Genomic DNA, 72,089 nt, shown 5'->3' with positions numbered 1-72,089 from the left:
GTTATCAGTCTCTCAACAGTGGCAAAAAGAGTACGAGTGTTATTTAAGTTACTGTTTATAAGGTCTGAGAAGAAATTCTGTCTAGCTGTGGCTAGTTTCACATTAATCATTAGTCTTTATAGCATCCTCCACATCCACTCGGCTTTTCTACATAGTCTTTTCATAGTCTGAACTGCTGTTGATCTTCTCCAAACTGATTTCTGTCTGTTTGTTTTCTTTCTGACTATTATTGGAGCAAAATCATCAATAAAATTCTTAACTTTTGAGTTGAAGGAATCAAGGAGAATATCAACAGAGTCTGCAGAAATGCTTGGTGTTAAAGATATAGCCTCCATAAACAGCACACTAGTGTTCTCATTAATGCATCTCCTTCTGACAGAGACAGATCTAGATTCAGTGGTAGCAGAGATCAATATATCAAAGAAAATACAGAAGTGATCAGATAGTGCTATGTCCTTAATAACAATGGATGAAATGTTTAGACCCCTACTGATGATTAGATCCAGAGTGTGTCCACCTTTGTGTGTGGGTCCATGCACATGCTGAGTCAAGTCTAAAGTGTTTAGAACCATTATCATTTCTTTTGTAGTTTTGTTTTCTGCATTGTCTATGTGAATAATAAAATCCACTGCAATTGCAAAACAGTCAAACTCTGAGGAAATCTTTGATAACATTTCTGTGACCTCTTCAACAAAAGCTGGAGAGTATTTTGCAGGCCTGTAAATAATAATAAATAATAAACAGAATGCATGGAGCACCTTTCAGCACAATCCCTAGATATTCAAAAGACAAGTACTGACCAAATGACACTTGCTTGCATTGATAGACATCTTTAAATAGAGTTTGGGTTTTAGGGTTTGTTGTGGGTGCTTAGGGTGGCCTGGATGAGTGTGAGATTTCCCGGCCTGAAATTGCGTCCCAGTCCAGCCATGGTAACGCTAAAATACATACATTTTTAAGATTTTAAATGTAACACTTACCATTTTTCATTAATCGATTCTTAAAATAATTGCTAGTTGCAGCCCTAAATCAATTTGAATGGGAATTTTCAGTTTGAAAAATTATGATACATATAAAGGTTATCATTTTTTAGAATTTGAATTTAATTAATTTAGGGCTGATTAATTGATTTCCTCAATTAATCGGATAAAAGAAGCCCACTTTGTTTTATTTTATATTTGACACATTAAGCATTCTTTCACTCTTTAGGTAAAGTTACTATGTGAGGACATTCCTGCTTTTATTTCCTTAGGTTTTGATAAAATGGTATCCATAAAAGCTTTCACTAGAATGTGTGAAGTCTATATTCATTTGTAGGTTAAGTCTGATTTGCATGTTGTTTTAAAATATAAATCTTGTTTTTCAGGGATCTTATGCTAAGGTCTGAAAATTTTTTACATTTTCCACCAATGGATTGATGTTGGTCATCATCATCATCATCGTCATCATCATCAACAACATATGATCAACACAACTACAATCTCCTGTAAAAACAATTTAATTAACAAAAGTCCTGATTATGTTTTTTTCCTTTCTTTCAGTATAAACTTTACAACAACTTAACACAATGTCATCAGAAGTCATGGCTGTATGCTGGCTATTGATATGATGTAAAAATCTCAGACTTATTGCACATAGAAAAAAATCACATTCAGAGATCTTAAAGAGATTTTTTCATGCACAGATTTTGATATAAGAAGTTAGGAAAGGCTCTTAAAAAATGTTTTTACTTAAGTTAGATGATGCAACCCATCATACAAAAACTATTTTAAACCAGTAAAGAGATTTGTAACGGCAATGTATTTACATACAGAAAATAAAACCCTTTAAAAATTAATTGCTTATATAAAAATGTGGCACATTTTAGAAAAGCAGCACTTGATGACTTAGCCAACAATGGTTCCTTTTCAAACCTTGATGCTAAGAATTGAATGACCAATGTTCTTTTGATTTGACCAGCCTGATAGCATTAAAGAAAACATAATTGTTTCTGACACGTATCCTGAAATATCTTGACATTTAATGCTCAGGAAGGTGACGTAACACAGGTATGTCCATTCCTTAATACCCAATGAGGACATGATGTCTGGCAGACAAACTTCATTACTGTCTTGATCCAAAACCAGACTCCTTGGTCACAGAGTGCAGGGTCACTGTAAAATGTTTTGCTCATTTGGCAAAACAAGTGATTTGTGAAGTTTGTGAATGTCTGTGCATGGTATTATGATAGGTTAGCACTGATCCGGATCCACTGCAGCCCTTGCCTGGTGTACTGGACGATATGGGCCATGCTGCTATGCAGGGTCAAAGGCCCAGTCAGTGTGTTCAGATAGTTGAAAAATTCTGGTGTGGGTGTGAGAGAGAATACTTTTATATATAAATATAAATATTAAAATGCAACATTTTACAAAAAATTTTTAAATGTAGAATAGAAATAGATTTTTTTTTAATAAATAGCTAATACATGTTTTTTATAAATGATTATATTGGTCCCTTTGAAGACGAAAAGCATAACTGATTGAAAACCCACCCTTATTTTCTCTGGCCAGAGTATCAGCCACCTCCCAGTACTCGTAACTGTACAGGACACTGTTGGTGATGTTGAGGTGATTTGCTGCCATCTGGTGGATACGATGGGGAATGCTGATGACACTGCTCTGTGAGCTGCCTGTGTGAGACCCCATTATATTAACGGAGCAAATGGAAGCAGGAGGTACAGTTCCCCTGTAAAAGCACAAATACAGAGGTACAACATAAAGGTCTCTCATGGTGGGTGTGTAAATGATATCAAGGCCCAACTATAACCTAACTCTTACTTTCCAGCATCGTTCCAAGGAGGGGGTTTGTGAGGTCCTTTTGGAGAACTCTAATCAAAGTAAAAAACAGAAACAAGAATGAGTAAATCTTTGAACAGGACAACGTGGCTATTTTAACAAACTATATTTGCAGGTATTTTTTCAACTGTCTTTTGCATATTGATGTATGATAACTGATAACCGCCTACTTTGAAGTAGTCCAGCAGGACTTTGGAGTATTTTAGAGCGTTATCCTTTTTAAGGCGAAACATTTGCCAATAAAGAAGAGCAAGACAGCGGAAACTGCAAACCAGAAACAAAATGTGCATTTTGTCAACAGACTTTAACACGATCAAGATTCAGATAATCAAAACGACAATACAGACAGTTGAAGATTTTTGCAGTGTTGTATTTACCATAGTACAGCTAGCTGTTTGTCTTCCTGGCTGGCTCCAGGTCCGGCGTGACTCTTAAGTCTCATAGCATATCTATCCAACACATAGAACATGTCAAATCAACACAGAACTTCTGACAAACATTGGCCTTTTCTGGCCAATTCTATTTTGGTATCTTTCAAATATTGGTCATTGTAAAAACATCAAATATATTGACACTGATTTACACGTTTTGTGGCCTGCTGTTGCTCTTATCATCACAGCACTTAATCAAACCCACATCTCCTGTAGGTAAAACATAGTCGGTATGCATCCTGTCACAAGGAGCTACCCAGTCATGTAATGTCTGGCCAATGGAAAATGTTGAAGAAAAAAAAAACACGTAAAAAGACCAACAGAGAAAAATAAAACTCTTAAACACCTTATGAGCTCCACAGTTTCAGCATACATGGTGTAGGGGGACTTGGACTCCAGCGGTCCCTCTTCCATGGCTTTACCACACTCCATGAAAGACAAAGCAGCATCCACATAATTCACAGCTTTTCCTAACTTATCCACCTGCAAACAGGGATAGAGACAAAAGGATAAAAGAAAGAAGTCGAATTAGTTACAGAGGATACAGACCAAACACACACACACACACACACACACACACACACACACGCATAAAGGTACTGCCCCAGTGGAAAGCTTTTGTCTTTTTGTTTTTGTTGAGAATGTATGTGGGGTTGTGGCTTCAAGGCTGCAAAACTCTGACCTCTATAATTGTCTTGTCTAGTGGTAATCAGCGTTGGGAAAAGTTACTTAAAAAAAATCAATATCCATCATTTACCATTGCGTCTGCTCGATGTTTCAACCTCTTGGCCTCATGCAAGTAGTATTCAGCATGATGAGAGCTAACATGAAGGGAAGAAAGGAGAGATTAGGAAAGAACTAAGGGAAGGTGGTTGACATTAAATGTCACAGCACTGTTAAATGAAACAGAGGCATTAACAGACATTAACTCACACATCACTGATAGGTACGGTTCCTCTGTAGTGGAGCGGAAGGTTCGAGGGAGGAACCAGCGAACCAGAGAGAGACTGTAGGTGTCCTGACACCCTGACACACTCCACCTCTACCTTGGGCTGCGTCTTCTGGTCCTGTTTCATTAATACATATTAATATATATTATATTAGAACAATTGTTAAAGAACCCTCTTCCAATACTGGCCATGTAAGGTTCATGAATTGCTATGTTGTTTTTAATCATTACAAGATAAGATAGAAAGAAAGACTTTAGTGTTCCATGTGAGCAATATTTTAAGAACCTGTCTTTTCTGTGCTGTTGAATCTTTGTCTTTTTCTGGAGGTGTGTGGTACTTCTCAGCATGCTGAGTTTTCACTGTGGTTTTTGCGAGCTCCAGTATGCCAGATGGAGGAGACAATGGGGACACTGGCCTCTTGGAATAAAAGTAATCTTCTTGACATCTGCATACACAGCAATAAAAAGGACATCATGAGCACATCAATGAGCATGAGCCAGACAATAAACATGTCCCAGTTGACAAGAATAACAGTGAACAGTGAATAGCTCTAAATATACCCATTTTGCTTGTTGAAGGTTTCCTCAGTCTCATTATGGACTGACACTGGTAGTTTATCTGCACGTGATTGATTTCTCTTATTCTCTCTCTGAGCATCTACATTTTCAGCCTGATTTAGTAAAATACACACACAAAAAAAGCATACATGTATGCAAAAACACAAATCTCATATTCAGAGGAACATTAATTTAAGAATTGCAGATTTGTCTGCATTGATTAAAAATAAAGATGATTTTCTCTTCCTCACTTTTCTTTTACTTCTGCCATCTTCAGGCAGTTGGTCCAAGTGGTGCAGGTCTTTCATTGAAGTCTTTTCTTTCGCCTTTCCCAATGACAAAGCTGAAGATGAGGACTGTCTTTCAGTAATCTCATCTGCACTAGGGAGTCTACCCAGAAGCGAGAGGTCTATCCTCACAACAAGTTTTCTCAGGCCTCTATGTGCGACATTGGGGGATTTTTCAGATCGACCGAAAGGCACCAGTGTGTAGAGTTTGTGTCTGCCCCGACCTTGTTTATCTGTCTCAGGGGTGCTTAAGCTTGACCCGTGGGGGTGAGCACCAGTGCCAGAAGTCTGTTTGTCATGTCTCCTTTTCGACACAGTTTTTTGGTTTGATGTTGAATCTGCAGGGACTTTGGCAACATTCCGGGGTGGACTGGACTCAGAGTCTGATTCAGAGGAAGATGATGAGGACGATGATGATGAGGAGGAGGATGAGGATGAGGAAGATGACGGATGAGTGGGCTTGATGACAGGAGTAGGGGAAGGTGGAGAAAGTGGTGGAGAAAGTCTAGTGTCTGTCACGTAAGGACCTGAGGAAATGTCCTCATTGCTCCACCTTCTCTTCTTCCTCCTCTGCTCTTCAAGGTTAAGTCCATTGTATTGCTTTTGAGTGTGATGCTGGCTGTTGGTGTGAGGTCTTTGTTTGGGCTGCACTGACTTCCATTCAACTTCCTGCTCCCTCCTCCTTCTCCGCTTCCTCTCTCTTTCCCCTTCCTCAGTTCTCCTATCTTCCTCGTCTTCCTCTTCCTCAGAACTCAGAACCCAGCGACGTCTTATAACTTGCTCCTCCGCCAGTCTTTGTCTCTGCTCCTTGCTGGTCTGCACCAGGGTTGCTCCCTTGGCCTTACCTCGGTTGTCCACCTCTCGCTCTCTCTCTTTTGGCTTCGGGTCTTTTTGGGAAGGCCTGGTTCCGGGCACTGGGGCATCCCCTAATTTGACCTTGGGCTTTGGGCTGGAACTCTGTTGGGAAGTCTGTTTAGAGCTGGACTGCTTTGTATCCGGGAAAGATTTAGTCTTCAAGCTGTGACTAGATCGACTGTTGACTTCGCTCCGGGACGAGTCCCTGGACTTTGACGAGGGACCCCGTTCAGAACTCTTTAGATTATTAAAATGAGATGAATGGCCTGATTTGGGGTGTGAATTGTGGATTGACACCCCTGTAGGTTCATTGCTTCTGTGATTATGTTCAATACTATGGTCAGTTGTAGATGAGTGCCTGGCTTGTGGTTTTGGGCTAACGCTTGGTCTTTGCTTTGACGAATGCTTTGAAATAGGGTTTGAAGGTGAGTTAAACCTTTGCTTGCATGTGGTTTCAGAGTTTTTGGCTTCAAGCTTGTGTGTGAGATCTTTGTGTGACTTTTCTGTTGAGCTGTGTTTGGAATGATTGGGTTGTTGGGGAGGACCAGGTCTGGAGTCTTTGGAACGAGAGTCTCTGGATCTAGAGTCTTTGGGTCTAAACTCCTTTGTCTGGTCGGCACTATGGTCCGGAGGCACCCATGGCCTTACTTTAGGACGATGTGCTGGATTAGAGGTAACGTTTGGCCTTGCAATATGCCTGAGACTTTTTTTTTGAGGTGGCTGTACCTGAGGATATGTACCTTGGCTAGGTACTGCTGTGGATGAAAGACTTGGACTGGGGCTTCTGGGAGGGTGTAAAGGTAGAGGGCTGGGACTTCGACTCCCTTGGAGGCTGTCTCCTGGACTTGGACACACACTTGGCACTGGGCTCGGCAACAGGCTAATTCCTGGACTGGGGCATGGACTGTATTCTGGGCTGGGCTCAGGACTGTTTCTGGGGCTGTAGTCAAATTTTGGACTTGGGACCGGACTTTCACATGGACTGTAATCCCGTCTGGACTCAGAGTCTCTGCTCCAGTATCTTCCAGGTGATGGTCCTCGGCCACAGTCAGATTTTGCACTTTGTCGCTGTCCTCCACCTGGGTCGTGGTCAGCTGAATGATGATTTTTAGGGACTTTCTCAAGCCACCTGTCCAGCTGCCACTGTGTGGATGGTGGACTTTCCGTCTGAACAGAGAAACAGAGAAAAGACATGAGTTCAAGACAGAGAATGTAACAATGGTAAAACTGATCAAATACTATTACTCTAAATTTGAATTTAATAAAATAATGTGAATTTGATCAAATATAAATCAAGATTGACCTGGATTATAAAACGTGACAAGATTATGATCATCAGTGAACCTGCTCTTGACCATAAACTCTTGACCACTGAGGATGATAACAGTATCACCGAAAATACATTACAGAAACTCTTTAACAAATTAGTGTGCAGCTGACATTTTAACAAAGTGAACATCACATTTAAAATAACAGTGGTGATGCACAGTCAGTCATGGCAGGTTATAGGCTAATCGTAGGAATATTAGAGAGATAGAACTTCTAGCTATTGAACATCTCAATTCTTTACCATACTGATGCAACGGAAACACTCTGTGTGCAGAAGATTGTATAAACCAATATCTGACTGCATGACAATGTATTTACTCAACAATGTGATAGTGGCAGAACATTATTGGAAAAAATACAATGAGAAATGATTTGAATGAACAAATAGGAAATATGAGTATTTATGTAAATGGGCCTGTGTGTCAGAGGGAGAGAGAGAAAAAAAACAGGAGGTGAAAGGGTGAACGAGAGAAAGGGCCAGAAAAATGGACATTCCTTAAACCCTAGCAAACCCTCTTTCAATTTCACACTGCTTTCACCATTACATTGCCTCTAAAGTTCAATCACTCCAAACTATTACAAACCAGAAATAAGCTGCACTGAAAATAAATACTGTATGACAACATAATCTCACTTTATAGTGTAATAAAGTAAGCTATACTCACTATTGACTTTACAAAACATTTGAATTAACGACACAAAATCAAAGCAAATACTCACTTGAAAGCACACTTGAGCTCCAGGGCAGACTGAGCTTTCCTCTCTCGCCTCCAGTAGCTGACCAGAGCTAATTTAAACTTTAACTCCTCCACTCAAACATTCCCCCTTCCCCTCTCTCTTTCCAGCAAAGACACTGCATCTCTTGTGCCCTTTTCCCATTGCCCCTCCCCTCAACCCCCCCCCCCCACTGGAACCGTGTGGTGTTTCCAAGCCGTCCTTCTCAGAGACACTACATGACTACATGTAGATGAAAAACACATGGTGTTCCCACCTCCCTTCTCCACAGTTTAGAAATAGATGGCATGTTCAGTAATAGAGCCAGCTGTGTCACACAGACACCTTCATTCATATGGTGGTGTAGCACTATGCTACGAAAGCTTTTAATCCCTCCTTCTGATGAAAAAAAAAGTACTTGCTAGGGACCCCAAACGTCATATAAGAACACATCCTAAAACGATTTAAATATTTTCCTGTGCTGTTTCAAAGGGAAAGCTCACCCAGAAATAATTTTCATTGTTTAGGGTAACCAATCCCTTTAAGTTCTGCTTTTTGTGACGAAATCAATGTTGACATGTATTACTTCCAATCTAGTTAGTCATCCGGGACACCACATGTTGACATGACACCCAGATTCTAAAGTCTCAGCGGCCGCCCCTCGACATTCCTCTCTCCACCCCCCACCATCCCATTTTACCTCATCTGCTAAAAACAACTACTAGGAAACAGAGAGAGCGAGGCAATGAGAAATAGTATACTTCACTGCAAAAAAATGCTAGCGCATACCTCTGTACTGCAGTTTAGGGTCCGCTGTTGGGGTGATGTCCCGCACCGGTTGTGTGTCCTTGGGCTCGGGCTGTGTGACCGCTGACTGCTGCTTTCCCACTCGCTGGAAGGGTCTGAGCCTGAAGACCCTGAGCTAGAATGTCTCACTCTTCCGACATGTGTGTGTGTGCGGTGCTGCTGCTGGCCTGACAAGCTGTCAGTCAGTACATGCAAACAATGGATATGGATTGAGAAGCATTTCTTAGGCCACACATTCAGAATGCATTTACATGTACAACAGTCTTGACTATCAAGTTGAAAGAAATTTTAAAATCCCAACAAATATGCAGACTAAACACTACGAGTGGTGTGTGTGTGTGTGTATGTGTGTTTGGGAGTTGAACATGTTGAAAGGCCAAAAGAAACAGAGGCTGGTCTATCATCCAGCTGTCACATTCCACATATTCTGACCTCTTCAATATGTAAAACACACACTCACACATACAGACACAAACAATGGATAATAATGAGAACGGCTACAGTTACTAACATAAAACTTACCGGTCATTATCAGCCCAAGAAGTTGTTTGCTCACTTCCCTGATTAACAGATAAGAATAAATAAATAAAAAAATAAGAAAAATGTGAATAAAATAGCTTTTTAGCTTGGAATCTTCAACTTTATGGCCATTACTAGCATCCTGACAAAAGCAAAAGCTACAATCCTGCAGTAACAGCAGAAAGGTCACGACTCTGGTGTATTTTATGACTCAGACTGTTATGACTCATAATCCTGGAGTCCTGTGTTGAGATACACACATGTACAAGTAGGTTAAAGTTAGAGTCAAATATCAAACTTGCTACACTGAAACTATGTCAAGTTCAGCAGCACAGACATGGAGCAGTGTCATTTTTCCCAAGAAGGCAAAAAGGCAGTGCCTCCAATACAAAATGTGTAACATGAGATCATAATTTGTTTTCGATAGGACTCCTATTGAAGTGAATGTGAGGGAGGATCAGCTAGATACTGTACAGTTTACTCATACAGCCCCACAAACCAGCCTGAATCGGTTAATCAGGTCAGAATGGATGGACTTATTATAAAGAAAACAACTCAAACACTTTTCATTATGTTGGAATCAAACAAACTTGAAAGGACTTGAAATTTTCTGCATGTGAGATGTTTTTTTTTTTCTTTTTTTTTTTTATCAACCTCTCAGCTTGATTTAATTATGGGTCACCTCTTTAAATGATTACAAGGGCAGCGTTTACACAGGAATAGATGATTAATAGTCTTTGACTCATAATAAAAAAATGTATAGTCACTTATTTATACAAAAGGGTTGACACTCCTTTTCAAATGTCTGTTTTCTTTTTTAAGAAATTCATAGTCAAGACATTTACTTTTACAGGACATTTACAAACAAGACATTTCTTTATCTCCCAAATAAATGCTTTTAATTTAAGCATTATATTCAAAAGATCCTTAAAAATGCATCATGGTTTCCAAAATATTAAGCAGCACAACTGCTTCCAACATTGATAAAAATAAGACATGTTTATTGAGGCCTATATTCGAATGATTTCTGAAGGATCATGTGACACGTGAGACTAATGATGCTGAAAATCCAGCTTCTTTGTTATTACGTGAACACATTACATTTTTAAATATATTAAAATGGCTTTAAAAGTTATTTTTATGGAAGCATATGGGTAGCGATATTCAATTTGGAATGTAATATGCAAAATGACAATGCATTTCTGTATTTACATTTACATTTGTGCAACGTATGGTATATATATATGGCAGAATTAGTGTCAGAATGGCAGAGTTAGTGTCAATGTAGTGCTTTCTACAATGCAAACACAAATGCCACAGCAGCCAGGTGGTTTTGTTTGTAAATGCATTTTGTGATAAATGAACAAATAAGCTGGACTGTGTTCAAAGTTAACAGTTAGCACAAGCAGTGCAAAAAAGTTATTAATACTAATTGATGATATACCTCGTCCTTGTCATCTTCGTCACTGCTGAGTTTCAGGTCATCAGCGAGCATGCTGCGAGAGTCAAACATGAGAGAATGTCACACTTGACAAAGAGACTTATTCGTTGTGCCAATCTGCAGCACATCTGTGTGTGTGTGTGTGTATTAAATCTGTGAGTTTGCCTCGAGCGGTCTAGCTATATGAGATTGTATCTGATTACAACCTTCAAAGAAAAAGGTCATAAACACAGTGCTCTAATGTTGAACAGTGATGTAATATGATGGTAGTGTGGTTTAAAGCTCTACCCTGCTGTGTTAACCTGCTCTGTAATTAGATAGTAACTCAGTGAACTTTATGAAGTCTATGGAGTTAGTATGGTGGTTAGAGACGGTTGAGATATATAACACTGGGCTAACCCTCCATGTGAAGCTGGTTTTAAACAGCAGTGGGCCCAAAGCAGTTAAATTTCAGGAAGCCCAGTCTAATTATACACACTAATATGCACAGACGTTCAACAGACGTTGTTTATGGTGTAATAAAGTGAACAGGTAGAAGCAGTTCAGACACAACATGTTGCTTGGTAAGCATGGACGGATTGGGTGCTGTGCACCCCACTTACGATTTATGAGGGGCCACGAGTGGACGTGAGGGCATCCTCATAGAGACACCATCCCTCACTGAGAAAGCAACAGGAAGAGAAATCCATAAGCATTTTGGAGCAGAATGTAAAAACAGGGCTATATATTAGCACAGCTGTGTATACATATACAGACGTGAATCATGTAGCGATATCTCAAATAAAACAAAGCAGGTAATAAAGAGCATAATTCAATTATATGAAATTAATATCAGTCAAATTGGATTTTTAATTTTACACCACTGTTCAAACGTTTATGGTCAGTATAACTTTTTTTTATTTATTCAGTTAATACTTTTATTTAGCAAAGACACATTAATTGATCTTTATAATGTTACAAATGTTGTCTTAATCAAATAATTGCTGTTCTTTTTTAACTTTTTATTCATCAAAGAGTTCTGAAGAAAACATGTATAATGGTTTGTACAAAAAAAAAAAGGTTTTTAACATTCATAATATTAAGAAATCAGGATATTAGAATGATTTCTGAGGGATTGTCATGGGGCAATGACTGCTGAAAATTCAGCTTAGCCATCACAGAAATAGATATTTAAAAAATTATTAAAACAATTATTTTACATTTTCATATAATTTTGTCATATTTAATACTTTTAATATCAAAAGAAATATATATTTTTTAATTCAATTCAATGTTGTGATGCCAAAATTCACTTGTAACATTTATAATGATTGTTTTTAGTTTTTAGAATTTATAGAATTAAGAATTTAGAATGTATCAACACCAAATAGCAAATAAGTTCATTATCAGTCAATTAACAGTTATTAGCCATGAAAATAACCATAATCTTATCTGTATCAGTCAGAATAACCTTATGTGCATCCCTAATCCAGACAGAAAGACATGTATCTAAAACAGTGCTCCAAACATACAGTTTGCACAGTAGCATGTTTACCATGTCTGTGTCGTGAATTGGGCTGTTTTCCCTCCTAAAACAGATAAACAGCATAAACCAAATCAGTCAAATCAACACAAACAGCATCTTGACAAAAGACAAAAGGGTGAATTCTGTAATAAACATCGTCACACTGTATCTTAGCACTTAACCTTTTACCTTAAGCCCCCAAAATTCCGTGTAACAAGGTGTCATTAAATTAGAGGTACATTTCAGTCACTAGAACCGGCCTGCATTGTGCTTTGGGCATTGCTACCCGATTTGCATAATTTCTGTAGTGACTCTTGTGCTAAAACAACACAGATTTATGAGTGTGTGCAAATAAACAATGCATGCGTAATATCCATCGGGGAGAGAGAGGAAAAGAGCGAAAGAGATAAACATACAGACAGAGACAGAGCAGAGATGGTGCTGTATACTGCTAAATTTATCACATTTGCCTGCAGTCTGTAATAAACCCTATGCATGCGTACCTTTGTGTTTGAGTACAGGAAATGCTGAGTGCCCCCTTCCCCTGGGGGCTGCTGGTAAGGCCAGGACTGGGTCATGTCCTACGGAGAGATGAGAGGACAGTGGCTAAAAGTCAAAATGACTTACAGGTTTGGAAAATGAACTTTCCTGTGATAACCAAACATTTTATTTCCTGCATGTTACTCATAACAGGAGCAGACACTGCAGAAGTAATGTCTTATTTAGATCCTGTGTTATTAAAGAGTGACTGTTAATCCATTTAATGACATAATATCCATCAGTGAGAGTTCATTATCTTTTGATGAAGAACTTACAGTATTTGTGGGTTTGTGGAAACTTATGGCATTTCTTATAATATGTGTGATTAAATAACTTACTCAGTAAAAACTTTATTGTGTAATCTGTGCTTGTGGCTGTGTGTGTGTCACAGAGCAGGAAGCAGTGTGTGAAATGGACATGAGTTATCGACCCTCATAATCGTTAGGAAAACAGATGTGCAGACGTTTGTCTGATTAAGCTAAAAATGCTCATGGTCTAACAGTCATTTATCTGAAAGTAAAACATTCAGTCAGAACTGTTTCCAAAAAGTTGCACACAGTAACTGTTTTCTCATTTAAATGTTTTTTTTAATATATATAAATTATATATGGCTGACTGCAATTTGAAAATGTCTGCAGTGGTACAGATTATAGTCTTCGCATGATTCTGCATCCATGCTGCTAAGTTGAACACAACTGCAGTTTTGGCCAATGCCAATAAATAATATATAAATAATAATTGAAAAACTGATCACACTTCAATTTTCTGATTTTGGTTACACATAGAGATGGTCATTGGATGAGCCAATTTTACATGTGTCAGGAGGATGGTGCAGATACTCAAACACCAATATTTCTGTGTGACCAACTTGTAAAATTGAAAATTGTTTGGCCTCATGTGGAATTCCTTATTGCGTAGACTCCACAACTGGATTTTGCTCCAATTTTCCAAACAATGGGTAATGTGACTGCACTTTTGTAGCTGTCTGTGCATACAGTATTTAACAGAAGAACGAAACTCTTACAGGTTTAGATCAATTTGAGGGTAAACTACTAGGTTAAACACCACCATGTGTTCAACACAGACTGCTAAAGTCGAACTGCACAACAGTATCATATTGTAAACATACATTATACACATCAATCGTCCTTCCTTGCCTGTAGCAATATTTCGAAAACACACACCTCCCTCCAGAGCATAACTCTTCCCCCTTCCCTCTCATCCACCTGCTTCATTATCTCTCTCGCCACCTTTAGTCACTAAGGACTCACCTCTCTTCACCAACAACAAGGCTTCCCAGGTGAACCTGCAACTGCTTCTCTGTCTCTCTATGTATGTGCATCTCACTGTTCTCTGTCTGCACACTCCTTAGATTCTTTGACATGGCCCGATTTAATCATACAGGAGACTGTTGATTTGGCATTTCTACAATTGAAAAAGTACAAAAAAACAACAACAATACACTATTTTGAAAAGGAGACATCTATTGTGATCTTTCTAAAAATACCTATGACCACAACAGCAACCCTGGGAAGACGTGCACATTCAGACTGATGGTAACAGACGGATATGAGAAATGGAGCACTGTATTGTACTGCACTGCGATGATCCTTATAAAGCATAATATACAACAAGCATGGTGTACCTGAAGGGTTTCACTCAGGGGTTTATTTTGAGGTTTTGACTGGCTCATCGTACATACTACATTAAATATTGATTTAAATTATGCTAACACTTTATTTTAAGGTGTCATTGTTAAAGTGTAAGAATTGAGTACATTAAAATGAACATGTACTTACTATAGGGTTACGATTTGGGTTTGATTTAGGGTTAGTTTCATGCAATATGCATCATTTACTGTTATTACTATAGTCAGTACACTCACATATTAAAGATACTAAAGCTGTCACTGAGGCGGTACACTTTCAAAACATACTAATATGTAGTCTTTAGGTGCTAATATCTACATTTGTTTTGAGGTGAATAAAGTACAAAGGTGTAACTTTTGAAAAGGTACCATACCAGTGACAGATTTGTACCTTTCTTTCTGACTGTGTACATGTAACAAGGACACTGAAAAATAAAGTGTTACCAAAAGTATTGTATTGTGCAAGTACACAGGTATCTATAAGAGAAGAATGTTATCTTTGAGCAGTCCTCTAAAAATATCTGAACAATCAGGTCAATCAATATTAATCAATATAATACCACCTGTTTTAAGCTGAGCTACATATTTTAGGAATGCATGATCAAATTTTAGGAATACACTGCAGCTGAATAAATGCCGCACAGCTGACATCTGCAGGTGATTTGGGTGCCATTGTGGTTGTCTGCACACATGCACTTGTCTGAACTGAAATGTAAAGTGTCCTCAAATGCTTTCAGTGTAGAAGCTGACTCACACGCAGCTGTAGGAAATGATAATGTATTTTTTGATGATCCCTCACTTTTTGTTTTATAATAAGCCTTCAACACCAGTTTAATAACCGTCAGAATGACTAAGAATGAGTCATTTGTGAAGCCAGTTTGTTTGCATGAGTGCAGCAGTCTGTGTGTGTGTGTGTGTGTGTGTGTGTGTGTGTGTGTGTGTGTGTCAGCAAGAGAGGGAGAAATTCCCAAAGTTCAGAAGATAAACTATGTGCATTTATAACCTTACTCACTTAGTTCTGATCCTCTTTGGGCCCTCAGCTGATCTTCAATTTGTCTTCTCACAGTTTTTTATTACTATTATACCCAAATATGGGTCTGTAAATATTTGTACAAGCGAACCTATTCAGACAACGTGCATAATCCCCTTTAGATGCCTTCTGGTCTCTGTGGAAAAGTCCAAACTAAGATACTAAAGCGCAGAGATAAACATGATGTAACAGCACGAGAGGCAGCTGACGATTTTCTTGACAGATTGAAGACGCTCTGTAGAGTGACAGAAGAGGAAGTCGCTATTTAAAAATTTGAATTTGAATTTACCATCTAATCAAAGCTGCGCGCGCCACACAGCAAAACCGAAAACACCAAGTTGCGCTCAGAGGTACTCACACCGGAAAACAGTTCAACTGACAAAACCATAAAGCATCACCTCTCAGAAGTTCTGTCAGTGTAGACTATAGAGATATGACAGCGCATGATTCCTCTAAATACATCTTTTTCGACTGTTTTCATTATTCCTCTGCGTTTTCAAATATTTGTCAAAAGTTAAAATGCACGTTGGTTTGGACGCCTATTTCTACACAACATTAAAAATACTCAGACATCAGACTTAACATTGACAAAACAAAAACTAATTATGCATATAATATATATATATATATATATATATATATATATATATATATATATATATATATATATATATATATATATATATATATACATAAGAAAAAAGTTTGTGTTTTAAAAAGTTTAAAGATAGTTGACGTTTGTCTAAGTATGGGACGCCAGAAAAAAGGGTTGCTTGAGACTGCGCCACTCAGTGTTCTGTTCATCAATAATAACAATACAAAATAATAATAAAAACAAATACAATTTAGAGAATAAATAGCATAACACTAAATAAAAAATGTAGTTATCGTCATGTTTTTATCTCTTCTTGAAAAACAATGGAATTAAACGCATCATGACACTAACCTGGGACGCGTGCTGAAGCATGAAGCAAACACTTGCAAGTTTTCCCTTACTTCCATAAATGGTAGGCATGTTGAGGTCGATTGTTCAGTAGTCCATTTTGGCAGACACAGAAGCGCAGCAGCGCGCACCGCGGGAGAACGAGCGTCAACAGGTCACGCATCGTAGGCACCGTCGGTGTTTCTGTGGAAGCACGCGATGCGCGGAGGCTGACGGACCGAGGGCTCGCCGTCGTCACCTAAACATCTCGTCAGACCGCTTTGACGGCGATGAACGGAGATGCTCGTAGAAACACTCCTGCGTAAGCAAGCGGGGAGGAGGAAAACACAGTCACCGAGAAGCTGAAGCATCAATACCTCTGGGAAAACAAACAAAAAAATCTATCTATCTATCTATCTATCTATCTATCTATCTATCTATCTATCTATCTATCTATCTATCTATCTATCTATCTATCTATCTATCTATCTATCTATCATGGTTGTAAGGAAGACCTCAATTAACATCAGTGATGATTTTAACAAAGCAAACACATATCTTAAAAAGATACAAGATACAGAGCTAGCCTTATATCTCGTAAGAGGAAAGAATGGAATGCAAACTGTTACATACCCACAGAAAATGATTGGGCAAGAAATGACTTCCACATAATTTCCAGATGCATCTGTATTAGTGCTGAGATAGAGACATAAGCTTGTTACTCACTGCAGACTTCCAGATCTGTGGGTGTACTCCATCTCCCCCCGCATTGCTTCATACATTTCACTGAAATGACAGATAAACATGCAAACAGAGCCTAGCAGCATTAATGCATTATGAAAGCCAGGAGACAATTTATGGTGATGCTTAGGGAGACATGCACTTTCTCTTGGTCTGTGAACCGATTGTTCATTCACTCATCAGTGCAGTTTGGCTTTTGTTTGTGTCTGTGTGTGTGCAACTTGCTGTGACTCTTCCTGACATCTGACACACACAATCTTGTCCAACATGGAAACATTAGGATACTAAAAATCCCAAAATGACAGATTTCCAACACCTTCTTGCCACCTGTTTATATAAAAAACATATGCACATAAAGATCTAAAACAGCCAGAATTAACTAATATAATTTTGACAAATTTTTGACAGGCAAAAAAAAAAAAACAAAAAAAAAAAAACCTGCCCCCATTATTAAACCATTAATTCTTGTAATATATTTCCATACACAAACTTGAGAGCAACTTGCCTGTGTAAAAATCACTGCCATGATGCCATGGGGTTTCTATGGTGTGGATTTCTATCTAGCCTTAATAAAAAAGTCAACCCTCTGATCTCTATGATATTGTGGCTATATTTGGCACAGGTCACTTGTTTCTTTTTAAGTCTAGGGGACATTTTCATCCATTATATTGTGCACCAGATGAAAGTCTGACCACAATTAAAAGTAATAACTTACCAATCAAGTTGCATGATTTAAGGTGATTTGCAGCTACTCTTTCACAAACAGTGTTTGTCTGCATGGTAGTGACAGAAATGCCACAGATGTGCTGCTGTTCTTTCTTTCTTACAGTTGTGGTTTCATTACTAAGAGCGATCTTCTTATGACCTCTCAGTCAGTACTCAGCCTCATGAAAAGAGAGCCACACCTGGAGGAAGAAAATAATCAAAAATAGCTTGAAACTGAGAAAGTGCTACCACCGTGTGTGAGAGAGATAGTGTCAGAGAAAGATAAGTATTGCAGCATGCAGTATTTAAAAAAAAGAAAATCACACAAAAGTGGAAGTGAAGTGAAGCTTGTTTGAATCTAAAGCACTTGAGTTTGAGAGTTTAATGAAGAATGAATCTGTATATGTGGTGTTTTTCTTCAGGCTGTATATATTTATGAGTTACAGTTGTCACTCCTACACAGAAAAGAACAGATGAACAATATAAACACTTCATTCACTTCAAAACAATCATAAATCTGTAATGTACAGCAGTAAAACATGCAGAGACTTCTCTTTTATACACATATATTGCATTTACGTTTAATGCAGAGCCACACGAGCAATACAAAATAGACTGCTTTTATTACCTCATATTGACCACTTATAACAACAGCTTTAGCTCAGAAGGTGTAAGATGGTGGCATTAATTTATTTTACAAAGAGACACACTGATGATTTTTTTAAATAGGCAAAGACAAATAGACAGGACACTTAGAAAGCTAGAGTGGGAAAGAAAATACTTCAATGTAAAATTGAATCAAAATATTTAAAGAAATTAAAAAGGGGTGAGGGTCCACCTAGAGAGTACTCTGAGAGGAAATATAGCAAGGGCATCCTTGGTTACAGCTACTAGAGATGATGGGTCTGGGGGATTGTAGGCAGTCCCATGGCAGCCCTGTTAAGACATGAGGTTCTGCCCTCCCAGCAACAGAGGGGTTGCTTCTCTCCTTCATCTGACTCTTGAGACGAACACTGAAGCTCCACCGGTATCCATGGTGACCCATTGGGAACTCAGATTCCTCAAGGTAGCTAGCCAGATGATTCAGGAGGGAGAAGGAGTGAGTGGTAAGCTGGAAAGGAGAAGTGGTGGTTTATGCTGTCTATACAATTTGACTAGCGAACATAGTTTTGATAAATGTTTCAGTTTCTCCATTCATGTTCAGGCTGGTTTAGATCATACTTACTCTGACTGTGCCAGTTTACTGTTATGCACGAATTAGAGCTTGTTCATCAACAATTTTTCACTAAAGGTGATATGTTCTTTACTGTCGTTTGCACAGGGTGACAGTTTACACCATACAACTACATTTCCCTGATGCCTAGCAAGGATAGCACAGAACAGATGACATACTGAAATTCAGAAAATAAAAATGTGGCAAATTATAGCAGGAAAATGCATCGCTAAATGTATGTACTCTTTTTTGTTTAATAAATAAAAGATATGGAAGTGTGTGGTATATGAGACATATGGGCAATATATTCTCAGTAAAGCAAACGCAAGTTGTATAACATGTACGTTCAAGGTCAATGTTGTGCAATATGAGGATGGCCTTTGGATGGAAAGTTATCATAGTGTTTTGTGGGTTGGTGGGATTAAGGAGGGAGAGGCGATGGGTAAGAGTAATTTATACATTTTCATCTTAGTTACTGCTGTCACACATGGTAATATAAAAGCTACGCTACTGTTCAAATTTTTAAGGTCCGAAAGATGACTGATTAATACTTGATGATGCATTAAACTAATTTAAAATTGACAGTTAATACATGTATAAAGTTAAAAAAAGATTTCTATTTGAAATAAATGCTGCCGAAGATCCTGAAGAAAGTGTAACAAAGTTGCTCCAAAAATACAAATCAGAACAACTGATTTCAAAATGGAAAACAGTAAGAAATGTTACTTCAGCAGGAAATCAGCATATTAGAATCATTTCATGTGGAAGGATCATGTGGCACTGAATACTGAAGTAATGACAGCCCTATTATTATTATAATTATTATTATTAAACCTTACTAACTGCAAAGGTTCTGTAAATTACACAGAAATTTCTAAAAAGAGAACAGGCTAATGAAAAACAACTTTACAAATTTCTATTTCATTGATGTTTAAACAGGTTTTGGGGTCTTTTCGGCTGGTGAGGATGAGAACAGCAAGGCCAGTCTAATCCAGCTCAAAATCATTAAACTGTCTATTTTAGGCTGGTTTAAGATGCATTTGAGCAGGCTATATTATGTCAAAGGACGCCACACTGCGGATAATATATGAACTACACTAGTCTAAAAAAACAACAGTGGCGTAAAACCCAATTCTATAAACCTGCCTAATAACAGAAGGGCTTAAGACTGCATATTTAAAATTCCCTAAAAAAAATCCCTTTTAAAATCCAATCATTCAAACTCTTACAGCGTATAAAACTAGGCCTACTTCACGACGTCCTTTCATTAAGGTCGTTAACCAAAAGTTATTCTCACTGATCTTTAATCACAGATCTTGTAACAAATGTTCACTAGACCTTTCTGTAACGACACATCTGTCATGCAAAGAGCAGGTGAACCTATGCAGTCCATATGCAAAGTAGGATGCGAAGCCGACTGGTCACATATGCTGTATCTGTGATGTCATCTACCGGAAGATGCAGGTTCAGTGCGCTGACTGTATTCCAGTGAAAAGCTTGTCGTAATAAAATAAATGGGAGCGAAGCGATAGCATTACTTATCTCCATGGAGCGCCACATAATGCGCCATCCCTCAAACAACTCGTTTTAGGGAAAATGGTGCCCAGTTCAACGACTGGCTAATAACATACAGCCTATTTTTTTTTCTCCATTACAATACTGATAGCATCAATCGACCTTGCTGGTGTGGCCATGAATCCGGCGGAACAAACGGTTACTTGGCTCATTACGCTCGGGGTTTTGGAATCACCAAAAAAGACCATTTCGGACCCTGATGGATTTCTGCACTCTTCGCTAAAGGATGGGGTCGTCCTGTGCAGGTTGCTGGAGCGGCTGCGTCCAGGCACTACTGATAAAGTAAGCATGCATCCTCCCTTTTTCAGTGTTCATTTTCCTGTAATCTTCACATTACACACGCGTTGATCTTTATTTTTTATCACACAAGTGCCATATATAGTGTATGTTTTGTAGGTAAGAACATATGTTTTAATCCTCTATATGAATGAAAACAGCATGCAGGTCGGTAACGTCATGCATTCAGCGCGCGATAGTGTTGCCGTTGCTTCCAGGAATTTTTTTTTTATTGCGAAATTTGTTCCAAACTGAATTTTTAAATCTGACTGTCATATTTCATAGAAAACCATTACAATGTGGATATTAACCGCATGTATGTAAGTAATCTGCTTTGTATCTGGAAACCTGAGGATAAGCGCGTGCAAATCTTATTACATGGATGTGTATGAATAGCATTAATCTATTAGGTATTATAAAGGTTAGCTATGCATCCTTGCTTATATTGCTTACACTGTAAATGGGCCGCCATAGACAGTAAACAAAATAGCAGATGTGCTCTCATTTAAAGAAACAGTGTTTTTTTTTATTCCCATAAATGCCTGCTTCTTTCCAATGCAATGCAAACTGGAAAAGCATAACAAATGTAATTCATCTGGAGTCCGAAATAATCAGAAGGCAATAGTATTAAACAACAAAATTACTCGATTCATAGTATCAGAGTGAAAATAATATATTCCACTGAACAACATATATGAGGTTAAATGCAAATCTATGAAAGGCATAACGATTTTAAGATGCCTCTCGGAGTAGAATATAATTCAAATAAGAAATGTATGTATTTTTATTTATTTTTTTATAAGCACATGACCACACAGATATAATGTTATCTTGCATGTTTTTTTTTTTTTAAAGCAGCTTCCCTTATCCATAAATAATGCATGGTGTCTCTCCTTCTTGGTTTGGCGTATACAGAGTTTTAAGTTTGAAGAAATCAGTCATATTCAGGGTCAGCTCTGACAATGACTAACAGTCTATGACAGCATAAGCCATTTTCAAGCTACATCATGGTTTCCTTATCAAATTTCACACTCTCACAGTGAACACAACAATAGGATGTTTACAGCAGGTATATAACCTGGCAAGAGAGCTATGTGGAAGTAGGGAAAAAACAACAACTAAAGTTTGCATATTTAAAGTGGAAAAACAAATATTAGCGCACTTGACCTTTTTAGATGGTGTGGGCAGAAGCATCATGTTTCTGTTGGGACTATCCACATGACCTGTCAGAGTGCAATAGAACTAACCTGTTAAATTTAATGCAACATAAAAAAAACACACAACTTGTATGGCCGCTTTATTATCAGAGGCACATCAAAATTGACGTTTTGACCCATATATCTGTACTGCATTTCACGAGTTCACCCTTACATCTAATCTGAAGGCAAATAGTAGGCATATTTTGGCGTGCTGTCCTGGGGGAGGGGTCCGGGCCCGGAGCATAGCCCGAACCCAAATAACTCCCCCTATCCCTAATTTGGGATAAATAGATTAGAAGTGAGGAGTTGGGGTGGAGGAGGGTTGCCGAAAAACTGTCGTGGGACAGGAGGTAGGAAGACTGGATATATATACGCTTGCGTGCTATTTAAGATGATTAGCTAAACGAGATGCACCTGTGCCAAATTGGATGATTATCTGATCGTGCTTCTCCCGAACTTTGTTAATAAAACCACATAAAAATGCAGATGTCATTCCTGAAACTAAACTACTAAAGCAGTATGAGTGTGTGGCCAAATAACAAAGTTCTATATTTTAAATTGAAGGCCTAAAAAGTAAAAAGCTCACAAAGAGCACTCATAACCACTAAAAAGCTGTCATTCTTTGTTCATTTCAATCTCACAAAGTTCTGTTACCAATCAATCTCACACTGTGCAATTAACATATTATTAACATTGTTTATACACTCTATACCACCCCGCCCCCAACCCCCCAAAAGTATTTTATTAAATACTTTTTAATACAATACAATCTAATACAATCTCCTTTTGCCAAGATAACAGCTTTGAATCTTCACCTATAGTAATGCCTGATGAGTTTGGAGAAAACCTGATAAGAGTTCAGAGACCATTATTCTATACAGTATCTCTCCAGATTCTCAGTTTCCCAGGTCCATGTTGATACACTTTCTCCTTTAGTTATCTATAGAGGACTGGGATGAGCACGTCAAAACCTTCATTTTGTACACAGTATCCCATTTTTCATGTTGTTTTGGATGGTCTTTTAAGATTATTGTCCTGATGGAATTATAAAAGTTAAGGCAGGGTCAGTCAGGTTAATGTTTTTATCTGTTGTTAATTGCTAGAATGCATGATGTAATCTAAACAAGATGTCCAGGACCTCCAGCAGAAAAGTAGGCCAACAACATTAAAGATACAGCATTATACACTCACTGGCCACTTTATTAGGTACACCTTGCTAGTTCTGGGTTGGACCCCCTTTTGCCTTCAGAACTGCCTTAATTCTTTGTGGCATAGATTCAACAGGGTGTTGGAAAAATTCCAACATTTGTTCCATATTGATATGATCGCATCGCACAGTTACTGTAGATTTGTCGGCTGCACATTCATGATGTGAATCTCCCATTCCCCCACATCCCTAAGCTGCTCTATTTGTTTGAGATCGGGTGACTTTGGAGGCTGAGTAAAGTGAACACATTGTCATGTTCAAGAAAACAGTCTGAGATGATTCGAGCTTTGTGGCATGGTTCATAATTCTGCTGATAGTAGCCATCAGAAGATGGGTACACTGCAGTCATAAAGGGATGGACATGGTCAGCAACAATACTCAGGTAGGCTGTGGCATTTAAATGATGCTCAATTTGGGGCCCAAAGTTTGTCAAGAAAATCTCCCCCACACCCTTAAACCACCACTGTGAACCATTGAGAAATGGCAAGATGGATCCATGATTTCATGATCTTTATGCCAAACTCTGACCCTATCATCTGAATGTTGCAGCAGAAATCAATGTTTATTCAGACCAGGCAACATTTCAACATTTTTCCAATCTTCTATTGTCCAATTTTGGTGAGCCGGTGCAAACTGTAGTCTCAGTTTCAAAGTCAAGTCAAAGACAAAATCTGCTTTATTGTCAGTTCTTCCACATGCACAGCACATACATACATACATATAGAGAATTGAAATTGCGTTACTCTCAGACTCTTTGTCCATACAGATAACATTAAAGGGGGGGTTAAATGCTCGTTTTCACTCAACATCCTGTTAATCTTGAGTACCTATAGAGTAGTACTGCATCCTTCATAACTCCAAAAAGTCTTTAGTTTTATTATATTCATAAGAGAAAGATAGTCTGTACCGATTTTTCCTGGAAAAGCACGACCTGCTGGAGGCGTGGCGTGTGGGCGGAGCTAAAGAATCACGAGCGCGAATAGGCTTTTGCGTTGAGAGCGTTTGGAAGCTGTGACATTACCATTAGGGGAAAACCATCATCCAAAACAAACCATGGCTAACAGTCAGATTCAGCGTATATTTATGATCCAGAATTAGATCCAGAGGCTGAAATTTAACAAGAGCAGCAGCAGCAACGACGTCTCTATGTGGTATGTATTGAAACTGTATATATTTGCCTAGCGGTTTTGGAAAATGACTAAGTTCCACTTTATGTTGTCTTTTTTTTTTTTTTAAGCTGTACATGTGGAAAGTGCAGTTTGATGACAACATCGCATGTTGTTTTCTTGATGTGCTTACGCGATGATAGCTAAGTTAACAACACAGAGATATTTGAAGCAGTTTTACTCACCGCCTGCGGTTCCAACACACGATCGTGACCCTTTTTCGTTGGGACTGCATTATCCTTAAGAAATAAATTATGTGCAAATCTGGCGTGAAACTGGGCCTTGTTTTTAAAACAAGCATCTTCGAAATGCAGGGAACAAACAAAAACACTTGCACAACTCCGTTGATGCTCTGTAAAAATAAACTCCATCCACTGGTCCCTTAATGCTGTTTTTTTTTTTTTTTGGGAATCTGCAGGGTTGTTTTGCCCTGGCAATCAAAAACACTCCTCTTTTGAGACATTTCGCGATGCTCTTGCTCTGATCAGTGAATGTCTGTTGTGCTCTCAGTGCTCTGCTATATGGGAGCGCGCGCTTTTCCGGTAGACCTGCCCTTAGGACCCATATAAGGAAATTGCGCTCCATCTAACGTCACACAGAGCCATACTTGAAAAAAACTTCCCGAAACTTGTGACAAACCAGAAGGAGTATTTTTGGAACAGAAATACTCCTTCAAACGTACAACTTAATTTTTGAAACTTTGTCCATGTTTAGCTTGGGAATCCAACTCTTTAACAGTGTAAAAAACTCAGTATGCATGAAATAGCATTTCACCCCCCCTTTAACCGTAGAGCATGAATATACAGATAGATACAGATTAAATAAAATGCAAGTATACAAATAAGGGCAAGTAGAAATAAATGTGCCCCAGTGTTCAGTGTGATGGAGCTGGATGTTTTGCTGCTGACCTGTACTGCCCGAGGTCTTCCACTCAGAAAGTCCAACTGTTAGATGCACAGCAAAGTGTTGAGCCCCAGCTAGTATGGGGGGGGGGGGCAGACTTGACGTAGTGCATGACTATCTGTTCAAAGCACTCGTTGAGAGCAGGAGTAAGTGCAACCAGACATTAGTCATTGAAGTAGAAGATGGAGATGGCTTCTTCAGGACTGGCATGATGGTGGTAGCTTTGAAGCATGTGGGGACAACAGCCTGACTTAGTGAGACGTTGAAATTGTCTGTGAAGACATCAGTGAGTTCCACTGAACAGTCTCTCAGTATATGCCCAGGGATGTTGTCAGGACCCGGAGTTTGCGTGTGTTAATCACCTGGTCGCCGGGAAGAGTTGGAGTCTATGGTGCAGTGGTGCTGTTTTGTGCCTCAAAGCGAGCGAAGAAGGCCTTCAGCAGGGAGATGGTGCTGTCACAGGTCTGCGGTGGGAGCTTGTAGTCCACAATGGTCTGTATCCCCTGCCACAGGCTCTGAGTGTCTCTGTAGTTGCTGAAACAATAGGCTATCCTCCTGGAGTACGGTCTCTTAGCCTCTCTGATGCAGATATTTTCTCTTTTTCGGACCATTGTCTGTATACCCTAGAGATGGTTGTGCGTGAAAATCCCAGTAGATCAGCAGTTTTTGAAATACTCAGACCAGGCCATCTGGCACCAACAACCATTCCACATTCAAAGTCACTTAAATCCCCTTTCATCCCCATTCTGATGCTCGGTTTGAATTTCAGCAAGCGTCTTCATCACATCTAAATGCCTAAATGCATTGAGTTGCTGCCATGTGATTGGCTGAATAGCAATTTGTGTTACCAAGCAATTGAACAGGTGAACCTAATAAAGTGGCCCGTGAGTGTATTTCATTGTACACAGGAAGTACATTTTATACCTGTGTTCACCAAAACCATTGTGTTTTAAGGGTTCATTTGACCATTGAACCTAATTCTGTTTAAAGTTCCAGTCGTGTCTGACACCTGAATATGCTGGAGTTTATTTTTGAATGAAAGTAGAGGATTTTTCTTCAAACCCTCCCAAACAACTTGTGGTTGATGTCGTTGGTGTTTGATTTTTGTTGTTTTTGAGACTTTCTGATACCAAGACTCCTTGCAGAGTTTTTGGCCACTCAAGCTTTCCTCTTCATGTTGCATTAAGACACTATAGACACAGTAGACAATACTGTAGGAAGATTTTATTTCCTGTTGTTTGGAACTCCTTAATTATTGTCCTAATGATGGAAATTTACAATGCTTTAGCTATCTTCTTACTTTTATTTATTTATTAATTGACTTAATATTTTGTTGACTTCATATTTTCCTAATAACAGTTTCTAAGGGTACAAATAATTGTGGCCAATGTGTAGATTCCAGATTTCAAGGAATTCCTTTTCTTTTATTCCACACATGATGTTTGCAGTTTATTTAGCTTGCTTTAAAAAAGATTCCTCTTGTTCAGTAAATGTTGATTAAAGTATGTTTTCTTCTGTCATTGATTTCTTTAGATTTGCTTCTCAATTCCGTAAAATTTTAATCTTTTCTTGGTTCATTTCATGTATTATAGACAACCTCTGCCATGCTAATTAAGATAAGCACAGCTGGTTTTAAATTAATCCAGTTTATTTATTTTTTTAAGCATTAGTGACCTTTAATTTGGAGCAAGATAAACTTGGGGAGTGACTTTGTGTCAGACATGTGTCACTTCTCTCACATCTGATTGATCCAGCTTCACTTGAGATCTCTAACCCAGAACATAACCTGCCCCGGAGCAGGTTAGCTGTGGAGTGTAAGTTACTAAGGCAATGAATGCAGCTAAAAGCAAAAGCCCCTTACGTGGTGCCTAAAACCCAGGATTGGTGCAAACTAACCTGAAATGTACCTTGCTAACCAGCTAGCTTCATGGTACAGGCCCCAGGACTCCATAGTCCAGGAGTTATTAATCTGTGTTTCAGAAAGCCATTTTTAAAGCCATGATTAACTATTCTAGATAAAACCTACTCTAGACTTAATTTAGACCCTGTCTGGGAAACGACCACTATCGATTTAACTAAAGATTGAGCATTGCATTTTTTTGTAGGTATGGCTAATGTTATTCCTATGATTATTTCACACAAGCATCAGTTGCTTGGCAGGCATCCAAGGATTCCTTTTACCCCATTTATCCTAATTTGATCATTTTGTAGTGTGAAAATGAGATCAGATCGCCCCACTGGCAGAACCCTCTGGAGAACCTCAAGGCACACGTCTCTGGGGAACTTGAGGAAGCAAAATCACACTGCAGTTCCTGAAAGAACTTAATGAACTTTAACCACATTATAGGGGAAGGCTTGATGCACTTGAAATATATAGCCTATTAAAGGTCATTTTTTTGTTAGTACACAATACAATTAAGTGACTGACATTAACGCTGGAGTTTTGCAAATTTTCTTAAAAAACACTCTTCACAGATTCGCGAATACACTGTCATTGACAAAAATATGATATATACAGATGTCTACATTATATATCGGAAAGTTTTAAAGTTTTAACATTCACCTCTCACAATACCTGCTTTAACTGACGGACCCGTTTTAATTTGCCCCGCCAGAGCAGGGGTGTGTTGATCACGTCCATCTGTGGACGTCACTTCCTCCCGCTTCCTGCTGTCCAGTTCCACGGTGCTGTCCACTGTGTTGGATTAACAAAGAGCCTTGTTTCACTTAAAAAAAAAAAGTTTTCACGGGGCTGCAGCTGTGTTTCGCGATGTGTGTGTGGAAGTGGTGATAGGCAGGCAGGCAGGCAGTCAGCCCGTGGACTCACATACAGGATAGTAGAGGCAGCCCTTCGCTCCCAAAGCTTTCACGCTTTTTAACTGCTCTTCCCGTCTTCCTCAGATCTATCAGGATCCCAAGAACGACAGCGAGTGCTTGAGCAACATCACGGAGTTTCTCAAGGGCTGCGCGGTGTTTCGCGTCGAGGTGAGTCGGTGTGTTCCTGCTCTTTTGACTCTACTGTATGTTGCTGCATTGGCGCCACAATGAAAACAATCAACAAAAGACACGTGCAGTCTACAGAGCAGACGCAACCCTGGACCGATCAGAGAGATCATGCCCTGCTCATCGTTTCATTGTCATAGTCTAGTGGGACAAAAGCTTGGTAATGTTCTGAAAATGTTTTGGGTTGTTGTTGCAATTTTTGCCAGTAACATCTGTATTTTTTGTTGTGAGTTTGTGCGCTACAGCATAGGGCTGTGTCCCATCTATGAATGGCGTTGCTTTGTCCATTCATGTAACTTACAGTTTGTCTTTTCCATATGAGTCTGCATGAATTTGAAGCTCTGGTATAAATTCATGTTTTATTTTCTGCTTGGTTAAGTAGAAAAAAAAGTGTTTTTAAGAATGTGTTTTAACTTTTTAACTCTAAGTACCCTTAATATGATGAGCATTATGTGAGGGACATCCTTAAAAAAATATAGACCGCTATATATTGTGTTTACAGACATTTTAGGTTTATAGGCCTACTGTATGTTTAATATAGTAAGCGTAATGTTATAGACATGTTAACATAATTTTTTTTTATCTGTCAGTGCTATTGCAGGCTAAAATTAATGTAATTATTAAATTAAATTGTATTATAATATAAATAACATTTCTGAAAAAAAGTACATTTTGCATTATGGTTAACTTTACTTTTTCTACAATTTTTTTTTGTTCTGTCCACTATTAGAGCCTGATCAGTTAAAATTTTCACAAATGTGGACAGAAAGACATACAAAGGGCTAGTGGGATTTGGATCTATGTGCATTTATTAAGGAGCAGATGGTTCAGGGTGATGCTAATGTATTGTCAAGTGTATCTACATGTGGTGAGGTTGAGGTCCATGTCACACATGGAGATCTTGGTAGCTGCGTAATGTGTGAAGCTTTATCTAAACAAGTACTGACAATATCTTAGGAAAAGATGCCCTCTTCTCAAGTTCGTTACTCCACATCTTTGACATTAATGCTGTGTCAGATGTGCATTTACTGCTTAGATGTGTATGTTTTGCTGGTGATTCTGTTAATTAATCTCAGGATTTGTTCTCATCCGTATACGTGAATCTCAGAGCTCACTTTGCTTTGTACCTTCTCAACACTGTGTAGGTTTAGGTTCCATCTTTATTTTATTGTGCTTTGAGTTTTCACTTTTGCAGCTCACAGTAATTTGCTCCTCTCTGAGCTGTTAAAAGGTATTTGGTTGACCTGGCAGTGCCCAAAGCTTCATTGGGGTTCAATGCTGTCATCAACAGCACCATCACAGTTTGTTTCTGATTACTAATACTAAAATAATTTAAACTGCACATTTTTCAATAAATTATAGTGGTGGGAGAGCATAGACGAATATCTATAACATAAAACCTATGATGGATGTTCTTATATGTTAACAGTAGAAGTGGAAGATGTATTCCTACAGTGATTTAGTGAATAATTGAAGGAGCTGTAAGATGATGCATTGTCCACTTATTCACATCCACACACTTGTTTTTGCTTTTCTCAGGGCATAAACTGTAATCAGAGCGGAAAGTAAAGAGAAGCTGATGTTTTCTCCGACTGAAGTTCACATGCCTCTGTCCATTGACAGAAGGACACATAACTGTCCGTCAAACATAATACTGGCAAAGGGCAATACAGGACAGACCATATAGAGCTGAACAAATCAGATTTCTCACTTTATGAGCAAAGAGACATAAGTGACCTCTAGCTAACTACACCACCTGCTCAGAGTCTAAACGGCATACGCAGTGGATGACTGATGATTGTCTCCATAGATGATGAATGTTGACTCTTTCTAGGTCTGGACTGTATATATGAAATATTCACCAAATTTATGCATATATTTGCTGGCATTCAATATTTTGAATATCACAATGATATCACAAAGTAATTTATATTTGTTCATTACGTTTTGGAAGCCTCATATCTTTAGACAAATTGTGCAATCATTTTCAAGCATTTTGCATACATTTAAATATTTGTATAAAAATATACATGGGTAAATTTGGTATTTATATTTATGACAGTTTTATTTTTAACTAGATTTTTCAATGTTCTTTGATATTGTGTATTGGAGTACAATGTTGATGTATTATCTTTTTATCTACAATGATTCACAAATTTATTAGACCACCACCACACAGTGTAAGGTTTGTGCCACAGCTGCCCTAAACTAACAGTATTACTGATTAGCAAAAATAAGTGCTTTATATGAAATATAGAAATCGGTCAAAAACTTGATTAAAACGAAACATTTTATTGTTATTTATTAGGCAAATAAAAACTAAAACAACTAAATAGTCTTTATTCACACATAATAACCATATTATATATTTTCTATGGCCTTGATAACAGCTTGCATGCTTGCTGGCATTGTTTTTATGTACTTTTCTACAGTCTCTGTTGTTATTGACTCTAATTGTGCATCTGAATTAAAATAATAATAATAAGGTGCTTTACTATTTTTTTCCACCTTTCTTGTAAAACAGTAAATTAAAAGAAACACTGATAACAACAACCATATTTTAGCATTACAAATACTACTGTGACTAAAGAGCTTACACATACGGGTGGATTAACCTTTACAGAAACATAAAGAATCAATTTGCTAATCAACAATGCTGTTACTTTAGAGTAGCTGTGGCACATACCTTACATTGGGTGGTGGTCTAATACATTTGTTAAGCACTGTAAATTCCCCTGCCTTGTAAATAAAGTGTGCACTTGGCTTGAATAGTGTGGAAGACTAGTTTGTTATACCTCTCGTGTCAAGCTTGTAAAGTATATGGCGCCCTTCCTCAAATCAGAGTTCATCTCCAACCCTAATCAAACTCCCCTACCTGTAATTTTCTAATGATCCTGAAGACCAGATTTGAGGAGCCATGCTTTAAGTGCTTGAACTAGTCCTCTATGGTTCTCTCATATTTTTAAATGACATGTAGGTGCTCTAGATTAATGATGTTATATAATGTTTTTTTTATCTGTGTAGCCTTTTGAGGCTGGTGACCTTTTTCATGGCCACAATTTCAGCAGAGTGCTAACTACCCTTGTTGCCCTCAATAAAGTGACTGCAGGTAAGTGCATCTTTCTAGAATTATCCTGTAATATTTCACAATATTTTTTAAAAACATGTTTACTAAAACAAAAACAAAGAAACCATAAACTGTAAAATTTGAAATCCCCAAATCACAGTGTTATCCACGGTTTCAAATGTGTTCAAAGTTGCTAATGTGCTTATAGCTCTTCTAGTGTGCGACAGTGTTACAGATATTCCCATTGGTGATTTTTCTTGTGTGTTCTTTCTGCTGGTGTAGATATTGGCATAGACAGCGACTCTGTATGTACCCGTCACTCTTCTGCCCTCCGGATCAAGTCCTTCGAATCACTGGCCTCCCAGTCCTCGCTGGGCCGATCTTCTAAATTGCTCCATAACCAGTTCCGCAGCCTTGTGAGTAACACTGGGGTGAGGACACTCAACCAGCCTCAGCGGATCTCAATGAAAATATTCATTTACATTGTGCGTCCCATCTACACTACCGTTAGGGCTGGGTATTGAGTTCATTACTTTTTAGGCACCGACCGAATTGCCTTGATACCATCGAGTATCAAAAAATGTCTTGTCGCTCGGTACCAAATTTGCATAGTGAGCCAATAAGTGTGCAGTATGCTTGATGAGCCTAAATCAGTGATTGACTCTTGCGAGGCATCAAGGAAAACACTTGCATTTGCTAACGAGACAATTCACATTATAACATCATGCTACATAAGGCAAAATATAAAATGTATACTATGCTTTTACTCAAAACTCACTTTTAAACCACCATCAAGTGTTTGTAATAACTTCCCATTGCAATCTAATGTGTGTCTTGGCCATATAATTGCAGAGATATGTTATTTGTAGCCTTTTATATCAAGCTAATCGCTACACCTGCTTAGCCTTTTTCTGTAAACACACTGTATTGTTATGAAAATAGGTAGAATCTCATGAAACATTGTGTGTTCATTAGCTTCATGTTTCATCCAAAATAAAAGTTTTTTTCTGGAAGTGACATGGAGGTTTGTCATTAGAGACAGGGCGGGATATGAATGCGTAATATGAGCGACATATGAGCAGCGAATGAGCTTCCTCTGAGTCATAGAAAACACAGACAGACAGCGCTAGAAGCAGCTAATGCTCATCATATCACGTAAATCAGTGGAAAATGAATATAAATTATGATTCTGTCTAAGCTATTCATTTTAAATAAAAACCGCATTAGTGTAAACATAGCCTAGGGAAATTAGTCCTTGTGACATCATCAGTGAAAAGAGGGCTTGTCTGTCTCCTGAAAAAGCGGACATGCTTTTTAAAATTTTATTTTTAAGAACTGATTTAAAGATCTTAGGCATGCAGCAGTGATCCTCACATACTGACTTAAAATGTACATTTTGCACTGAATACTGTTTAAACTTTATTAATATTTGCACTGATTTATTGTGTTGGTTACATTCGGTTCCTTTGTGCAGTGGGTCTTTGAGTGTAGAAACCTCAACAAACTGAAAAAAAAAAATCGGTTCCTGAGGTAATGTAACCTTGTTCAAATGGATTTCATAAAATTGGTATAAAAAAAAAGTACTGTTCAGGAACTGGTATCAAAGTCAAGGTATTGATATTGAACATTTTTTAACGATACCCAGCCCTATCTACCGTTACAGAGTTTGGGGTCAGTTTTTTAAAAATGTTTGGAAAGAAGTCCCTTATACTCAGAAGGGCTGCATTAATTTGATTAATAGAAAGGCAATGATGTCTTTCGTTTGAGCTTTCCAACTTAAATTTCCAACTTAATGGCATTATAAACCGTGTCCTGGAACTTTGTCTAGCATAAACATATTAATTCACGTAAATGGTCCGTTTTGATTTACGGATGTTGTTAACCCACTATGAGGCTGCATGTAAACATAAGTACTCTCTCTCTCTTAAAGGACATGACGGAGAATAGTAACACACAGTTAGTGGTTAAAGCTCGCTTCAACTTCCAGCAGACCAATGAGGATGAACTCTCTTTCAGCAAGGGTGACATCATTAGTGTTACTCGCACAGAAGAAGGGGGTTGGTGGGAGGGATCCCTCAACGGCAAGACTGGCTGGTTTCCAAGTAATTACGTCAGAGAGGTTAAAGGGTCTGGTAAGCATCAGTTTCCTGTTGACCATTATAAATGTATAAACACAGTCTTCTCTTGATCCACAGTGCATCGTTATTAAAACTCTGTGTCTTTACAGACAAACAAGTGTCTCCTAAATCTGGAACACTTAAAAGCCCTCCCAAAGGTTTTGATAGCACAACCATCAGTAAAACCTACTACAACCTGGTGAGCACATTTCAATAAATTATCCTTTTCAGGGGACACCAGGGTGATTTGCTTAATTTTGGAGGTTTTGTGCATGAGCAGTAATCAGACTGATTTGTGAATGAGCACAGCTGATTTGTAATCATTGTGTTAAAAATATCTGAACTAAAACAGCTGCTCTTTGGTTGTCTTCAGGTGCTACAGAACATTTTAGAAACTGAAACGGAGTATTCAAAGGAGCTCCAGAGCCTTTTGACCAACTACCTGAGACCTCTACAGATGACAGAAAAGTAAAAAGTTTGGCTTTTCCCTTAAAAAACACACAGCTAATAAAATATAAGGATATTAAAAACACAATTCAGTTTTAAAATTCACATTTATTCTGTGCTCTGTCTATGGCTGTTGGGTATAATTTGTTCATTTTGTGTAATTAATTAAAAAATAATAATAATTTGATGGAATAAAATGTAATCGTTTGAGCACAGTTCTTATTGTTTCTCATAGACTGAACACCTCAGACGTAAGTGTCATTCTCGGGAACCTGGAGGAAATCAGCACTTTCCAGCAGACTTTGGTCCAGTCACTGGAGGACTGTACAAAGTGAGTATTATTCTAACCGTGAGCAGCTGTGTAAATTACTTAGCCCTTAAGTAATTTACGACAGGAGGGCCGAAGCACTTCGTGAAACTGAGACTCAATTGAATGTATCAAGTTTCGACTTCTAGCTGATGAAAATAGACCTTGGCGGTAACCTGAGCTCCGTTAAAAGGGTTTGGGTATCACTAGGGGTTTCTAATATTTACACTGACCTCTAGTGGTAAATTCTTTATTAAGTTTGGATAACGCTAACTGGGTTTACCAGCAAAACTGTTTATGAATTTATTAACAGTTAATAAAGTATTTAATTAATATATTAATTAATTAATTTCTATTATTATTAATGTATTTAGAATTATTAATTTAGAACGTTCTAAATAATAGCATGCATTTGAAATAGAAATCTTTTGTAACATTATAAATATCTGTGCTGACACTTTTGGTCAAATTTAATGTGTCCTTGCTGAATAAAAATATTAATTTCTTTCTTTCAAAAAGTCCTACCAAACTTTTGAATGGTAGTGTATCTACAAAATGATTGGAGTCTGTAAATATAAGCTGATTGGAATTAATTAATTGCAGATGGTGTAGTAAAAAACATTGTAATATAGATTTATATCCTACTTAGGAGTATGGGTTCAGAACAATCCTTAGCAAAATAAATGAAGAATATTAGCACAATATTTGTGAAATAATTCTCTATAATGTTCTGTGGTTAAGGCTTCCAGAGCTGCAGCAGAAAGTGGGAGGGTTCTTCCTGAATCTCATGCCCCAGATGAGGTCTCTTTATGTGTCTTACTGCTCCAACCACCCGTCGGCAGTCAGTATTCTCACCGATCACAGGTACGCCACCATACCTTGGCCTGATTTTACAGAGAGCCTCTCCTCTGAAAACTGGCGACTCTTCTCATTTCTGTTCCTGTAGCGAGGAGCTCGGGGAGTTCATGGAGGGGAGGGGTGCATCGACACCAGGCATTCTCACACTGACCTCTGGCCTCAGCAAACCCTTCATGAGACTGGACAAATATCCCACATTACTAAAAGAACTGGAGAGACACATGGAGGTAGAAGAGAGAGTTTGAGCTTATGGGCTGTTCTGTTGAGGTTTTAATGATTGGTGGCATTTCGGTGTGAAACTGTTTTTTGTCTCCTTCAGGAGGGTCATCTGGACAGGACAGAAATTCAGAAATGTATGACGGCTTTCAAGAATCTCTCTGTGAGTGTTAGAATGCTAAAGCAGACTTGGTTGTTTTGCCACTGCAGTAAGGTGTGGATCATTCCCATGGAAAACTGCCTTCTTAAGGTGTTGTGTTGCCATGGTTACAGGCACAATGTCAGGAGGTGCGGAAGCGCAAGGAGCTCGAGCTTCAGATCCTGACCGAGACGATTCGTCTGTGGGAGGGGGAGGACATCAAGACTCTGGGTTCAGTGCTGTATATGAGCCAGGCCATGGTCCAGAACCACGGCTGTGAGGTGAGATCTCAACAGCTCGTACACCTCATGAACGTTTTTTCTCCTAATACTGTGAATTTGAGGGTTTGATTTGACCAATACTAGACATTAATGTCAGCATGAAATTAAATTCACCCTTTTCTAAATGCATGTTATTCATGATATTGTGAATGATTCATCCATGCATTTTTTTTTAAATAATGTTTTATCAAAAAGCTGGACTGAATAATATTAATAATGATAATTTAGTCTGTTTAAATCCCGACACTTTCTTAAAATCGATCCCGAAAACACATTCAGATCTTCCTCCATCTAACAACCAATGCATCAAACTAAGTCTTTGCTCTGTATTTTTCTTTCCTTTTTAGATAATGCTTTACTCCGATGTATGTCACAATATAAAAGAGCAGATCTGTCGCTATTTCTGTTTCACTGGGTCTTTAACAGTTCAGGTGGCTTCTGGGGAAACCAATATAAAAAAATACTTATGATAAAGCAAAACATTCTGACAAAAATGTTTGTTAGCAGTCATACCACATGTCCTATGTCTGGGAGTGACATGGTGCCAAACTGTTGTGATTGAAAAAAAAAGACCCACTTCAGGTGATACCACTGATCTATATAACAATATTCTCTATTACAGATATGGTTATTATTTTTTAAGGCACATTTTGGAAACTATATGTGTTTTTTTTTTAAGTTATATCCTAAAATATTTCGTTCTCAGTCATGGACACCATGAATGGAAAAAGCTAAATTACAGCACAAATGCATTATAAGTAAATTCAAATGGACAAAAATGTTTTTTAGTCCTATATTTATGTATATATATATATATATATATATATATATATATATATATATATATATATATATATATATATATATATATATATATATATATATATATATATATATATATATATATATATATATATAATGGCTATATGGTATTATAGTTTTTTAAATTGATATAATAATTTTTTTTTTTTTTTTAGGAGAGGCATGAACGTTACTTGCTGCTGTTTCCTCATGTCTTGCTCATCCTGTCTGCAAGTCCAAGGATGAGTGGCTTTATCTACCAGGTCAGAACCCAGCTGCTGTCAGAACTGATTACTGCGCAGCAGAATAAATCTCACTGTCCTTGCTCTGCCACCCCCTAAAATCCACTCAAACCACATCTTTTCAAAACATTAAAATGGCACTTACGGCTCTAGCACAAATAAAAATGTCTGCTTTGTTTCTCTCAGGGCAAGCTACCTTTGAGTGGGATGACAGTGACCCCATTAGAAGACTGTGAAAGTCACAAAAATGCTTTTGAACTCTCGGGTAAGGACAAACTGATGCACATCTTTTGTGTCAAGCGTTTTTGATCATTATTAGTCCTTCATTGACTCTGCGTGTTTGTCCATCCAATAGGAAGCATGTTCGAGAGGCTTCAGGTGATCTGCTATAACAAACAGGATCTGCAGGACTGGCTCGAGCATCTGAACCGACAGATCAAGCACACCACTATGGCTGCTCCCAGCATGAAACCCCTCACTGTCCCCTGCCACACAGTGAGTCATCTATTTCACACCTTAAAGCCAAAGTATACTTCAGTATTACACCTACACAAGGGTACGCGCACCAGACAATTTCTTTCTATGTATGCGCAGGGCATGCACCCGCATTGACTTTGTTATGCACTAATCAGTTGTTCCACAAGGTGGCGACACTGGCCCAGGTCATTTTTTCACAGTAGAAAATGAATCAAAAGAGACGGAACAACGACAGCAACAAATAATGGAGACTGCAACAACAACAGATACCTGCATTGACAAGCGCTTGTGTGAGAGGGTTTTGAGATCACAGCAACTTTATTCTAAAACAGTACAAAGCCATTTTATCAGTCATAACTTCTGTAGAAAAACAGAGCAGACACTGGACAAAGATGAAGCCTTCTAGAGCACATGTGTAGACCGCCTGCATTCACACACACCTTGACTGGTCTATACTTTGAACGGCTACATGTTCAACTGCAAAATGTGTAAAAAAAAAACAAAGTATACTTTGGCCTTTAGTAAACCACACATATAGTATTTAAATATTAATGTTTTAGAAATATATCTATCTGTCTATCTGTCTGGTTGTCTATATTTATTTAACACTTTTATAGGTGGCATGCACAAAAAGCTTTAAATACAGTTGTGTAAATACAGTCATAAAGAGCTTTACAAAATACAAAAGTACAAGTATTTATTTATTTTTGAATTATGACCTGTAAATTATCTTCAACTTCAAGGTTAACCTACATTTTGCCCCTGCAGCTCCCGTCTCACCCTCTGACGCCGTCCAGACATGGAGAAAGCCGGGGCTTGACAGTTGCTCCTGCATACCACACCTTACCACACCCCTCCTCTCATGGGACCCCTCACAGCACCATGATGTGGGGCCCCCTGGAGCCCCCCAAAACCCAGAAGCCTTGGAGCCTGAGCTGCTTGCGTCCAGCGCCCCCACTCAGGCCATCAGCTGCTCTCTGCTATAAAGAGGTATTCTGGCCTCCGATTACAGCTAATTATGCAGCACACTGGACTTCTAGTTAAAATATTGTGAAAATATATTAAATGTAGTATGATATAATACAAACCTGTTGATTAATTGTTGATTGATTCCCTTGATACTGTAGTCACTATTATTTTGATACTGTGGTAATATGTGAACACTAATTAACACCTCTAAATAACTTCATATACTCTCTCATGGCACTGTAAGTCTCAGTTTTACCTTTTTCTGTTTCCCTTTCCTATTTCTATTCCTCCTTCTCTTTCAGGACCTCAGTAAAAGTCCCAAGACTATGAAAAAGCTGCTGCCCAAGAGAAAGCCGGAGAGGAAGCCGTCCGATGAGGAGTTTGCACTGAGGAAGAGTAAGTCAGCTGGTTTATAATGTTATTGACACTGAGAGTTTCTGAAAGATCGTGCATCTGATGTAACTTCTGACCTGTGAAGGTACTGTAGCTTTGGAGGAAGATGCTCAGATCCTGAAAGTGATCGAGGCCTACTGCACGAGTGCCAAAACCAGACAGACTCTGAACTCAAGTAAGTCTCGTACGAGGGCCCGTTCGCCTCCGTTTCGTATCCTCTGAGACATTCCTCATTCATACCTACTTTTCTATGTGTAACATAGAAATAAACTAAAGTCTGTTGATCTTAACAAAATTATTCAGAGATCTCTTTTAACAATAACCTCTCTCTTTGTTTTTCACTCATCATACTTAATGTTCATTTATTTATCATGATCCCCTGCTCCCCATATTTTCATTTTGACATCTTTACACATCATTTTTGTTTATTCATTTATTTATAAAACCCATTTGCTCTCTTGGGGTATAATTGGTTCTTCCGTCTGTGTGGTTGCACAACCCACATCCATTCTTTGTTCGGCCCCCTTGTTTAATTTCCCTTCCATTTGCAATTCTCCTTCCCTCCCTTCATTCATATGATTTGACCCCCCTCTCATCATCTGCGACTGGACGTCGTCTTCAGCCTGGCAAGGCACTGATCTCATGCATAACCACGTTTTGGATCAATCCAGTGTGGACTCTCTGGGCCGCCGTAGCAGTATCTCGAGGCCCGAGACCACCTCGGACCTCTCAGAGGACTCTGACTATGACAGTATATGGACGGCCCACAGTTACAGGATGGGCTCTGTTTCCCGTAAGAGCTCCTACATCTCCCACCAAAATTAAACTCCCCCTCACTCCTCTTATTTCAAGTGACTTTATATTTATTTGAAACTATTTATTTATTTAATGATCTGTCACTGTAATGCATATTTATTTTATTCATTTTTATTTATTTTTTTAATTTCTCAGTGTTGTATTAATCATACGTCGTCATCATTTTCTACATATATATGCACTTTCCCAAAGCAGTTCCCTGTTGCCTTGACATCTGAATCCCCCGAAACCACCACCTCACTTAACTCAGTTTTTTTTTACTTTGTTTGCATCACATTTGGTATTTATGTAAGTGTCCTTTAAAAAAAAAACTGATGTTTTCATTCCCAGATGTATTTAATTTTTAATGCTGTTGAAGGTACAATACACTCTGAAGGCAACAAGGACATGTTCTGCTGTAAAAAACAAACAAAAAAAAAAAACTAAGTGTGTCTGTAAATATTAGAGCATTGTCGTTCATCTGAAATATGTGGTATTAACTTGGACTTTTACTGAATGTGAACATTGGATTGCCACTCTGCTGAAACGAGGAGTTGGGTCTTTTACCAGAGAGCTTATTGAATGAGAGAAATTCATAACTATGGTTCTCAGATGGCATCATGAACAGTATTACTGGGGACGTCTGGCTCATACTTATGTGATATAAATGTATTTATTTTCAATTTGGAAATGTATTTTGAATGATTTTGGACTTTTTGTATGCTTGTATCTAACATGTAAGTTTATAGTGGTGTGTCTATGGTGAAAAGTATGGAAGTTTACAGAACAAATGTTGGTTTAAATTCTGTTAGAACCCATTCAAATCAGGTGTGAGGATGGTAATAGTCGAGTTCTGTGAGACTGTCAAAGCCTCAGTGTTTGATGCTTTTCTTTTATGTATGACGTGTTTATGAGAGAAACAAGAAAATCTACTTGCTAGTTATTTCAATAATGACAAAGAGTATAATTCATCATGTTTTGTGATTTTTTGTGACCAAGTTCTATTCTGTGGTTTAAAAAAAAACAAAAAACAAGAAGACAATATGAATATTTACTACCTTTTTGTCGGTCGTTTCATTCAGATATACTTAAAACCATTCAACAGAGATACTTCAGTGATGTTTATGTGGTTTGAAATTAAGACATTATTAATGTGTGTTAAATATATATATATATATATATATATATATATATATGCAGATTCAAATACATGACAAAATACCACAAACATTGAAATATACATTTTGAATAAATCTTGGGTTGTTTTTTACACCATGTTTATCCTTTAAAAATGACAGCAAAACAAAGACGTTGTTTCCATTTATCTTGCAACAACAAGTATTGTTTTTGTTTGATTTTGCTTTATTTTTATATAAGTGTATAGCTTATTTTCACTTGATGGGTTTTGTTTTTGGGGTTGATGAAATTTTAGTTTTACCGCCCTTCAGGAAACCCTTGGTCCTCTGGTTTTTGAATGCTTTTAGTTTTCTTGGATGACCCCTCTCTGCATGACTAACTCCTGTCTCACTCACGCACAGTCCTGTGTAAGTTTGATCCAGTCCAAACTATTTATTTTGAGGCACAGTGGTCCTGTACTGACCTAATCAATGAGTCCAACTTAACCAATCTTCCTGAAATCATTCTGCGGGGCTTCTCTTTTCAAACAGGACAGTGGAAAGATGCCAGTCCAGCTCTGATAGTTCCTGGGGAGGAGACTTTCAGTGTAGACGAGTTGAAGAGTAATGGTCAGACTCTTCTGGAGGAGAAGTAAGACTGCATATTTGTCCATTTCCAGAGCAGAGTTTATAATGGGAATAAATAAAGAGGGATGCCTGTCAAGAGAACACAAATCGAATAGAAAAAAGTATTTACTGACAATATTCGATATTCAATGTTTCCTAGGAGCCTTGTGGATGTCGTTTATGCGCTGAGAGATGAGGTACAAGAACTTAAACAGGTGAGTGTCTTTGAGGGCTGGAGGAAGTTTTCCTAATATTTAAATTAACAGAAAACACTAGTATTTAATATTTTTTTCTATTTCCTGCTTACATGATTTTACCATTCTAACAGGACTATAAAAAAATGAAGAAATGTCTGGAGGAAGAACAGAGAGCCCGGAAAGATCTGGAGAGGATAGTTCGAAAAATGTTAAAGAATATAAACGATCCTTCTTGGGATGAGACCAATTTATGAGATAAATGTTGCCTCCTTTTTAGTTTTTGTTCTTTTACATTAGTGTTAAAAATGATCGGGAAGTTAAACCAGAACATTCAAATTATCATGTGTTTTCTTACATTGAAACCACCTTTGTTGTTTGTGGGTACGAGTCTGTAGTAAATAATCTTACATATTTGACCTTACATGGCTCATTCCAATGTTAAAAAACTCAAAGAAATGGTCTTTTAGTGCACCTACACCAAGCAGATTTAGTTTGTGAAATCCTGAAGAAATGTAAAACCACTTGTTTATATCTGAACCATCATGATGTGACTTGGTAGCTAAATCTTGTCGAGTGGCATGAGTGTAACCTGTGAATATCCCTGACCAGTTTGTGTTTCACCTCATGTTAAGGTGTTGAGAGAGTACTTCAGTCTTTAAGTACCACTAATGTTTGGGATTGTGAGTGTCCCGTTTTTCTACGTAATACTTTTGTCATTACAAAGCTTCAAGAGATCATCATATTTTACTGTTAAGTTCCATTTTTAAATAACTTTTATTCAGATGCTCTCTGATTTAAGATTTTGGATCTGTGAATATTTACATGAGAAATATACAGAGGAGTTTTTCATTCCATGTAATTGTTTGTTGATATTTAATCTTTTAGATGCACAAGCATCCCAGATTGCACTCTAAATGTTGAATGTGGGACATGATGCTTATGCTTGTATGTCAGTATGTTTAGTACCTGTTTTAGGTGCCATTGCAATTCAAGCTGTGACAGTTCAATATTATGATACTCATTATACCTGAATTATTTTTTATATCAGTTATATCTGTATACATTTCGGTGTCAGTGACTTACTGTGACAAAAGCAGAGCCAAACTCTTATTTATGGACTTGACTGTCTGTGACTTATTACTGTACTTGACATTTATTCCTATAGTGCTTACACAGCAACACTAATAGAAAAGCCTCATCAGAATTCATGTTGAATATTTATTAATAAGAATTCTTTACCTCAGTTCCATGTTACTGTAAATTACTGATAAAAAAAAATGTATATCTTGAATGCACTGTAAGTCACTTTGGATAAAAGCGTCTGCTAAATGCATAAATGTAAATTCTGTAAATAAAGACGGTTGTTTATTTGCTTCTCTACTTCAATGTAATCAGTTGGGCTTAAAAAGAAAAAAACTACTGTGAAGTACTTGTACTAATTGTTTTTGAAAGACATCTTATGCTAACCAAGGCTGCATTTTTGTTAAATCAGAAAAAAATATGAAAATATTACATTTTAAAGTAATTTAAGTGTATTATTTTTTTTTATATACAATTTATTCCTGTGATGCAAAGCTGAATTTACAGCAGGCATTACTCCAGTCTTCACATGATCCTTCAGAAATTATTCTAATATGCCGATTTGCTGCACAAGAATAATTTCTTATTACTGACAAAATGGTTGCTACCTAATATTTCAGTTTTCTATGATATAAAGAAAGTTCAAAAGGAGTCTATTTTTTTTTTTTTTTTTTATAAATTGAATGCATCCTTGAATTTTTTTACATTTATAGTCAATGATATAACTAGGCAGATTTCTTACTGTGAACACCTTGAACCTGCAACTCTGACCTCTGATGTTTACAGCATGAGCAATGTGAGAACGCATCATGAAGATGTATTAACTGCTTGTGAATGAACAGGCGTGTGGTGCTCAACACAGGAGTTTAGCTTTATGTTTCTGTACTCTGTCAAGGGGAAGGGCACGATGACAAGGGTGACTTTATGCCCTCGTCTTCGTCTGCACACAACAGTTCTGGGTGAAGGTTGTGCATGCACCAGGCTCTATTATAGTGACAAGGCAATCTAGTCCCATTGTGGGCGATGATTCTACTTCATTGATTTACAATGGAAAGGATATAATTTTGCTAGTGTTGGCAAAAAGCTCAAATGTCAGGCTTTTCAGAATGCCAGCATTGCCTTGTTCGCAGATGAATAAGAAGAAAGTCACCTTTTGTCTCCCGTTAAATATTCCTGCATAAATACAAAGGAGCATAATGCCCTCCTGATAAAGGAAGCCCTGATTTATCCTTTGGTGTATAGATAAAACCTGCAGATAAATGCCAGGATGGCCTTTTCATTTTTGTTCTCTGCGGTTCGCTTCCCTTTTTACAGCATATCGAGTTTGGAAGACAGGTGTCGCTTTCAGTGACAATTTGGTTTTGTTGAAAGGACACAATTAGTGCTACCTTGCCACCATCAGTATAAGATCACAATTTCTCACCGAAGATGCTTCAGACCTTCATTGTTGACATTCATGTTGGATTGAAGCCTAAGTTTAGGACATAATGGTTGTGCAGTTACTCTTACTGTTAAAAAGTTTGACTCCCAGGTATTAACAGCCTCTTTATGGTAATGGTGAAAGCACAATACCTGTCGTCGAAATGCAAAAGGGGCGGCAGAACTCTGTGGACATGGAATCATTTTGCATTTGACCAGTCTATACACACATACGCACACACACACACAGTCACTTGTCTAAGACCCTGTCTTTCCTTTTCTTTTTCTCCTTTGGACTATTCAGTAGCCTGTGATCATTTAGATTTGACATGCATTGTGGCTGAGCTGGTCTCTCTCTTTTGCTCTCTCTCTCTCCCTCTTTTGCTACTGTCTGTCATTAATTTCCAGGCTTTACAATTTGCCAAAAAAGAAAGAGAAAAGAGTGAGTGAGTGGAGGAAGGATAAGAGCTTAGTGTCCTTTTGAAGGGGTTTGTTATAGCACAAAAACAGCCGCCCAATAATTTTTCGTCAATGTTTAACTCTAAAAGCTTTTCCCCGTCAGCTTTTGAAAAGAAGAGCAATAAAGCCCTATTCATACGGACTGAATAAAAACAGTCCTCTGGGGGCTATGACCAAAGGGCTTCTTTTCTTCTGCCTCTAATCAAATAGGAACTGAAATGAATTAGAGTTTTCTTATGAAAATAGCCTTTGTTGTCTGGCAGGCCAGTAATTCATAAACAATAAGCAACATCATTGTGTGGCTAGTAATATATTCATGCTGTGGAAAGGCTATAGAAGGCAGTGCAGGACTGTGGCTCTGTGAATGAGGGGAGGGAAGGACTGGTCCTGGACTCTTCATTTGCAGTCTGCACAGTGGGTGCTTCTGGTAACCACCAGTTTCTCTCCGTCTCTCTCATGCTCCTGACATCTCCTCAGTTTCCTCATGCTCTTTCGTTTCCAGCTTTCTTCTTCCTGCAATTGCTGGCTCTTTTCGACCTTTCTCAAAGGCCTCTCGGTTTTCCCCTGTGTTTTGACCTGTCAGGTTTTTTGTTTGCTCTCACATTCTCCTCCCCATTTCCACTTCTTTCCTCTCAGCGAAGCTATATATTCTTGAGAACTTCTGGACGGTGCTGGATTCTGCTCCTAAACTCTTCTCTCTTGGATTATCCAAAGTAGGAGGGCATGTGCGTGAAGAGTTGCGGTCAGAGGGCAACTGGACGGCAGTGAGTTGGATCTTGAACCTCAGTGCCAGATTATGAACCAAGACCATGACAGGACTGTGGCTGACCAGAAAAGAAAGTGCCTACTTGATTATTAAGGATTAGTGTTGAACTATCCGTGTACCTGGACATCTGTTGTGTCACTTGGAGATTGCTTTTTTCAATATGAATTTCCTGTGATCACTTGCTCTTCTACTTAGTTATTAGCCGTGGAGATAAATGTTTATGGCAGATTTTGTCAAGCCTGTTTCCATTTTATGTTACGTGGAATCTATTTTTTTTTTAAGTAGGATATCCTTGTGGCACAAACCTTCATCAAGTTTTCTCAGCTGCTCAAAATTGAGCTACTGCAACTGGTGCTATGAAGACTTAGAATGTCATTTCCTGAGAAAACGGGATTTTCTATATAAGAACTTCTGATACTGCTGCTTGATGACACTCAAATAAATCACCAGCACGTGAGTCTTTCAGCCTGTTGTGGTAATATTGAGAGTTTTGTCGCTTTTGCATATTTAAAGAGCTAATTACTAGAGTTTTCAAAGAAGTTTTGACAACTTTATAAGCGCTGTAAAGTTTCTTTACTTCTAAACAAAAGTACCTCTTTACGCCATTGAATGAAATAAACTCCAGCTAAATTTTTTTTGACAACAGCTCTTCAAGCGAAGGATAATTTCTCCGCCCACTCGTCTAGTTTTCATGTAGTAACAACTTTGCAAACTTTTAAACATAAACCGATTTAACAGCTTAAAAAAATATAACGACTGAAACGTCTCGAACTTCATTTTTCTGTCTTCACATCAAGGCTACATCAGACGACCACACGTTATATTATCTCCTGAACTTCTCGCTTCATAATATCCTAGCATAGTATGTAAGCTGCTGTAAGACAACTGCCCATCGTTGCCCAATTGTTTTCTCGTTAAATACATAAGTGGGAAGAAATTTACAAGATCAAAGGCGCAGTGTTTAGACACATTCACAGAGTCAGTACTGCAGCTCAACAGCAGGTGGCAGTGGTGCTCCATGAGACAACATTCAACCTGAGGCTCTTTATGCATGCGATTTAATGCTGTACTTCTCGAGATATGATGGTGTAAAGATGCAGTAACATATTTTGAAAACAATTTGTGCACTTTTTTGTGTAAATGCATGTTCGGCTCTGTAGTCTATCAAACTAACATAGTAAAGCATAGTTTAGACTGTTTAATTTAATTTGGAAACCGTTTTTAATAATATGTCATTTGAACTTGAACTTTTTCCATAAAAAGCTAATTACTACTACTAGACATGTCGCCGCTAAATGGCGCCTTTTAAAAGATGTAGTATTTTTAAATAGATTTGTATTTTTAAATATACATATAGGCTAGTTATTTGCCCTTTATTAGATAAGTATATATTGTCGAATTGTTGTTAAGTTGTGTTACTGTAAAAGGGACAGTTCACACAGAAATGAACATTCTGCCATTATTTACACAGGCTTCCCTTATGTAGTTCCAGCCCTGTGAAACACCTGATCTTATGCACTGGCTCCCTCACTCATCGTTTATTTTCCATCGCATCTCTTTAACACACAACAAAAGTGCACGATGAGCAGTGGTGAGCACCAGGCATGAGAGTGAGTAAATTGGTAATTGACGTGTGTTTGTGTGTGTATGTGTGTGTGTGTGTGTGTGTGTGTGTGTGTGTGTGAGAGAAGTGAACTGGTAATGTGCAGTAGTTGTCCTGATCCTCTAGAGGGCGCGCAAGACCGCTATAACCACTGATCTATAAACGATCGTTCACATTGCTGATCCAACTGTGCGCTGAAAACACTCGCTTTACAAAGGTTGAACAGTTGTCTATTTATATTTGGCATACGCCCGCTTTAAAATTGACTACAATTACAGTTTAAATGCGGAGTAATTAATTAAAACTCTGAATCAATTTAAATTTTATAGAGAAAATAAAGCCTGTAAAATGATACATTGTTGCTCTATAATTAATTAAACCAGGTACAAACACTGCGCCTTTGCTTCAGTTTGTTTATTCAGCAAAAAATAACAAGCAAACTTTAACAAAAGTGCAAATGTCCTCTAATTAAAATTAGATTTATTTTTAAATTAAGCATCAAAAGCCGAATCAATAATCCCGCAAATGAAACTGGAATAAAAAACGTACAAATGAATAGCCTTTCAGGAGGAAGCGGATTTAATTAAAACACTTTGAATTTCCAGACAATCAGTCATGCATAAGCAGACCAATAATTTTAATATATGTTTAACTCTAGATGATATTTATTCAGAAATAACAAGTACAGTGACAGAAAATTCTCTCACCATTGTATGTAATTGTTCACCTCCCTTTCAACTCTGTCTGAGACAGGGCTTCTCATCACAAATATTTGAACACAGGGCGTGACATACAGACCTGAGAGAAAGGAAAGAATCATCTTGTTTCTTACTACCTGGGTTTACATTTCACAAATAGATGGGTGTTGGCATGGGAACATGCCCCTGGCTGCTACCTGAATGAGGACGCAGAGCCTCTGTTAAAGGAACGACCCAGCGGGCTGCACATTTTTACCTACAGCCGTATCCATGACAACAAAGTCCCATGCCCACTACTGGGCTCTACTATTGAATATTTGATTGACGGATGTCCAAATGTCAACCACTCCCTCTCAGGTAAACAGTCCAGGCGTTTTGCATTTTCATTTTTTATCCTTTGCTTGCACACACTGTATGTGCAGCTTGGCAGGGTCACCGGTCTTGCACACAATTTTTTTCTTTTGCACAAGTGTTTGTATGTGCTTTTTCTTCTTTTTAAATTGACATCGCCTGTGACTGCCGGCTCGCTGCTTTACTTTGCGAGTGTATTTTTATATGTGATTCACATTAGCAGAGACAGTTCCGCTATACAGAGCTGGGCCATCTTTTATGGCAAAGAGACTGTATTAATCCATCTCCTCGGCCTAAAAGAGGTGCTGTACTTAAAGTACCATAGTCTCTTCCATATTAGAGCGTCAAAGTGGAGATTCAATCACAGTAATGGTCAGCGTCTCACGCCGCATCTCCATCGATCCAGGGGACAGTATATTGGCTGCATTAGTGAAAAGGAAATTGAGTGCTATTTTCTAGTCGTCACAATCTATTTGTCATTCAGAATTGAGACATGCAGGCCTATGGTTTGAATATGAATGTCAAAGCTGGCCATATATCTGTGTGTATAAAGCCTATATATAAGAATATTTGGAGCCGTTATATATAAGTGTGTATGTATATTCTTAAGCTAGGGGTCTCAAACTCAATTCCTGGAGGGTTGGATCCCTGCAGAGGTTTGTTCCAACACACATACCATGAAGTTTCCAAATAAGCCTGAAGGACTTGATTATTTGGATCAGGTGTGTTTAATTAGGCTGAGTCTAAACTCTCCAGGACACTGGCCCTCCAGGAATTAAAATGACAGCCCTGTTCTAAGAATCCGGGCCCGCGTCCCAATGTGCACACTATCCATGCTAAATTCTTAGTGATATTACTCATTTTCGATACTATTTATGGCAGATAGGGTGGATAGTATGTACATCTTTTTGTATTGTTAGAGAGAGAATTACCTGTAGGATATTCAGTATATTATACTATGATACTATACATTATTAAGCTTTATTAATATATTTACATAGCAGTGTACATGACATGTTGGAATGAAGTATTTATATACAGATATAAATTACACGCGCACACACACACAGATTATGCTTTATATAAAATACTTGATATTTATGCATCTTGTATGTGTATTATTTAACATAATAAATAATGAGTTCAAATGAATGAGTATAATTAATTATATATATATAAAATAGTTAACTTTTAATAATATCTGATATTGAACTGGATAGCATTTTACAGTGTCATAAAAGTATTTTATGCATAGAGATTATGTATTTCTGTGTGTGTTTGTATTTTAATATCTTATTTGGATGGCAGTTTCAAATTATTTTCTATACATACAGAAAGTCTGTACTCTTTATATATATATATTTGTTTGTGTGATTGTATGTGTGTGTTTTAAAGTAAAGATGATAATGAATTTATTTTGGACAGGTTATTTGTTTTGTTTTAGTTTCTTTAATAAAGACGCAGACAGCACTGAGCTTGCGTAAACCCTTTTGTTGTGAATCATTACAAGCTCCGTAAATTCTTTTATCTCCAGCTCTGATAACCCATTCACAATCTGGCCATAAATAATTTGATAGGCTAATTGAATAGGGCTTCAATGCACACTTTTGTAATAGAGTATTATAAATCTGGAACGAAGGTGACAGGGGTACAAAAGGGAGTGCTTTAGGGCAAGACTCCCTCCCTTTCACCCGCTGACTTTACAATAAGTTTTGCAGCTTTGAATGTTGGGCTGTAAAAGAGTGCCTTGTGCTTGAATCGATTGCCCCCACCTAACAAGTCCTCTGTCCTCCCACATTGTGAGAGCAGGCGATGGATTTGTTGAGGGCAGTGATTCAGAGGCCTGGCTGCTATCTTGATCCTTCATGTGCTGCAGGGCCATATGGACCATTAACCCTCACAGTTTTATCTAACAGTAGTGATTAGCGTCAGGACCTTGCAGTCCTATTGACGGCCTGTGTATGTAAAGGAGATGATGTACGACTATTACCTCTCTAACATTTATCTCCTTTTGTCTGTCTTTCCGTGTTTAAGGAAAGCATTAGAAGAGGTCTGCTGACTTTCTGATGTGATGCTGATAGCATTATTTGCCAGTTTGTGTGAATTGCTTCCCTAATTTGTCTCTTCTCTTGTAACGGAGACAGTTTAAGATGAGGTGTACTAGTAGTACTTTTTCTTCTGGCTGGTAACACAGTGGGTTTATCGGTTTTATTTACACATTTTTTTTTTCATTATGCAGTGTATTTTGTTCTATGCAAGCAGGGATCACAGTGCCTATATCTATAATGGCATAATCTTAGACATTATGTTGACTTTCGCTGGAGCTTGAGCACCTGCCCCTTCCCCTTCTCTTCTAATGTGCCCTTTCGGTCAATATATATATATATATATATATATATATATATATATATATATATATATATATAAATAAATAAATAAATAATATATATATATATATATATATGTGTGTGTGTGTGTGTGTGTGTGTACATATATGAGAGAACAGTGAGTTCAAAAATAATGTTTTTTTGACACGAAAGAACAAGACGCTGAGTGGTCCATTTCTCTTTTAGTTTTGAATGGCACTCTCCTTTGCTGTTCTCAGAGTTATTAAATAATGTATTTATTTTTCAAGGACAGTAATTTTAATAAGAGCTCACACAAAGGTGTTAATATTAATCATGTTTCCTCCCACTGTCATTCATGCTATTTCTGGCTTACCTGCTCTGCTTTGTTATTCATGCAAGAAAATATTACAGCACTCTGACACCAATGTAAGTGTTTTCCTTACTAAAAACTTTTTTCTGTCGGCATTCAAAGTACAGTCAATTAAACAATTTGAAATCAGCCCGGAGTTCACAAACAGATCATTAGGTAAGTTTTACAGTTTTACAGCATGGATGTCCTTTGCTTTATTTTTCTGAATGTGCTATTAGATAAATTAGATATCTTTCAACAAATTTGCAATGCAATGCATTTGAATGGAAATGTGGTTTTATAAGTATTTAAAGTTATTTCATTTTCATTTGCCTTTTGTCTAAGTGAGTCAAAACTGAAAAATTCTGTAGTTGGTGCTGTAAAGAGGAAATTGATGAAAATGGTCTAATGGTCCAAAATTGTTCATAACAAGTTTAACTAAAGCTATTTTATTATTTAAAATAATATCACTGCATAAACACACACGAAGCTCTGCTACAGAGTTTGTCTCTGACCTGCTTAAGGAAGCTAAGATCAGTGCGACATTTAAGTGAGAGGTTTTACTTGTGTGGACCTTACAGTCTGCCAGTGTTTTGTTTCGGCTCAGCGCGGTGGGCACCCCACATACTCTCTGCACTAATATTTACGTGTGTTTTATCTGTAATGGTGTTTAGTGTGCTCTTGAATGCTGAGGGTTGTTGACAGTGAGAGGCGAGGTGTGTGCTGCCATCACTTTACCTGTCAGAGCGAATACACACATCCACACACACAAAGCTGTCAGAGAGGATGCTTTGAGTCAATGGTGCTACATGGAGAGGCCTGTAATGGCGTCTATTTCGACACAAGTGCTGTTCTCTTAAATTGAGTGACACTTACATTTCTGTCACTGCAGGACTGACAGTGCAATTTACAGGATTTGGTGACTTTCGCTCGATTTATTTGTTTATCCTCAAACTGGTTAAACAACATGGAGTTTAATTGATGGCTTGGACATTTTGCTCACATGAAGCTAAATGGCTTTATTTGGTTTAAGAGGTTGGAGAACTTTTGAGTCTCAAACCAAATTGTTTTGGTCAAAGGGCCAATCACACATAATAGTGTCCACGATAAAGAAAAAGAAAATCTAATTTAAAAGAAATACATATATAAATAAACAACTTTTTTTCTAATGACTGTGTACCTGTGAAGCAACGTGTAATAAAGGATTTTTCTTACACAAAGAAATACATTATAATTACGTATCATTCAGTTTTTTTAGGAGTTGCACCATATGACATTTTAAAACCTGACTTAACCTTGCCTTGTCATAAAAAGGTCAAATAAGCCGATATTATAAGAGACGTATTGACCTTGACACACAGTCAAATAGTTTATTTATTAAGAAATAATAACACAAGATGATCCCAAACTCCTTAATAAGGTTTTCTTTCCAAAAATACTATTCTTTTATATAGTATTTTTCACTATGACATTAAGGTATGGTCCAGACAATTCTTAACTCCATGTCCCCTAAAAATATAAAAATGAATTTTAATTCAGATATTCAAAACATGCTCTTAATAGTATAGGCATATTCAACTAATTGCATTTGTTGTTTGCGTTTTGTTGTGTTTTTGAAGAAATTAATGGATCAGTACAGTCTAAGTGTGTAAAGAATTGTTCAGTGATTGGATAAAACTGCAAGTGTACTAGTTAGAACATGAGGATTGCTTGATGTAGTAAGATGATAACCAGAGGTGGGTAGTAATGAGTTACATTTACTTCCTTACATTTACTTGAGTAATTTTTCGGGGTAACTAATACTTTTCAGAGTATATTTAAAGATGGGTGCTTTATACTCTTACTTGAGTAATTTTTTTGGGAAAAATCTGTACTTTTACTTAGTTAGGCCTACTGTTGGCGCCGCTCCTCTTGTAACTTTATCTTAATGCAATAAATGTTAAAAATGCTTCAGTTTATTCCAAACGCGCCGTCTACTTTTCTCTGGGCAATAAGCGATGCCCATTCGCTAATGATTCATTCTTTTGAGTAAATTCTGTTCAAAGGCTTGATCAAACCAATTGGCAAACGAGTGAAATTTTATTAATTTTATTAATTTATTAATTAATATTAAAAATATGTTATGGCATGAAACCTATATCTGTTACTTAAGTAAACAGACAGGGTTTTATAATAAATTGCAGTAAAGGCTGATGAAATATATACATGTATACACACACACATACATTACATACATTTTATCTATATATCTAAATAAAAATAGGCTCCGTATATATGACCCAAAGTAACTAGTAACTAACTACTTGAGTAGATTTTTTATCCGATACTCTTTTACTCTTACTCAAGTAACTATTCAAGACTAGTACTTTTACTTTTACTTGAGTAAATATTTCTAGAATTACTTTTACTTTTACTTGAGTAAAGTTTTTGGGTACTCTACCCACCTCTGATAACCCATGTGCAGTTGTGCAGTTCTGGTGGGAAGAGAATTAACCGTTGACTTCATAATGGAATATAATCTAAGCTTTAGCAAACTAAAATCTTATTTCAAGTCGGCCTTAATGTTACTTCATTTCGTTCTTACCTCAGATCATATTTGCTCTCTATGTTGCCATATCCAGTGGCCCTCAGTGTTTGAACGCTAATCAAATTCAATTCGACCTCCAAAGTAAATACACACTTTACTTTACCTCTCCATCTCTCATTTTCTGCCTCTTTCACTCCACACCAGGAACTTTCTCTCCATGTTTCTCTCTGTGAAGGTGCATGTATCCTTCTGGACCAAGGCAGATCCAGTCAACGTGTGTTTGTATGTTTCGCTGTGTGCATGTGGGGTGTTGTGGATTTGTGAGACAGAGATGTGAGTGATTTTGCCGAATGCTGAAGTGGGATGCAAACTCATCTTATTTACCAGAGAATAGGCCAATTAAGGCCGAGTCGGGAATGAGCCGTCGTGCAGGAAACCAAATGAATGTTCCATTGATTAGCAGTGTTCGCTTAATCACAGTCTCTCATAAGCTCATGTGCCGCTGTCAGCTGGGGCTTGCTCTCCACTCCTTTTCGAGGAGCAAAGGTTGGGGTGTCAGCGTGGAGGTGACACAGGCCAGTGATTACGTTTCCGTCTCCTCAAAGACATCAGGATGTCATCCAGAAAAATGAGGCGCGATTAGCTCCAGCAACTTTTCCTGCCGCATGAAAAAACAAGAATTCCCAATTTGCAGGAAATGGGAAGTTTTCATTGAGGGATGGCTCTGAATGAGCACTAATGCTGGCGCTATGTGTGTGTTTGTGGAGCGTAATGGATGGTGTAAAACATCAGCGCGTATTGACACTCTTTTTCCTAAAGCCCCGCTTCCTCCTTTTTTTCTAGCCTTGCCTAAATTTGCGCAAATTGAAAAGCGATAAAGAAGCAGACTCGTCTAATAAGCATTACTTATCATATTAATTAAAAGAGGATGACACAATATGGCTGACAGCTGTGGGTTTTGATTTGTTGTGTTGCTAATGTGACACTCATTATACAGGTCATGGTGAGACAAAGCCGCAGGGGTAGCTGTGGTAACATGCAGATGCTGAGACTGAGGCCTGCTACACAAACACCGGGGTCTCGCCTAAACAGCCCATAATTACCTCAACGCGCAGACAAACAGTAACCATGGAGAGGTTAGCGGCAGTTGTGACCTCAGTGCGGGACATGGATTCAATTCTGTAATTGTTTTTTTAATGGAATTAGTTTTCACCAGATATTTCAAGAGGATTCATCTTTCTGCGCGAAAGCTTGCATTCAAAGGCGCCGGCGTTAATGACGGGATGAATGCTGCACTGCCCGTGCTCGGGCCTTTATCTTCCATCTCTCTTTCATTTTATGAGGTTTGTTGAATATGTAGAGCAGCGCAGAAAACATATTAGCGCTCTGACCTGCGAGGTGACTGTATCTCCCTCTATTGCTCCTATCCCATTTTATTACCAGTCTAGCATTCATTTGGATTATTAAAGGCAAACGTGTGAGTACAGAGGGAGCTTTTGGGTGCTTGGAGAGTTGCGAGTTGCTCTGAAAGGGTCCATGGTGGGACAAATGATTTTTTGGGGACTTCTCTTTTAATGTTTCATGTTAAACTAAATCTCCCATTTTCTTAAAAAAAAAAAAAAAAAAAAAAAGAAGCTACAATCTGTGTTACAGTGAAGTCCACACAATGGAAATAAATGGGGCCAATCCATAAATGTTAAAATACTCTGTTTCTACAGTATAGATGCAAAACGTGAACAATATGCATGTTTACATGTGAAAAAGTCACGTACCTTTTCTGTGTACAGAAATAAATTAACAAATTACATTTTATATCTCTGTTGCTATGAGAACCCATTGTCTACAATCTTAAAACAACAATAAAAATGCATTTTAAAATTCAAAATTGCTTTAAATAATACAAAAGTTTTAACAGAGGAATGAATCTACTGTAAGTGCTTGTAAGAGCTTCACATTTCTGTGTTTAAATCCTGAAAAATTCACTGCCATTGCTAATGCTTCACTTTAACCTATATATTTTCTTTGCCTTTTTTTTTAAATTAAAGGAGTGACAAATTAAAATATTTTTTGCATCCCTTATATATATATATTAATAGCTCCTTATGTTTGTATAATCTGATGGTGAGCGTGATTTCACCAAGTACATGTTCCTGGATCAACCAATCAGAACTGACATGTAACTTTTCAGGAAATATTTGTTTTAGGCTTATGATCAGGGTTAGGTGCTTCTAAACCCTTGTTAATCAATAAATTATGGGTAGGGTTAGATTTAGGGGTAGGGATTGGATTAAGTCTGTATTTTTGGACAGTAATGTTGATCCAGGATCAACAAAAGATGTTAATACAGGAACATGTTTTACCTGGCAAAATCATGGCGACAGTAATCTGATATATTTGTAACAGTATCTAAAATGACTGACAAAACATTTCTGCTTGATACAATGAAGTACAACATGAGTTACGTGAAGTCTTAGCCAGCGTACTGATCAAAAAGTCTTCTCATGCATATTGATCAAATTGGTATGCAGATGAAAATGATGTTGTATATAACTAGCGTAATGACTTTTCGGTGTTTGGCCCAAGAGACGGGGTGTTTTCTGCATATTTGAGCATTTAGGAAGCCACTAGAGATGGTTCATCAGTGCTGTGGTGTATTAGTATTAGGGTATTACAGGATCTTATGGAGATTCGGGCACAGACCAGACAGGGGAGAGAGTGAGGTGACGACGAGGGGTCAGGATTGGATGCCCTGAAACGCCAGAGGGCAAACAGAGCTGGAGGTCATCGTGGTTGGGTCAGCTCAGAGGTGATCCAATTCCCCTCTAGTTTCAGCATTTTTAGATTGTCTGAGATTGTGTGCGGGTCCTATTGAACTCGCTCCACTCGGAGGTCAGCAGAAAGAGATGAAGAACCATAACGTATCATAACAACACTGTGTGTTTGTACGCTGGTGTGTGTTTGTGTTGCTGAGGTGAGGTAAATTGATTTCCCACGAGTTGAGTGACAAGGGTCTGATTTTACTGCACATATAGAGTATATATGTGTGCGTGTTCAGATGTATAAATGTATGTGTGTACGGCACATTAGTGTTAGCACTTGTGAATCTAAGTGACATTGACTGGGCCAGACTGTAATTAGGGACCGGCTTGGATGGTCTGTGAAAGCAATGCATAATGGGATGTTTCCTCTGACACCGAGCATTTCCCAACTGCTGCCTGTCAATCTGATCTCAGTCCCTTTAAAAGAGGACACTTTAATTAGTCACAATCCCTAGAGGAGCCTCTCATTTACAGTCATGCCCATCTTGATGTAAATCAGCTTTCTGCTCATCACTCTTTTCTCCCTTCTCTTTTTTTTATCTGGTGTTTCTCTCCATCACACTGTGGCTCCATCATTCTCCACAGAACACCTGTCTCTCTTTCTCTCCATCTTCGAAGTTCATTTTCTCTGCCTTCTCCGTCCCACCTATTCATCTCCACCTTTTTTCATTTCCTTCATCTCCATTTCCTTCAGTCCTCTCAGACTTTAGCTCTGCCAAGATGACTTTTCTAACCTGACCACCAAAACCATCTTGGTCAGCCATGCTTTTTTAGTCCGCTCATTACACATAAGGGGTCAATAACATAATGCATTCTTTTTCTGCTTATATTAATTTATTCAAAACCATATAAACATGCAGTGACTTAAATATGTTTTTTCTATTATTAATTTTTTGTTAATAAATTTCACCATATTTTGGGGATCATGAATTAAAAAAAATTTACTCTTATACAACTGTCCTGTTGCAATGGGGGAAAAAAAATAATTAAAAGGGTGAAATTCATATCATAAACCACAATGGAAATCAATGGAAATTTCCACATTATGCTTTTCTCATTTCTGTACATCATCTCTGTTCCCATTTTCTAATATGTTCAACTTTCACTCACTTTCTCCCACCCTCCACTTGTATTTTCAGTCAGACAACATGTTGGCCAGCCAGGTGTATTTTCTGCTGACCCCAAGAGTGTTTTTGTTTGGGAGGTGACATTGTTTCCTGACCCTGGGGAGATCCTGTCACAGTGCACACTCATCTGGTCTCTGATTGCTTTCTCTCTCCCCTTGTTTTTCAATAGCATGCTGTATCTCTCCCTTCATCTCAACACGCATTGCCTCATGAGGAACAGTTTCACCTTGACTGGCTCAGAGTTTGAACCGAGCACCTTGCTACCCCTTCCTTAGAAATACAGGCTGTTCTCGGGTCAGTGAACTATTAATTACTGTTATTTAAGGTTCTGCTTTGCTACGCATCTACAACCTAAAGTGTCTTCTCTACACATAAAAAGCATCAACAGTAACCTTGTTGCAATGCTCAGTCACCGTCTGTCTTTTACCTTGGTTTCTACAGTTTGTTAGAGTTGTTTTGTGGCAATTTTGTCCTCTTTCTTTTCTGTTGGTTTCTTTCCATTGTTCACGCTCTATTGTGAGCTCAGTGAATGGAACAACATTGCTGTGTGTTTCCTGTCAGTCACGTTGGTTTTAAAGGAGAGAGGGAACTCATCGGCTGTTGACTGTTGTGGTGCCGTCAGAGCTGTCCATCTCTCAGTGTCAGCCAGTGAAGTTGTCATTTCCAATGTCAATCTGACATCAGAATAATCAAGCGGAGTCAAATATGCTGCACCCATCTTTCTTCAGCACCCTCTTTGAAAAATGTTTGTGCTCCTATTCACTAACCTCATGTGGCTTTCAGCTAGTTGATTAGCTTTATGAGGCTTTGCGACTTTCACGTTGAATTTTTTGGAATTATGGCATATGATTAAACTTTTTTATGTGACTAGCTAAATCAGCAAGAGTTATTATGTCCATCCCATTGCATTTCACTTTAGATTGCCATGGTTACATAAGGACAGAATACACTGCAGGACTTTTAAATCTGAACACTAAGCATACAAAACACTTGTCGACTTTGTAAATGGCTACAGAAAAAAACAGGATCTCATACACTAAACAACGGAAGATCATACACTTCTAGTCATTCTAAACACAACAAACTCACTCAGAAACACGTGTTTCTTTGCTAGAAGATGCATGAAAAATAAAAGCATTATGTGTTTTAAAACTGCCACAAAGTTTTAAACATGTTTGATCTTCTCTGACTGAATGAAATCAGACAGTAGACCGTTTGTGTAAATTTCTGTTAAAAAAGAAAACTAAAATCTGCAGACTTTTGGAAACTGGAAAGTGTAGACCTTTCAAGACTACAAATCAAGGCAAAAATCTGTGCAAAAGTAAATTTACTGAACATAAAGATCTCTTGAAATTTTTATTTTGTTTTTATGTCTTGCCATAAGCCATGAGTTATGAGATCAAAAAAGAAAGAACTGTTCTTACTGATTAAGAAATCTGCCTCTTTATTGTGCTGCCAGAGCTCGCAGCCGCTGGTTGGACAGTGTGTGTCCATTAGACTGGGGTCAGTTTCACTAAGAGAAGGCTGAGACGGAGCCCTTGAGGCTTTGGAGTCAGAGGTTGAAGGTAACGTGGAGAGGCTTTTTAGATCTAATCCTTCTGAGGTACTGTAGACTCTTCATCTTCAGACAGATTAGGGTTGATCCAATATAGCTGCCGGAGGGATTACTGGCGGCTCTGTTTTTGTCATGCCCCTTGATCCCTTTTTTTGTTGGGAAGTGTCCCCCTGAGTCTCACGTCAGATGTCTGGGTGCAGTAAGACTATGTTCACATTGCAGTTTTTAATGCTGACTGCCAATATTTTGTTCAGAAGTGATCCTTGTGCTGCTGCTCACATATTTATCTTTGTAGGTGAACTTAATGTGTCACCTACCTTGCTCACACACTATTTGTGACCCTGGACCACAAAACCAGTCATAAGTAGCACAGATGTATTTTTAGAAATAGGCAAAAATACATTGTATGGGTCAAAATTATAGATTTTCCTTTTATGCCAAAATCATTAGTGTATAAAGTAAAGATAGGTATTTTGGAATTTTCTACCGTAAATATATAAAAAATGTATTATCATTATTAATATTTTTTTTGGAATCTCAGATTCCAGATTACAAATACCAGATTTTCAAATACTATAGTTATACTGTAATATTTCAGCCAAATGTTGTCCTATCCTTACATGGCATCAGTGGTGTCAAAAGTACTGACATTCATTACTCAAGTAGAAGTATAGATACTAGGGTTTAAAAAGACTTTTGTAGAAGTTGAAGTATCAACTCAAGCTTTTTACTCAAGTAAAAGTGTAAAAGTACTGGTTTAAAAAACTACTTAAAGTATAAAAGTAAAAGTAATGTAAGGGGGAAAAATGCCATTAAGAACAAAAGCTTAGGCCGCACCACAGGGGCCTATTGTACACTACCCCACCTCCTCAAAAAAACATTTTTCTAAAGGCCATAGGCCATAATGACTATAATGTTATATAAAAATGTTCATGTTGAAAAATTTGGGATGCACTAGGCTTCCTGTTTCAGCCGCATATATGAAAATACAAAAATGATGTGCACATCCAAAACATCCAATTAGGACGCAGGTGCAAGACAACTGAATGATATAGACAAATAAAGAAGTGAAGTCTGAACACTGAAAACTACTGCTCCAGAGGAATTTAATCAAGCAACGTTTCGACCTTCAGGTCTTCATCAGCCGCATATATGCCCATTTAAAATGAACGCACTTTAGTACAATGCAAATACATTAAAGAGCTAGAGATATGATGACTAGTTGCCAATAAGTATTGTTATGGTGCAAAAAGTCAAACTTTAGAGGTATGTCATCAATAACCCTTAATGGAATGTAAATGTACATCCAAACTTAGCTGCAGGAATCTGCGAGGGCAATGGACAAGAACATTGGTGCAGGCTTAGTAACAATTACACTTGTATGGTGGTCTATTTACAATAAACATTATAGTGCTGTCAAAATGAATGATTATTCCAAGTGATTAATCAAAAACTAAAACTGAAAAATAAGTCATAATCCTGATACCTTCTTCATTGATAGCTTCTTGTATTCGGTACATACATCTGCTATGTCCAGTGTTCGGGGGGGGGGGGGGGGGGGGGGACGAGTTACAAAGTTGGTAAAGCCTATCACAACATTGTCAATCGCATCGTCAATCGAAAATGCTAATTTATTCAAACGTCTCGCTACCGAACTACCTACAGTAGCTTAATTTGTGGAGGACGAAGAAAAAGCACTCATTTGGTAAATGAGCCAGTGAGAAATAATAACTTTTAAGTAGGGTCCAGTGCCTTTTCGATACTTTTAAAACGGTACTCCTACACAGTGCCTGAACCGATACTTTAAAGGGGGGGTGAAATGCTCGTTTTCATTTCAATATCCTGTTAATCTTGAGTACCTATAGAGTAGTACTGCATCCTTCATAACTCCAAAAAGTCTTTAGTTTTATTATATTCATAAGAGAAAGATAGTCTGTACCGATTTTTCCCGGAAAAACACGAGCGGCTGGAGGCGTGACGTGTGGGCGGAGCTAAAGAATCACGAGCGCCAGTAGGCTTTTGCGTTGAGAGCATGTGGAAGCTGTGACATTACCTTGAGGAAAAAAACATCATCCAAAACAATCTATGGCTTACAGTCAGATTCAGCCATTTATTTATGATCCAGAATCAGATCCCGAGGCTGAAACTGAACCAGAGCAGCAGCAACGACTCGCTCCGAGCGGGGCTCGAACCCGGTCTCCGCCATGGGAGGCGGACGCACTAACAAGGAGGCAGAGATATTTGAAGCAGTTTTACTCACCGCCTGCGGTTCCAACACACGATCGTGACCCTTTTTCGTTGGGATTGCATCATCCTTAAGAAATAAACGATACGCAAATCCGGCGTCAAACTGGGCCTTGTTTGTAAAACAAGCATCTTCGAAATGCAGGGAACAAACAAAAACACTTGCACAACTCTGTTGATGCTCTGTAAAAATAAACTCCATCCACTGGTCCCTTAATGCTGTTTTTTCTTTGGTAATCTGTGTAGGGTTGTCTTGCCCTGGCAACCAAAAACACACTTCTTTTGTGACTTTTCGCGACGCTCTCGCTCTGATCAGTGATCAGTGTCTGTTCTCAGCCTCTCAGTGCTCTGCTATACGGGAGCGCGCGCTCTTCCGGCAGAGGTGCCCTTAGCACCCATATAAGGAAATTCCGCTCCATCTAACGTCACACAGAGCCATACTCGAAAAAAAACTTTCCGAAACTTGTGACAAACCATAAGGAGTATTTTGGGAACAAAAATACTCCTTCAAACGTACAACTTAATTTTTGAAACTTTGTCCATGTTTAGCATGGGAATCCAACTCTTTAACAGTGTAAAAAACTCATAAAAAACGCATGAAATAGCATTTCACCCCCCCCCCCCCTTTAAAAAAAAGAACCACTAAAAAAACTATGGATAACTTTAAAGAACATTACAAATATTTAAAATAAATCCATAGCTTTCAGCTTGGATGCTCTCATTTCCCAAGTTGTGCTTCCCTTAATCTAAGGCTAATAAACGTATTTCACAATCTGGGTCATTATTTAATACAAAACCACACATAATATTTCTACTGTATCTCTGTCAATCACTCTGATATTTAGTTAAGATGAGTGCTGTCTGTCACTGTCTTTTATCAGTTCTGTGAATTACTGTATGCTCATTCTTTATAAAGTAGCAAAAATGTCATTTTTAAAATACAGTACTGTGCAAAAGTCTTATGGAAAAATTAGTATTTTCACCCCAAAAAGGGTTTTAAGCCAGTTATTTATATCTTTTGCTGCAGTGTGTCAGTAGGAAATATCAGTTTGCCATTAATTTTAATAATAATCTTGTGCGATTTTGAATGCACAAGCAGCTTGACAACAGCAAAATGAATGTTTGGAAATGTAAACTGATATTTTATACTGACACACTACAGCAATATATATAAATTACTGGCCGAACACCATTCTTTTAAGTGAAAATACTAACGTGTCTAAGACTTTTGCACAGTAGTGTATGTATAAAGTACGTATGATTAAATTAAGTATATTTAAATAAGTAATTAAGTTAAAGTAATTAAAGTATGTGTTCGTTCATATGTGTTAAGGGCTAGATTTTCGCTGGTGGAAACGGCTGTGGTGTGATGAGCGAAAACTTTACAGATGAGAAACCGAGTGATTGTTTATTAAACACATACCTTGTGTTTGTTTAAGTGCGCATGCGCTGCTCCATTCGCGGTCTGTATGGAGTTAGAAATGTGTCTTTATTACATGCGAGAAAATAAAAGATCTGAGAGAAAAAAAAAAGTTTGATAAAAGATCTGAGAGAAAAAAAAAGTTTGAGAGAAAAAGTTATCACACTGATAGCAAAAAAACATTTCATGAGAGAAAAAAGAATATTTGAGAGAAAAAGTTTTCATGCCAATAGCAAAAAATAATAATATTTGAGACTAAAAAAAGTTTTGAGAGAAAGTATTTTCTCATAGAACATAAAAAAATATACATTTGAAATTTTTTAAATTATTTCTGAGAAAAAAAATCTCTCTCAAAATACTTTGAAAATAAACTCAAATATATATTTTTTGCTATCAGTGTGAAAATATTTTCTCTAAAAAAAAAAGTGTTTCTCTCGAAACGCTTTTCTTTGCTCTTGATGCAATTTCTTGCTCTCGTGTCAGGATTTTGCTTTCACTGTGAGAATTGTGTCATGGGCGGGGCCACGTTCCTATTGGCCAGTCGGGTGAGCATCGTCTTGACTTGGGAGTCGAACTGAATCATTACACCACTGTTCGGTTCACCTGCATAGATGCCGCCTCTGCCTTATGGCTAGTTAAGTTGAGCAGTGAGCACGGACACTCCAATGTTTGGGTAAGATGATGACACACAGCTGGCTGAGCAAGTTCAGTATCACTGAAGATTAAACATTAAAAAATAGCACTCGTATTCATCAATGAACGTGTATTATATTATTTGCTTGCTAATCGCTAGTAAAGCTAACCAGCCATCATGCTAGGTAAACTTGCAAACTCACCTGGTTTATACTATGTTTAAATCAAATGCCAAATTAATGTTTTGATTTAGATAGTTTCACGCCTTATTTAGTGAGTAGTGAGCAGTGATTGATATACCGTTTGAAAGTGTCCCACCTAGTTTTGTTTAAAATAGTCTTTGTATGGTTGTTGCACTACATGTTTAGCTACACTGCATGTATAGCTCACAAACTCAGCTACACGGGGCTTATTCTAAATATTTTTTTACCATCTAGCTGAGGTCTAGAGCTGACAAGGTAAATTGCAGGTCTAGGACTAACTCTTACATTAGCAACCCACAAATATGTTTGTGCCTGTACTGTCATGGTAATTATTTTTTCTTTTAAATCTTTCAAACGGTATATCAATCACTGTCTAACGTTAGCTAGTTGTAGGGTTGCCACCTTCCATGCATACTAGCGTTAGTTGAAAGTTGTGCGGGAGGTTGTAAGAACAAGCAGTTACTCTTCAGGTGCTTTGAGGCTAGCAAGTGCAAAGGTAGAAACTAGCTCACTACTCACTAAATAAGGCGTGAAATCTAAATCAAAACATTAATTTGGCATTTGATTTAAACATAGTATAAAACAGGTGAGTTTGCAAGTTTACCTAGCATGATGGCTGGTTAGCTTTACTAGCGATTAGCAAGCAAATAATATAATACAAGTTCATTCATGAATATGAGTGCTATTTTTTAATGTTTAATCTTCAGTGATACTGAACTTGCTCAGCCAGCTGTGTGTCATCATCTTACCCAAACATTGGAGTGTCCGTGCTCAATTTAACTAGCCATAAGGCAGAGGCGGCATCTATGCAGGTGAACCGAACAGTGGTGTAATGATTCAGTTCGACTCCCAAGACAAGACGATGCTCACCCGACTGGCCAATAGGAACGTGGCCCCGCCCATGACACAATTCTCACAGTGAAAGCAAAATCCTGACACGAGAGCAAGAAATTGCATCAAGAGCAAAGAAAAGCGTTTCGAGAGAAACACTTTTTTTTTTTTAGAGAAAATATTTTCACACTGATAGCAAAACATATATATTTGAGAGTTTTTTTCAAAGTATTTTGAGAGAGATTTTTTTTCTCAGAAATAATTTTAAAAATTTCAAATGTATATTTTTTTATGTTCTATGAGAAAATACTTTCTCTCAAAACGTTTTTTAGTCTCAAATATTATTATTTTTTGCTATTGGCATGAAAACTTTTTCTCTCAAATATTCTTTTTTCTCTCATGAAATGTTTTTTTGTTATCAGTGTGATAACTTTTTCTCTCAAACTTTTTTTTTTCTCTCAGATCTTTTATTTTCTCGCATGTAATAAAGAACCAAAACTCACTCCATAGGTCTGCGCCTCTGTGGATTGAAGAGCGCGCTGAAAGACGGGAGGAGACCGGTCTGACGCTGGTTTCAAGTGAAATTTAAGGGGTCTGACTCTGAGGCGATCGGATACCGGTTCCAAACCCAACCCTACTTTTAAGAAATATATATTTTTTGATAAACGAGCCCAAAACTGGCTATGTCCTTGCTGGAGTGTGATGTGATTTGTGTCATGTGCAGGTGCGATGGATCACGTACAAACCAATAGGGTGTCGGAATGGTATATGTTTATACTTCTCAACCAACCACAATCAAATTCACTGCTTCCGGATGGCGCGATTTATCTGGATACTATAGTTTTTTTTTTGTTTTGTTTTTTTGAATGATGACACCCGGAATGAAAACAAGCCAAAATGAAATAGCAGTAACGAAGCTATTTTTAAAATGTAAGGAGTAGAAAGTACAGATACTTGCCTGAAAATGTAAGGAGTAGAAGTAAAAAGTCGGCTGAAAAATAATTACTCAAGTAAAGTATAGATACCCCAAATTTCTACTTAAGTACAGTAACGAAGTATTTGTACTTCGTTACTTGACACCTCTGCATGGCATACATCAATGTTAAGCTTATTTATTCAAACGATGCATAAATCTCAAAAAAAAAAAAAAAAAAAAAATGCTAATTGTAACAACAACAAATAAATTATTATTTTTATTATTGGGTCTTCTCATATGGGTGACTTCGGGTGATATTAAAATACCTTACCCCGTTTTTAATTTTATACTTATATATATATATATATATATATATTAGTATTTTATACTATTTTATTTATACAGTCCTCCAAAAAATTATCTTTGCAATACATTTTTGTTTATTAAGATGCTTTTGCATTTTTTGTTAGATGGATATGCTAAAGTTTCTGTTTTTCATGGGGTGTCTTTGCTCTAGCTGTATGTTGTGTTTTGATGACTATTAGGGGAGATCTGCCATCTGTTAATGATGGATTGAAGGGCTTTAGTGACATCATGTTTGCCCTGTCATTTCCAGCTGCATGGCTCCATCTTCACTTGTTTACACCATCACAGGCTGACACACTTGTTGCAAAACTAGAACATTTGTTTTCTTGATACAAATGAGTCCAAAATTACCCATTTATTTAAAGGATGTCATTTAGCACCCTTTTCATCCATTGTCACCAGTGTTAGTTGGTTAGCTGGTAAAGGATGAGAGGAACCACATAGCATTTAAAGGGATAGTTCACGCAGAAATGAAAATTCTGTCATCTTTTTGTCTTATGTTCTTATTGTGCGGCATTAAAAAAAGATATTATGAGAAATGTACCTGTGTATGTTGGACACATAATGGAAGTCAGTGGTCAAGAAAACTATTTGGTTACCAACATTGCTAAAAAAAAATCCTTCTTTTGTGTTCCACAACACATTTGGAATGACATTAAAGGCAAATTTTCCTTTAACCTTGAAGTTACAGCTTCTAAAGCAGAGAGAGGAAGAGAAAGTGTAACCAGAGCACTGACAGAAACATGTCCATCTAATCATCTCTCATGAGCCATATGTGCTGGATTCTAATATCGCACTGTGTTACTCAGGGCCGATGTCCCATGAGTCTGTGGAACCGTCAAGCTGATGAGACAGCTTTATTTTTTCTCTTCTATTAAGTGATTTTTAATCAACCCAATGTTTGCATGCCCAGGGGACCTGACCAGAAGGGGGTGGGTTTTTGGAAGGGTGGGCTCATGGGAGATTTAACTCCAGCAGATCTGGAGATGCTCAAGATGAGGATTCCTATTGGAGACACCATAATTAAAAGGTTATATCTCTTGCATTAAATATCACGGGTGAGAAACAGGTCAAATGTTGATTTTTTGATCCTTAGACTTTCGATTCAGATCAGTTAATGTGTGTCCTTAAGGTCTTTTGGATGGATGTTGCCATCACACAGCGATGGACATTGGCTCTGTTTCAGAAGGAAGGCTGCTGTATTTCATTTCAGTTTATTTAATCTGCACTTTGCAAACAGACCTGGAAGACACTGCTTTCCATCCCACTTTATTTTGTTAAAGCCTCAATATACTCATCCAATTCTTGGTGTCCTTGCTAAGAGAAAAACACATACTGGCTGCCATGGCTCCTGTAGCAGGTTCAGCAGAGAAGCGACGCTTTCTGAGCGACGTTTATTGAGCATAAGTACACTTCTGTTTCTCTCCATCCTGTAATCCAATTATTGTGTCAGCCCTGGAAAACACAGTGAGGTAAATATCAATAAGAATCACGATACATGCCTGAGTGTCTATTTATTCATGTCAGCCATACTTGTAGTCACGTATCCTTCAGCAGCACATGGAAGTGCACAAGCGCGCACACGCAGTCCAACAAACAGTGGCGGGGAGATAACTCCTAACTTTGTTTTGACACTTTTGATTAAGGACCATTGAAGGGACACCTGTACTGCGGAGATGAACAATAGCTAGGCCCCAGGAGAGATTGATTTTCTGCATGAGAAGAGGAGTCTTTGTCTAAAGCCACACGCTCCTTTCTTATGCTAACGAGCCGTGGAAGATTTCCAATTCAATTTCACCTGAGCGCTGGTCAGCTCTCCGCTCTTTTGTGCACCGTCCCTGGAGCCCCCCGCCACACTCGCGCACGCACGCCCAGCTGCAATTTGGCTTTGGTGGGTGGGGAGTCCGCAGGGAGGCAGATGGAAGATTGACAGGTAGCTTGGAGCTGTGATATCTCTCGGTCCTGTTGCATCACAGGAGAAGCAGCGTCAACCTCCCAGGCCTTCACCTTAAAAGGCAGATCAGGGGCATGCTGGGATTGATCTGAAGTGCCCTGATGCTTACAGTCTGTGCATGATTTTACAAAGCTATTAGTGTCAATTCTAATTTATCCACTCTGGCGAGACATATATACCACTGCACCGACTGATCCTGGACTGCACAAATATTAAGACAAAATGATGACAATGTGCGCCACTTATTTTGGTTTTTATTCATGTTATTACTGTAACTGGCGAGCATTGTTGGTGATACAACAATTATACCCAAACAATAACAATGTTGTAATCCTCCATGATGACTATGCCTTGATATGTACAATCACAAGACTCTGGAGCTCAGCTCACTCTCTTGCAGCAGTTCTGCATTGTGCCTTTAACTCCCTAATGTTTACACTATTATGAATCTCCTTTGTATTAAACTATCCTATAGCACATATGAGATAGCTTAAAAGATTAATTCACCCAAAAAGGACATTGATATCATTAATTACTCACCCTCATGTCATTCCAAACCTGTTTCATCTGTGGACAGAAGAAAGATATTGTTTTTTGCTTCTACGATAAACATCAATATGGTCAAAAACAACAATGGACCCCACTGACTTTTATTGACAAAAAATAGATTATTGCCATTAACGATTATTTATTACATGAAAAATTACCAGAATAATTTCACTTACTTAAAGTTTTTGATATGATTTTGACATATTTCATAAAATATTATTATACATTATTTTATAGCTCTAAACTGTTATTGTATGCCAAAAAAGTCATTTGTATCTATTTTAATTTCTCCTAAAATATTTTATCATCTGAGACAACTTTGGTTTTTAAATGAGATCTCTATTAAGCAACATATGCCCAAAGAGCAACATGGCTTTTGTAAAAACAAACATGAGATACTAAAAAGAAGCAGAAAATTAAAAGTGATTTGTGCTGAGTTAGTCAGAAAAGCAAGTGCTATTTAATTAATTTCTCTTAGTTGATAGAAAAGCTCATGGATGAATCTGATCCAAATAGTGCCTTGTTTTGGATTAACGAGCACAGAGCTCCGCGAAGTCTGACGACCGAGTCACTCAGATAATAAATTATCTCATTTCAGATGTTGAGTTTGTGTAGGTGAATTATGAAGAGGATAGAGTTTGTCAGATTTTGTTTACACGATATAATGTAACTATTTCAACATTTTACTGATGTGCATTTTTACTGAAGTGTTGCCAAAACCTCATAGTGGCACCTGAAACGGCTTATATGAAAACAAGAAATTTATGATGCAATAATCCGCAATTATGTTGTGCTATCATGCAAGAGTGACTCAGCCATTAACGATTTTCCTCCCAGCGCATAGCGAACTCTTAATTAATTTGTTGCTTATTTGAGCATATGAGCAGCTGGTTTTCGTTCTGTATCTCACGTCTTTATTAGGTAATTCGATACCTCAGCTAAAGCAACATGTAATCTTTGCCTGAGGAAATGATATATTTAGTGGCAGGGGGTATTGTTGGGCCTGTTACTGTGAATATGAAAAATAATTAAGGCTGTTTGATCCTGAATAGATGCATGACTCTTCTTTGAGATGTGCTTTCTTTAGACTCAGACTGTAAAATCATTTGAGTGCTGTTTCCTGTGGCTCTCTACAGCTTCCTCTGAGCGAAGTCTGAAACATGCTCACCTCCATAGCACACATGGGGCCCTACAGGCCCCTCTCAGGGCAAAAGGGAAATGACTTAAAGAATAAAGGAAAAATTAAACAAACACCATTCCCCCTGGGTTTAGTGTCTTGGTAAAATCCCAAATCCCCTTATTTTAAATTTTTTTGACTCCAATGCCGATTCTACGCTTGTCAATCTTAAGAACAGGATTTCCTTGGTCTGTTTCCCATATTCTGGTTTTTCAGTCTCCGTCCTCTCAGCAGTGCTGGAGGCATGATTAGGGGTGTTCAGCTCCTGCCCCCGCATGTTGGTAACAAGATTCCCCCTTCTCCTCTTCAACTCCCTCAAACACAGGCTCACAACCAACGATTCTTACCTTAAGAAGCGACGGCGCTCACACAAGCACTTGTTTTATTAATTTGGTCTGATTCACGTCATCCTCACCTTCAGTCATTGATTACTAATTTCAGATCTTAGACTTCTTTGCCGTTTTTAGGAGGAGAGTTAATTCAAGCCTGCCGAATCACAGGACTGTCATCATCAGAGCTGAGAGACGAAACATCAACGTGAATAATCAATCAGCTCATCCAAATGTCCAAAACACAGGGCCAATTTGTTTAGCATTTTTCTTGGTGCGTAATTATTAGAAATAAGGCATAATTACTGGTCATAATTTTGGGCCGTTAATTCTAACACTAATTCCCTTTTTATTTGAGTCAGTTTTTTTGTGATCCCATATTATTATTCCCAAATTATCTTTGTCATTATATAATGTTAATATTATTAACTAAACTATATATATATTTTTAAATGTTTGTTTTGTTAAAAGATTTTCAGTCAAGTCAAAAATTAAAAACAGAAGTCGACCCAAAGTGCTCTCAAAGTAATAACTTTGAGCAAAACCTCAAATCGCAAAAGTAAACAGGTATATAAAAAAATAAAATACAGGTTACAGACTGCTTCCAGACTTGAAACGTGGCTTCCAGACACTCCTAAACAAGGACAGAATTTAGTCCAAGAGGGAGATGGAGCAGAGTCAGAACAGGGGGAGGGATGGAGGGTCAGGCCCATGGACAGGAAGTAGGACTGAAGACTGAGGATAATCGGGAGTTGGAGGAGCAGGACGCTTGTAAGGAGCTGGCAAAGCAGTAGACCACCGGAGCGGAGCAGATGACCACCAGAGTGGAGCAGATTGGACCGAAGACCACCAGTGCAGATCTGGTTCAACTGCAGTAAAATCACAGAGAGGTCCACAATGGCCTCTCTGGTCGTAACAGGACAAGCAGACAGTTCAGAGACAGCATCTTTGACCATGACAGGGCAGGCAAAGAGCTCAGAGATGGCCACCTTGGCTGTGAAAGAGCAGACAAGGGATTCAGTGACAGCCTCTTTGGCCATGACCAGACAGGTGAAGAACTCAGAGACGGCTTCCTTGGTCATAATGGCACAGGCAGCAAGTTCACAGGCAACCACTGTGGTCAAAACAGGAATGGCAGGGAGCTCATGGGCTGATGCCAACATAGGACTGTGTCTCTGGTGCAAATTCAAGGACTGGAGTGTGCTCTGGAGAGGGCTCATGGGATGAAGCAGGCTCTGGAGCAGATTCAAGGGAGTGCAACTACTAGTGGGAGCACTTCTGAGACCCCCAGACTTGTTACCACTGCAGAGATGCCAGCTGCTCGCACCAACGTTAGTGGTATGTCCTCCAGACTCAAAGCCAGTCTCAAATGTCTAGGGGACTGGTGTAATAATGACCGGAAACACTGACGTCCATGACAGTTGAAGACCCTGTTGTATAGCATCTGTAACAGCTGGAGCCTCTGTCCTGGTGGCCATGATGGCTGGAGATTCTAGTGTGGCGGCCATGTTGTGACGAGACACAGGAGTGGCGGTCATGACAGGATGAGGTTCTGGAGTGGCTGATATTTTGTAGAGAGGCTCTGGCAAGGAGATCACTACAAACATATAGTATCAGTATAGTGCATGCTGCAGTCCATTCTTGGTCAAGCTCTTTGGCCACCAGAGCTTGCTGCCTAATGCCCCCTCCAAAAAAAAATGTTTAGGTGAAGCATCCTACTCAACTTCCCCAACAGTGAAAGAGGAGCCACTCAGCATTACTGTGCGTTCACACCGCCGGCGTCGAGAGCGTCAAAAAGCGCTCTTGCCGCTCTGCTCACGACGCTGCAGAAAGATTCGTGAGCGCTTAGACGCTCTGACGTAGAACGAATGCTTATTTTGTATTTAAAGTGGCCGCAAAGCAAACAAGCTTGTTGATCTCGTTCAGACTAACCACAAGGAGGGTAACGTTATAAGTTAACCTCATTACATATTGTTGTGGACGAAATATTAAGATCCTTTACTTAAAATTAACAAATCTCAGACACCTTGGTCAACGTATCACTTTTAATTTATTTTTTATGTCCCTGTACACAAACAGGGACACCTCATAGATTATTGCAAACTTGAAACAGCAATAATCAACCTGTCCTCCATTGTGCTTGGGAACTAATGGTCGGAGCTGCGTTCTCTGGAATCCTCTCAAGCGGTGGACTTCTACGTTCCGATTGGTTGCTGCCCAACCGCGTCATAGCTCATTACCATAAAGTTGCCTTGATTTCAACTCTCCTCGACGCTCTCAACGGCCAAGTCGCGCCGCGCCGCTCCTCGTCGCTGCTCGATGCCGGCTTACATTTAAAATGAATGACTTCCGGCCGCTTTGACGCTCTCAACGCCGGCGGTGTGAACGCACAGTTAGTGTATAGTCCATGTAATAATCGCATAGACTAATTAATCTCTCCTCCCAGGGAGCCACGATTTAATGGGTTTATTAAGACCATAGCGAAAGATGTCTTTTAACGCAGTCTCATCAAATGATACTTGGGATGACAACTCACAGAATGAATGAACATATTCATCACATGCTGCTCTGAGACTTGAAAGGTTGGATATCCAAACAGTTTTTATTGGGAAAATCCAGAAACATAATCCAAAATACTGGCGAAAGGTCAATACAAACAAGCAGCAAGGCAGGAAACACAGACAAAGGATAATCCTTAGATGGGAAAATACTTAGAACTGCAGAGTAACAACTGACAAGACTTCACAATGTGACAGAGAAAACACAGGGCTTATATAGGCAGAGGTAATGAGCAACAGGTGAAAACAATCAGTCATGATGAGTCCACGCAAAGGTTTATGGGAAATGCAGTCCAGGATTGAGCGGAAAAGGTATAGGACAGAGTGCCCTGTGGTGGCCATCAAGAGCACTCCACCTGGTGTTCGTGACACAAAAACAGTAGACATAGTAAATGTGTTCTGCT

The 72,089-nt window shown here is 38.2% G+C and overlaps 2 protein-coding genes across 14 annotated transcripts; one reads left to right on the top strand and one right to left on the bottom strand.

Annotated features, from left to right (window-relative positions):
- Nucleotides 1-1,210: 1,210 nt before the first annotated feature.
- LOC113053384 (AF4/FMR2 family member 3-like) lies at nt 1,211-17,089 on the bottom strand. Of its 6 annotated transcripts, none has more exons than XM_026218354.1 (19): nt 17,002-17,089; nt 16,393-16,686; nt 12,732-12,809; nt 12,259-12,292; nt 11,327-11,384; nt 10,728-10,779; nt 9,287-9,324; nt 8,747-8,939; nt 5,024-7,081; nt 4,776-4,885; nt 4,501-4,660; nt 4,199-4,332; nt 4,023-4,086; nt 3,612-3,748; nt 3,212-3,283; nt 3,005-3,098; nt 2,817-2,866; nt 2,531-2,724; nt 1,211-2,343 (listed from the first exon to the last, which is right to left on the bottom strand). In XM_026218354.1, the coding sequence occupies exons 2-19, from the start codon at nt 16,459-16,461 to the stop codon at nt 2,222-2,224; spliced, it is 3,717 nt and encodes a 1,238-aa protein (XP_026074139.1). In that variant the 5' UTR covers nt 16,462-16,686; nt 17,002-17,089; the 3' UTR covers nt 1,211-2,221. The 6 variants fall into 6 exon arrangements, with proteins under 6 accessions (XP_026074139.1, XP_026074140.1, XP_026074141.1 ...); XM_026218355.1 differs by lacking the exon at nt 17,002-17,089 and adding an exon at nt 14,040-14,193 and having other exon boundaries at nt 16,393-16,478; XM_026218356.1 differs by lacking the exons at nt 16,393-16,686; nt 17,002-17,089 and adding exons at nt 14,040-14,193; nt 15,429-15,906.
- Nucleotides 17,090-20,385: 3,296 nt separating this feature from the next.
- Nucleotides 20,386-42,772, top strand: LOC113053383 (rho guanine nucleotide exchange factor 7-like). 8 transcript variants are annotated; one of them, XM_026218352.1, is made up of 23 exons: nt 20,388-20,884; nt 28,255-28,338; nt 31,381-31,465; nt 31,706-31,839; nt 33,354-33,555; nt 33,651-33,739; nt 33,914-34,008; nt 34,223-34,318; nt 35,036-35,158; nt 35,241-35,379; nt 35,472-35,531; nt 35,642-35,788; nt 36,766-36,852; nt 37,018-37,096; nt 37,187-37,326; nt 38,077-38,298; nt 38,580-38,673; nt 38,756-38,845; nt 39,293-39,469; nt 39,863-39,875; nt 41,152-41,232; nt 41,368-41,422; nt 41,536-42,772. In XM_026218352.1, the coding sequence occupies exons 1-23, from the start codon at nt 20,720-20,722 to the stop codon at nt 41,656-41,658; spliced, it is 2,580 nt and encodes an 859-aa protein (XP_026074137.1). In that variant the 5' UTR covers nt 20,388-20,719; the 3' UTR covers nt 41,659-42,772. The 8 variants fall into 8 exon arrangements, 7 of the variants coding, with proteins under 7 accessions (XP_026074136.1, XP_026074134.1, XP_026074137.1 ...); XM_026218351.1 differs by lacking the exon at nt 39,863-39,875 and having other exon boundaries at nt 20,386-20,884; nt 31,706-31,854; nt 39,293-39,463; nt 41,133-41,232; XM_026218345.1 differs by lacking the exons at nt 39,293-39,469; nt 39,863-39,875 and having other exon boundaries at nt 20,390-20,884; nt 31,706-31,854; nt 41,133-41,232.
- The last annotated feature ends 29,317 nt before the right edge of the window (nt 42,773-72,089 follow it).

This window comes from Carassius auratus, chromosome 34 (genome assembly GCF_003368295.1).
Source record: "Carassius auratus strain Wakin chromosome 34, ASM336829v1, whole genome shotgun sequence".
Lineage (NCBI taxonomy): Eukaryota > Metazoa > Chordata > Actinopteri > Cypriniformes > Cyprinidae > Carassius > Carassius auratus.
This window is presented reverse-complemented; position numbering and strand designations above follow the sequence as displayed.

Bases quoted from the DNA above. Each gene is read 5' to 3' on its own strand.
- LOC113053384 (XM_026218354.1), bottom strand. From the start codon at position 16,461: ATGCCTACCATTTATGGAAGTAAGGGAAAACTTGCAAGTGTTTGCTTC. The intron at 4,886-5,023 runs GTGAGGAAGAGA...TTACTAAATCAG, and splicing joins ATGGCAGAAGTAAAAGAAAA to GCTGAAAATGTAGATGCTCA. The intron at 3,749-4,022 runs GTAAATGATGGA...CCCTGTTTGCAG, and splicing joins AACATCGAGCAGACGCAATG to GTGGATAAGTTAGGAAAAGC.
- LOC113053383 (XM_026218351.1), top strand. From the start codon at position 20,720: ATGAATCCGGCGGAACAAACGGTTACTTGGCTCATTACGCTCGGGGTT. The intron at 34,319-35,035 runs GTGAGTATTATT...TCTGTGGTTAAG, and splicing joins TCACTGGAGGACTGTACAAA to GCTTCCAGAGCTGCAGCAGA. The intron at 38,674-38,755 runs GTAAGTCAGCTG...TGACCTGTGAAG, and splicing joins GGAGTTTGCACTGAGGAAGA to GTACTGTAGCTTTGGAGGAA.